Source organism: Hyaloscypha bicolor (assembly GCF_002865645.1).
Source record: "Hyaloscypha bicolor E unplaced genomic scaffold K444scaffold_61, whole genome shotgun sequence".
Lineage (NCBI taxonomy): Eukaryota > Fungi > Ascomycota > Leotiomycetes > Helotiales > Hyaloscyphaceae > Hyaloscypha > Hyaloscypha bicolor.
In genome coordinates, this window is record NW_020194563.1 from 36,107 (window position 1) to 103,175 (window position 67,069).

General features: G+C 47.7%; 14 protein-coding genes across 14 annotated transcripts; 5 read left to right on the forward strand and 9 right to left on the reverse strand.

Moving 5' to 3' along the window:
- Positions 1-3,668: 3,668 nt before the first annotated feature.
- K444DRAFT_663311 (uncharacterized protein) lies at positions 3,669-6,333 on the forward strand (the record flags this gene model as incomplete). The annotated part of the gene is made up of 7 exons (XM_024886816.1): positions 3,669-3,952; positions 4,016-4,226; positions 4,276-4,787; positions 4,846-4,978; positions 5,021-5,177; positions 5,241-6,010; positions 6,262-6,333. Exons 1-7 carry the CDS (start codon positions 3,717-3,719, stop codon positions 6,331-6,333), a joined length of 2,091 nt encoding a protein of 696 aa, XP_024736962.1. The 5' UTR covers positions 3,669-3,716.
- A 376-nt stretch (positions 6,334-6,709) lies between these two features.
- On the reverse strand, positions 6,710-7,276 carry K444DRAFT_528898 (uncharacterized protein; the record flags this gene model as incomplete). The annotated part of the gene is made up of 1 exon (XM_024874764.1): positions 6,710-7,276. A coding segment is annotated over one exon (567 nt), but the record flags the coding sequence as incomplete, so codon positions are not given.
- Positions 7,277-9,188: 1,912 nt separating this feature from the next.
- On the reverse strand, positions 9,189-9,721 carry K444DRAFT_629495 (uncharacterized protein; the record flags this gene model as incomplete). The annotated part of the gene is made up of 2 exons (XM_024883059.1): positions 9,189-9,313; positions 9,502-9,721. The coding sequence occupies 2 exons, from the start codon at positions 9,719-9,721 to the stop codon at positions 9,189-9,191; spliced, it is 345 nt and encodes a 114-aa protein (XP_024736964.1).
- A 633-nt stretch (positions 9,722-10,354) lies between these two features.
- Positions 10,355-12,607, reverse strand: K444DRAFT_652689 (PLP-dependent transferase). The gene is made up of 6 exons (XM_024885823.1): positions 11,935-12,607; positions 11,533-11,879; positions 11,388-11,475; positions 11,166-11,331; positions 10,913-11,111; positions 10,355-10,847 (listed from the first exon to the last, which is right to left on the reverse strand). The coding sequence occupies exons 1-6, from the start codon at positions 12,428-12,430 to the stop codon at positions 10,608-10,610; spliced, it is 1,536 nt and encodes a 511-aa protein (XP_024736965.1). The 5' UTR covers positions 12,431-12,607; the 3' UTR covers positions 10,355-10,607.
- A 1,698-nt stretch (positions 12,608-14,305) lies between these two features.
- On the forward strand, positions 14,306-15,476 carry K444DRAFT_612703 (uncharacterized protein). Its single transcript, XM_024880190.1, has 2 exons — positions 14,306-14,848; positions 14,968-15,476. The coding sequence occupies exons 1-2, from the start codon at positions 14,648-14,650 to the stop codon at positions 15,193-15,195; spliced, it is 429 nt and encodes a 142-aa protein (XP_024736966.1). The 5' UTR covers positions 14,306-14,647; the 3' UTR covers positions 15,196-15,476.
- A 200-nt stretch (positions 15,477-15,676) lies between these two features.
- Positions 15,677-17,439, reverse strand: K444DRAFT_528768 (cytochrome P450; the record flags this gene model as incomplete). The annotated part of the gene is made up of 3 exons (XM_024874753.1): positions 15,677-16,610; positions 16,684-17,109; positions 17,231-17,439. The coding sequence occupies 3 exons, from the start codon at positions 17,437-17,439 to the stop codon at positions 15,677-15,679; spliced, it is 1,569 nt and encodes a 522-aa protein (XP_024736967.1).
- A 456-nt stretch (positions 17,440-17,895) lies between these two features.
- Positions 17,896-26,181, reverse strand: K444DRAFT_612705 (BcPKS11, polyketide synthase). Its single transcript, XM_024880191.1, has 4 exons — positions 25,837-26,181; positions 25,671-25,757; positions 19,515-25,598; positions 17,896-19,411 (listed from the first exon to the last, which is right to left on the reverse strand). The coding sequence occupies exons 1-4, from the start codon at positions 26,110-26,112 to the stop codon at positions 18,218-18,220; spliced, it is 7,641 nt and encodes a 2,546-aa protein (XP_024736968.1). The 5' UTR covers positions 26,113-26,181; the 3' UTR covers positions 17,896-18,217.
- A 2,187-nt stretch (positions 26,182-28,368) lies between these two features.
- On the forward strand, positions 28,369-42,179 carry K444DRAFT_561175 (BcNRPS9, nonribosomal peptide synthetase). The gene is made up of 2 exons (XM_024876926.1): positions 28,369-31,164; positions 31,222-42,179. Exons 1-2 carry the CDS (start codon positions 28,534-28,536, stop codon positions 41,809-41,811), a joined length of 13,221 nt encoding a protein of 4,406 aa, XP_024736969.1. The 5' UTR covers positions 28,369-28,533; the 3' UTR covers positions 41,812-42,179.
- A 496-nt stretch (positions 42,180-42,675) lies between these two features.
- K444DRAFT_663316 (uncharacterized protein) lies at positions 42,676-43,959 on the reverse strand (the record flags this gene model as incomplete). Its single annotated transcript, XM_024886817.1, has 3 exons — positions 42,676-43,289; positions 43,320-43,791; positions 43,843-43,959. The coding sequence occupies 3 exons, from the start codon at positions 43,957-43,959 to the stop codon at positions 42,733-42,735; spliced, it is 1,146 nt and encodes a 381-aa protein (XP_024736970.1). The 3' UTR covers positions 42,676-42,732.
- A 799-nt stretch (positions 43,960-44,758) lies between these two features.
- K444DRAFT_612707 (uncharacterized protein) lies at positions 44,759-45,931 on the reverse strand. The gene has a single exon (XM_024880192.1). The coding sequence runs from the start codon at positions 45,830-45,832 to the stop codon at positions 45,020-45,022; it is 813 nt and encodes a 270-aa protein (XP_024736971.1). The 5' UTR covers positions 45,833-45,931; the 3' UTR covers positions 44,759-45,019.
- Positions 45,932-47,035: 1,104 nt separating this feature from the next.
- K444DRAFT_395716 (uncharacterized protein) lies at positions 47,036-47,521 on the reverse strand. The gene has a single exon (XM_024872483.1). It carries the CDS (start codon positions 47,381-47,383, stop codon positions 47,126-47,128), a length of 258 nt encoding a protein of 85 aa, XP_024736972.1. The 5' UTR covers positions 47,384-47,521; the 3' UTR covers positions 47,036-47,125.
- Positions 47,522-47,659: 138 nt separating this feature from the next.
- K444DRAFT_528743 (P-type ATPase-like protein) lies at positions 47,660-52,356 on the forward strand (the record flags this gene model as incomplete). The annotated part of the gene is made up of 3 exons (XM_024874749.1): positions 47,660-48,118; positions 48,184-51,386; positions 51,444-52,356. 3 exons carry the CDS (start codon positions 47,660-47,662, stop codon positions 52,354-52,356), a joined length of 4,575 nt encoding a protein of 1,524 aa, XP_024736973.1.
- Positions 52,357-53,362: 1,006 nt separating this feature from the next.
- K444DRAFT_395780 (succinate-semialdehyde dehydrogenase, variant) lies at positions 53,363-55,463 on the forward strand. The gene is made up of 3 exons (XM_024872484.1): positions 53,363-53,513; positions 53,567-53,729; positions 53,796-55,463. Exons 1-3 carry the CDS (start codon positions 53,452-53,454, stop codon positions 55,401-55,403), a joined length of 1,833 nt encoding a protein of 610 aa, XP_024736974.1. The 5' UTR covers positions 53,363-53,451; the 3' UTR covers positions 55,404-55,463.
- A 1,854-nt stretch (positions 55,464-57,317) lies between these two features.
- On the reverse strand, positions 57,318-59,311 carry K444DRAFT_663320 (cytochrome P450). Its single transcript, XM_024886818.1, has 2 exons — positions 58,948-59,311; positions 57,318-58,885 (listed from the first exon to the last, which is right to left on the reverse strand). Exons 1-2 carry the CDS (start codon positions 59,145-59,147, stop codon positions 57,511-57,513), a joined length of 1,575 nt encoding a protein of 524 aa, XP_024736975.1. The 5' UTR covers positions 59,148-59,311; the 3' UTR covers positions 57,318-57,510.
- Between the last annotated feature and the right edge of the window lie 7,758 nt (positions 59,312-67,069).

The following is a 67,069-nucleotide window of genomic DNA, read 5'->3' on the forward strand; positions in this document are numbered from 1 at the left end:
TATAATAGTTAGTTTTAGGTTACTAACTTAAAAGAAAAGTAATCCAGAAATTTTTTTCTAGTTTATTAATTTAAAATAGAAATAACTATCTTATATTTGCTTTTTATTATTATTTGTTTTTTTCTTATTTATTTCTTTCTTATTTACTTTTCTCTTATTTATTTCTTTCTCGTTTGCCTCTTATATAGCCGCCTCTTATATAATATTACTTTTCTAATTTAGATAATTTAGATAATTCTATTCTAGAAAAAGTTTATTTATAATATTTTCTTACTAATAATTTATTATCTAAGGAGACCGAGAGCTAATAAGATCCTAGTAAAGCTAGCTCTAGAGCCGAATTTGAATCGGATATAGAGGCTAGTTCCGGTTCTATAGACGATTTGGACTCTATAGATAATTCTGGCTCTATAAATAGTTCTATAGATAATTTTCTAGATAAGCTTGGTTCTATAAATAATTCTGGAAATAATTTAAACTTTATAGATAATTTAGACTTTATAGATAATTTGGGTTCTATAGACGGTTCTATAGACGATTTTGGGTCTAAGGCTAGTTCTAAAGCCTTAGGTAAAGAGAGAGGTAGCTATTAGTTAGATAGTAACTATTAAAAGCTAGCCGTTTTAGGGGTTTTTATTAAAAACCCTATTTCCTTTATATACCTAAATAACGGTATTTAGATTTGGTTTCCGGAAAAGTAATATAATAGTACTAGCTAGGGGCTAAAAGAGGGTAGCTATTATATAACTGGTTTTATCTAGCTAGCTAGTATTTTAGTAGTTTTAGCTAGTATTTCCCTTCTTTTATTTCCTTTCTTTCTTTCTTTCTTTCTTTTTCTCTTTAGTTTAGTATTTTAATATATAAGATTCTTGAATCTTTAAGTCCTGGCTATTGCCTTAATCCTGCTATTATACTAATTATATAGTCTTATAATCTTGTCTATTTCCGGTATTTGGATTCTCTTTAATAAATATTTATAATAATATTAAGTATAACTAATCTTACTTTTTCTAGGTAATTCGTCTGAGATTTCTTTCTAGCTTAACTCCTTTACTATAAGTTCTATAACTTTCAAATCTTTGGCAAGTCACTACTTATTTCCCTATAGTAGGATATATATAGATAATAATATTAGAGGAAATTATATAAAAGTATTAGAATAGTAGTATAAATAATAATAATACTTCCTTAAGATATTAAGTTAGGATATATGAAATAATAAAGGTTATAGTAATAAGAGAAGAAGAATTAGTAATGAGCTAACCTGGAACTATTATTAATTTCTAGAGGGCTATTTTAAATCCCTAGAGATAATTAGCCAGTTACTAGTATTTGTTAGATTACTAGCCTCTAGGGAGCCATTTTTGACTACTTATATAAAATATAGTATAACTTCTCATTAGTTATATATATAATCTTGCCTATAAGATAAGAATATAAAAACAGGATATAGAGATTTTTGCTAATAATAATAGCTCTACTATTTTATATTTAGAACTCTTTGGGAACCTTCCTATAATACTTATTATACCATGTCCTATTATATATAGGGTCAAAATCAGAAATAGTTAGAGTTCTATTAGTACTAAGTCTAAAATGCTCTAGTATAATCTTGTATAAAGCTAATTAGATTACAAAATAATAGACCCGAATAAATATAGAAGGAAAAGTAAATTAATAAAAAGAGGATAGTAAGCAAGTACTAGGGAACATATATCGAGTAAGGAAAGCTCCCAGACCTAAAAAGCAGAACTAATTAAAAGGAAAGAATAATGGCTATAAGCTAAGCATATCTTAAATAGTTTTGAATATAGCTATTAACTTTATTAGCTCTATAGGATCTGCACCTAGCTTCAGATTATGCTTCTTTTTATACTAAGTAGTAAAAGAAAGAAAGCTAGTCGGATCAAATCCGCCTTACGTTTCTACCGTAATTACAGGCTGCCCTTTGACCTTGATTATCGGTTGCGCTTTGGCCTTTATTATTTGCGAGACTAATGCTCTAACAAATAGGAAGGTCCTGTCTTTAGTCGCAGGTATATTAGCCTTTTCCCTATAGACGCGAGTACGCTTATCCTCTACTCGATCTCGGCTTTCTGGTTCTTCCTTAATACTATAGGCTATATAGAACTGGGCCCTCTCGTTCTTTTCTCATTCCATGTATTTCCGAAGCAAGTTATCTGTGGCCCTTTTACTTTCTACCTAATCTTAAAGGTCTATATACCATGTCCAGATAGGATTTCCTTCTTTCCGCTCGCACAAGGCATAGATTACAGGTTCTTTTAGGGGCTCCGGTCTATAGGATTCGGCTATGGTATAGAGGATCTTGACAAATTTATCTTTCTTAGTCCTTCCGCTAACCTCTATTATATAATTATAGTTTAGATATGCGTTAACTATATTCCTAGTAAAGTCTTTACGGGGAAGGACCTTAATATAAGGGCAGGCTTGCGGTCTAATTATAATAAAGAGTTACCCGCTATATACCTGGCCTTTTTTATTGCCCTTTCTGAAATACTTGAACTTATGTCCCATAATTATCTTCCCGTCTTTAGTAAAGCCCGGTTTTCCCGTATTTAGTTTATTTAATTTATAAGGGTCCGTACTAATATCGGTTCTACCTGTACCGTTATCTGTAATACTACTAGCTATAACACTGGCGGGAGCAGTACCTATAGGAGCAGTACCTGTAGGAGCAGTGCCAGTAGTACCCGTAGGTCCAGTGCCATTTCCTCCAGATAGTAGGGGCTTTGGCGCTTCAGGCAGTGGCTTCAATATCCAAGTACTGGGATAAGAGCTCGCCTCGACCAGCTCAGCAAGTTCCTGTACTCTACTAAGAAACTGTTCTTTCGCTCTTGCGTTAGTAGGATCTTTTTCAAACTTTGTAGTCTGGAAATGGGCCTTGACCACAATATCCTCAATTCTCTTTATATCGATTAAGTCGACCATGTCCTCTTTATCGGGATGGCTCTGTTACTAGCTTAATATAGAATTTTTTGCATCTAGAATTTCCATATAGAGCTTATTATTATTATCACCGCTTAAGATCTTTTCCATAGTAGGTGTAACGCGTGTATAGACTTCTTAGATAAAGGCTGTGGCTTCTTCATCTTCCATATCCTCGTCTGCTTTCTCGTCTTGGATCAGTTTTAGCTCGTGATTTGTTGCTTCTATCCAGCCTCTAGTAATTCCCGATGCCTCAACCGCAGCTTGTAGTTCTGGCACTCTCAGTTAACGAACGGCAAGTTGCAAGGATCTCGACTTACTTTGCCAAGCCTCCTTATCCCGAGAAATCTGTGGAGCCTTCGTCACATAGATCTGCTTAATCTCCTCGAGCTGATCAACCCCAGGAATATTCTTTATAACAAAAGGCGAGATCGTGGTGTTGGGGCTGTCGTTTTCGGCGGGTTTGGTCGCTGTTTTACGCAGCGTCGAACCTCCCCAAACAGCATCACGTGCCAACATCGGCTAATCATTGGGACGAGAACTTACAAGAACCAGAAAAACGGGTTCCTGTATTTCTACATCCTAACAATGTGCCTATTTTGGAACCTTTCTGGTCCTCAGAAAATGGAGGACCTTCTCCACTCCGTCTGCCATCCTGGCGGTGCCTCTTGTATCATTTTAAGCCATCTTCCTATCGTACATATCTATATCCCCTCCCACCTCTTCTCTGCAACTCGTCCCTCCCTCAGCAAAGCAACCTCATTATCCTTATGGCCCCTAGACAGTGCACACCTGTCCTCTCACAACTGCCAAAAACCTCAGTGCAGGACCTGCAGCGCCTCCATAGTCGTGTTGAACGCCGCCGACGTAAACCACAGAACAAGAGGCCGCCTGAGTACTATCAAAACCTCATTAAGGAGCATGATAAGGTGAAGGCTGTGATTCAGAATGACTATTCTGATGCCACTAAGGACAATGTTAGCATTATTCGGGGCAAATTTATACGGTAAGAAGACCATTTCTTCTGATCAAAGTGTTTCGAATATGGTGCAAATGCTAACTGTACTAGCTTTTGCAATGATCAGCTTGGGACGAACTGGCGCATTGTGATCCAGGACTGTTCTCGGGGAACTGTACTGGGATTCCTACGCCACATTTACGATAACGATCGAGTGAACAAAAGGGGTGCGATGCAGCAATACCTAGCACAGTTTGGTATGTTATTCAACCAAGAGAATGGTCACCTACTGGATAGTAATGATAGGAAAGAAGCCCTGAAGGTATGCTGCTCCTTAGTCATTCCTGCTTGCTAGATCTAACGTTTCGTAGTACTTGGACACGTTTGGGCTAGATAATACAGTCAAATCGAAGCCTGTCCTAGGCGTGGATGATCTGCTCCTCCTACTTCATTTCCATTGGGCTCGTGATACTTCTACCTTCCCCACCGAGCGGCACCGGGTGCAGTTCGCATTCATCCTCCTCCTCCTCTCTGGCACTGGATGCCGGCCTGCTGAGCTTGTTGATGCAACAAAGAAGAGAAAAGAGGGAGCCAGGCTTGGGGACAAAGATCACGAAGCTGTTGATGACAATATCCTAGCTGCTGATAAGAGTGATGACAATTTTGGTACCGGAAGAAATAAGGATGTTGATGGGCGTGATGAGAACAACCTTACAGGCATTAGTGAAGGTGGTGTTGAAAAGGATGCCAGACGCTTCAACGCACTCTGCTACGAGGATGTGCGTCTACTTATCGTACGCAGTCCTAATAGTGGAGAGCGGGATGTACTTGCAATGGAGGTCACTTTGGCTCATCACAAAGGACACAAGAAGCGCCCAAAGCCGTGAGTTTATGATGAGGTGAACATGTGTTCCTGCAATCAACTAACTAAAGACTTGCAGTACTGTATTCTTCTTCACTGAAGTCGACGAACCAATCTGCTGTCCTATCACACACCTCATATCACTTGCCCTTGCCGATAATGCCTTTGAAGCACCGAGCCTGTCAACTCCACAGCGGGTATTCGAGCATAAGGTATGGGGTCTAGTCTTGTGCACGCCACTCAACTGGAAGTAGACCAAGCTTAAGACACCTATATTCCGTCGCGATGAGCAAACAGCCCTCACATACCACCAATTAAGGGACAGCCTCATTCGCCTTGGGCGTGCAGCAGGCCTCAAGGAGACGCTGACTAGCTATTGCTTCCGGCGTGGCACAGCTAATGTTGTTGATTGTAAGTTGCCTGTGATTACTTGAGGAGATCAGCTTGCTAACATGGACGTTGTTCTGTGTCTAGCTACTGCCACAGAAGCTGTTCGGGATCAGGTTATGCGACACAATGCGAAGTCAGCAGTGTTCAATGGAGCTTACATCAACGAGCGAGTAAGGTTTGATGTCCAATCTGCGGTCCTTGAGCGTCCCTCAGCAGATGGCGTGCTTCGCATGCTCACACACATGAGCCTTATGCGCGACCCCCGCGCCCCAGTTCATGTCCCAGACGACGTCCTAGCTGCATTCCCGCCTGATCACCACATTACTGCCCTTGAGCAGCAGCGAGAGCAGTTGAAAGTTGGGATATACCGAATTCAAGGAAGAGATGTTGAGGCAGAAGTTCGGCAACTGACAGCTGCAATTGGTAGCGCTCGAAGCCGATGGCGAAAGATCATATCCGAAGAATACCGAGCGGATTACTTTCGCCGCCGCCCAACTGAAGATATTGAGAGGCAGAATGGTGGACAAGAGGAGGAATCATATGTAGAGCCAGTAATTCAGCATCAGATCCCTGAAAGGATGCAGCTTGCTGAGCTGATGTGTACTCACATCACAAAAATCTCTGCCCAAGACGCCATCCACCGCCGGATTCAAGCTGCTGAGCTTATGCAGGCTCTCTGTGACTGTCAGGAGGTAGCCCCACGATACCAACTCCAGCCTCGGCTTCCACCACGCACAATGTTTAAAGAAGAGTCCCCAGAGGTTGGTCCTCTGGCTCCTGTCATCCCACTCGTTTGTGGTAAGAGCCAGTGCATCTTCTGCATTGGAGACGAATCGAAGAGCTATGAACAGCGGGTAGGTTCCTTTTGTCGGCCAGCGAAGATGATGGATCACGTTGAGCGAATACACCTCAAAGGACATGATCCAAAGGCTAGGATAGAGTGCTGCCATACAACATGCAAATCTCAGGGGCTTGTTCTCAAACACCTTGCACATTTTAAAAACCATGTACAATCAGTTCATGGGATCAGTCTTCGAGTATAGCAAATGTCACTCTTGAGTCCTCACTAGCATAGTAGGTTCATGGCTATACTCTGAGCTTGTAGAATTATGTCATAGTTATTTATGAAACCACTTTCTCTACAAGTAGCCACATGAGCAGTCAATATTTCTTGTAACTCTGTTAATCTCGAATCATGGCCACCATCCAAGAAACAAAAGTCAACTCCTAGCGTCTCGTGATGTCAGAGGAGGGAACGGTTGGTCAAGGGAATCACTTTGTTCAAATTCAAGGAGGCTACAGTGTCAATCCATCTCATTTTGAATACAAACCCAGAGATCATTGGTCTACTCAGATTATAAAGCAATATTGATGCTGCGCTGCCTTTTGACCTTGTAAGTCAAAATTGGAGAATCCTGAATAGGTTGCATGATTTTGCATTCGAAGTGAGATGGCTCGAAATATCCTTTTGATGCTGTCTGCGATCTGATGGGTGGATTGCATATCACAACTTGTGCAATTTCAAATACACCTTCATCTCCCATCATCTCCCATCATCTGGATTCAATCGCTATCGAATGATCAGAGGTACAATAACAATATGACTGTGCTTCAGTGCTTGTCAAGTATGATGAAGTTAAACCCAACATCTCCAGGACGACAGCAGTAGTTCCTTCTTCGCCATTTACATCGCCAACGTATCCAATCCAGCCGTTTCCCAACCTAGCAAATGCGGTTGAAGTTTCCAAAAGCTCAATTCCGGGCCCAGGTAGGGGAACGAGAGATTCAATAACTGAACGATCCGTTGCAACATACCATGCCATGTTGGGGTCCACATGCTTCAGAAATACCGCCTTGTGACTGTATGAGGACAGAAGCCCACTTGTTGGTCGATTGACCACTGCTCGATTGAGAAATATAGTGGTGCGATAATAAGAACCAGCTTCCCATGGGAGATCCCACTTCTCTCTCATGTACCTTCCCAAGTCGTTGGGACGTATTTGCGCGCTGAATAAGCCCCCTAGAACGAGTGTTCCTCCGTTGCGGACGTAGTTGGCCAATTTTTGAGAAACTGCAACGTTTCTGGATTTAACAATTCCTGGATCCGTCACCAATACCCCTCTTGGGTAGTCATTCTGGTCAAACAGTATAATTTAGAGGTTTATGTGGTAATAAATGTGGGTTTTAGGCGTAAAATTGCTTGTCTTTCTATGGTGAGCAATAGCCCTCTATTTACGCTAATATTACAGTGGTCGGAGTGCTGTATGGGTACCTGAATTAGTGATTATGGGGTCTAAATTGGTCACTCTAAATAAGCCTCCTTAATTTGGCCTTATTAATTAAGCCTCTTTGTATTACGTAGTGACTGGTCGTAGACCACCAAATTAAGCAATTATAGAACCACGCACCACTTGTTGACTAGGCATAACTCATCGACCAGGCACTACTCATTCATGCTGACTAGTCACCTTGTCGACCAGGCATAACTCATCGATGCCGACTAGTCACTCCTCATCGACCAGGCACTACTCAATAATACTGACTAGTCACTCCCCATCGACCAGTCACAGCTCATCGACCGGGCAATTCCTATCGACTGGTCACTCCCCATCGACCAGTCACAGCTCATCGACTAGTCACTCCTCATTGACCAGTCACTCCCCATCGACCAGTCACAGTTCATCGACTAGTCACTCCCCATCGACCAGTCACAGTTCATCGACTAGTCCCTCCCCATCGACCAGTCACAGCTCATCGACTGGTCCCTCCCCATCGACCAGCTCATAGACTAGTCACTTCCCATCGTCCAGTTGCCATCGACTAGTCACAGCTCATCGACTGGTCACTCCCTATCGGCTGGTCACTACTCATTCACTGGCCACTCTCTATCGACTAGTCACTCCTCAACAATTCATCGACTAGTCACTTCTAAATGTACCTTAGATTAGCTGCAAATGTAGACTGGGCAATATGTTAGGTCACCATAAGTTTACCACTGTGAATAGTCTATCTCAGTGGCTCTCTAACTAAACAGACAACACAAAATCAACAGGGGCCTTCGAGCCAAATCAAGGGAGGTCAAATTAAGGAAGTCAAATTAAGAAGAAGCCAGATTAAGATTAAGCTTATTTAAATAGTCAAATCTGGTTACTTTTTAATGCATGTGTTGTAAAGCCCAGCCACTCGGAGCAGTAAGATTAATATCCAGACTGGCATACTACCAGTGAACCTATATAGTGCCCAGTTCTCCACATTCAACTAATTAAGACATCATGCTATCCATTGCAATGTTCCACAAGTAAAGTCCTTCAAACAAGTTAGGGGGGTGAATCAGGGGACGGAGTCCCTTACTGCTGATAATTTTCGTACGTTACCTTGTAAGTTGTCGAGAAGTTAGATGTCAATCAGTTCGGTCGGTGTTAAATCTGTCGCAGTCCACTCTCGTGGCCAGGTTATCAGTGGATCAGTTTTGTGATCGATTCCGTCTTCCCGAATTCCAACCACACTTTGATGAGAAAGCTGCTTCTTTCTCCAAAGATGAGTTGACTAACTTGAAACCTAACAATGAAGTGATTGGTTAACTAATTGCGGAGAAAATCTCTAGCCCCAAGGGGCCAGCACCATATATCGTAGGAGCTTGTTACAGCGGGCAATTTAATAGAATTGTGAATATCCTATGAGTCTGAGCAGAGATTCTCTCTTAGGAAAAGTAACACCTACTTGGCACAAAATCAACAGGGCGTCCGGAACGTTGTCTAAAGGGACACGGGCGTGGGCGGCCGAAGGGAAGTACACTTCGGTGTCAAATGTTTGAATCCCAAATTTGTATTTTGCTTCCCCACCACTAGCGCTAACAGTTTGTTAGCCAATCATAGAGCCAAGTAGCAGTCCAGAACGAACCGGATTGGCTAATTATGAGTAGTGGGGCTGCAAAATACAGATTTGGGATTCAAACATTTGACACCGAAGTGTATCCTCAGCGATGGTAATCAACCTGGAAGCTTCCCATTTGGCACTAATACGCCGCACTCACTAAAGCCCGACATCGCGAAATTGCGGACTGGGATCTGTGTTGGGTTTTGCACTTTTTTGCTGTGCTGTCTTCTTTCCAGTGCCGCCACAGCCCCATCCCACCGTCTGACGAGCCAGGGTCAGCGCTAGAATATTCTATTACTGCGACTCGAGGGGAAGCCAGACGATGGATTTACTGCCGATATTGCCAAGTACGAGCACTGTATTGCTATGGGAGGACCAGCTTTTAGGGTTCAATTCCGATGCGACAGAAACAAGCCACCGAGCCGCCCTATCACCCAACGTTTCGATGCTCGCAGAAGGGTGCGCACACCTGGGTCCAATCTTCGTTTGCCCTTGCCAAGAGCACGGAATTGCCTGAAGAACGTTGAACGTTGGATGGTGCCCCACTGGGCCCCCCCATCATGGTGATGAAGAGCGCGATATTTCGTGGCTTGGGGGACTACTTCTAGTGCGTATTGTAATGTGCATGCTGGCAGAAGGAGCAGCGGCATACAGCAGCTACTGAGCAGCCTTCTTCCGTGCCAAGGCATGACCTCCTCTGAAGAAATGCACGTCTTGATGGTCAGGCAACACGTAGATTGAAAATTGAAATGTCCGTGTCTCATTCCTATTGGCAGTGCATCTCACTCAGCGTATGCTGGCCAACAATTGTCCAGAACCACTGGCACAGCCGTTCCGAACCCTCTATAGCTCCAAGGGTGAAGAATAACATGCCAGAGGCACACATATCGAAAGCTGGCCTGTCGCTCACCTCAGTGTGGCTTGGGCCGAATCCCCCATCCACCCCCTTTCTTATCGTAACTCGTGCTTACAGCGGTGCGGCGCAGAAGTCCCGGACCTAGATACGTTCAGATCACTCGTTATACATGATTATCACGTTGGGCTTGGTTAGGATACCTGGTACCTTGGTGGAACGATCGCCTCCCTTTTACCAACCATTCAATGGCAGGACTGTCTGGCTACTATTGTAGATCAAACGTCCGTACCAGAGGTGTCCTTACACATGCAGGCGGCTACCAGTATGGATGACCCTCCACTCCAAAACCATTGAAATCACACCAATTTCACGTAAAAGACGATAACTTTATACCACAACAACGATGGCATTTCGCTATCCAAGAAAAGCTAAGGGATTACTTTTGAAAAAAGCAATGGTTATTAATCCAATCAGTATTTTTTATTTTCTGATACGGCTAAATTTGGTAGTTTTATTATTGGCTTTTATAGTTTAGCTAAGACATCTTAAAGAAGAAGTAATGACCATCGGCTTGCAGTCGTCGCCGGCGAATAAGGAACGCATCAATGAAGTTTTGCGAAGATTCAGTGTGTGTGGATTAGAGGGATTTAGGAGAGGGAGGTTGCGTTGCCTTTGTTCATGCTTGGACCTATGGAGCTTCGAATTTCTCACCTGTAAATCTACCCGAGGGCTAGGATTACCGACTCTTTGACCTTGGAAACTATCCTCTCAATGTCATGCTTTGTGCTCGTGTAAGCAGGTGCTATCCACGCGTGATCTCCAGTCACACCGTCCTTGGTACCTATTCCCGGGTAGAAGCTGATGCCTACATCGTTGAGCGCTGCCAAATGAACTTTCTTCGCGATTCCTGCTGATGGCGGGAACGGCTCTTTCGTCTTCTTGCAGGCCACGAATTCCAGCTTCATATGTGTCAGCTTACATCTTCCAAACCTGCAACAGTTTTCTGACTGGGTGGTCAACTCACCGACCAGAAGAAGCCTCTGCCTCTAACGTTACCGACGTAGGGGTGGCCGTCCAGTTGCTCATGCAGAAGCTTGCCCAGATATTCGCCGTTCTCGCGAACATTCTCGACGAGGTTATCTTCTCTTATGATTCGCTGAACTTCTAGTGCAGCAGCACATCCCACGGGGTGTCCTTGATAAGTATGTGCGTGTGCGAAAACGCTAGTGCGGACGTTAGTTTTGAGAGTTCAGGATATACAGACCATCGCGACTTACCCAGTTCCAGCTATCAACGCATCTGACACACGATGGTTGATAAACATGCCAGCCATTGGTGCGAATCCACCTGCTAGACCTTTGGCAACGGTCTGAATATCTGGGACGACGCCCTCTTGCTCCCACTCATGAAGTGATCCACAACGACCCATCCCGCACATGACCTCTGTTCATGATCAGTCATCTTGAATAGGGGCTCAAATCTTATCAGTAGGTACTGACCGTCCAAAATGAGGAGCGCCCCGTACTTGTCGCATACTTTCTTCATAGCTTTGAAATAGCCAGCAGGCGCAGGGACTGTGCCAAGGGTCTTTCATGCAACGAAATCAGCCAAGAACATGAACATCCGGACAATGAATATACTTACCGCCCCAACAACAGGCTCACTAACAAATGCACAAACAGTATCAGGTCCAATCTCCTGGAACTTTCGATCCAGCTCATCTGCCAATTGCTGGACGTAATCCTCCGTTGTCTGGCCATCAGCCTTTCCCCGATACTCGTTGGCGGCCGAGACACGGTGAACGTTGTCGAACAGCATGCCCTCAAAGAGTTTCCGCCGTCCGACATGACCACTCATCGAAAGCGACCCAAGAGTTGCGCCGTGGAAAGACCCTTCGCGCGCAATGAAGTTCGTACGCTGGGGCTGTTTTGGGTTCAGCTCCATGTAATACTGTCTTGCCATCTTCATGGCTGCCTCCATGGCTTCAGCTCCTAAGACTTTGTTAGACGTCACGTCTGACTTGGAACAAGAAATGTGATAACGTACCAGAGCACATCAGGTACACCTTTGACATCTCCCCGTTAGTCCCCCTGATGAGCTCCGCAGCCAGTTCTTCGCCAATTTGATGCCCATAAAACATTGAATTTGAATAAGAAAAATTATCCATTTGCTTAATCATGGAAGTTTTGACCCTCTCATTATCGTAGCCAATGCAGGCTACTGCTGCACCACAAGTCGTATCCTCCATCTTTTTGCCATTGGAGAACGTCACAGTTGTACCCTTGGCCGCCACAACGTTAAGAGGCGCTGTCTTTAGAGTCGGATGAAGAAGAGCACTGGGCTCACTGGCATTGCCCAGCGGCGATTGCTCTAGGTTGCGGGTTATGGCAGAAGTGCTGAAGGCTGCTGCAGCGGGAGCTTGTCGGGTGCTGCAGCATGGTACCGCTTGAAGCTTATAAGAAATTGATGGAAATGCCAAAGCAGACTTCCTGACACGACGCAGGAGCACTTGAAAGTGCCTAGATGAGTTTGTGGCGGACATTGGTGAAGTCAATAGTTGGATGTCTCGTCGCAAGCCTCAAACTTCAAGGAGCTCGACAGCAACAGTACTGAAATAGAGCGAGCAAACTATTCATCAGACATTAGATTCTCCGACTCTTTCTTCCACATCCATCCCAGTTTCGCATGTTGGAGGAGTGTAGACTCGAAGCGAAGGATCATGTGGATCCCCTAGTGGTGTTGGGAAAAAGTAAAACGACCCCCCCCCCCCCCCCCCGATGTCGATTGGGGGTGTCGATGGCAGAATCTTTTTTTGGCTTAGCGCTTGGCATTCCCGAGTTTATTACTAAGGAACCGATTCAGCCTTAGAATCGCATACGGCCCCCCAAGGCCTTTCCCCACTATTACCACAGGTATTAAATAGGAGCATTAATAGATTTTAGAGTTTTAATAATGTCCAAATAATTACTTATATAAGTTTATATATAAGAGCTCTAGTTTTGGGGCATGGGTAAGCGAGGCGATTATTGCATACGAGGCAAATAAGTTCCAGGTGCTCAATCGCTAAATTTTCAGGCTCTCTTAAGGTCAATGCCCCTAATCGACACCCCTAATCGATACCCCTAATCGACACCCCTAATTAATACCCTAATTAATACCCCTAATTAATACCCGGCAAGGTATCGCTTTATATTTTCCTATTTTGTCAGAGGTTAAAAGGAATTAAATATGGCCATATGCATTATAACTAAATCTGCCTGGAAATAATAATAATAATATGCGCATTCCAGTATATTAAAGCAATACGTACTGGGTACTAATATATATTAATTTGCATACACTGGTATGTACAAAGTAATATATACGGGCACGTACCACCGCTTGCTGATTTCGGTTAGTGTGGCCCCAATCGACACCCCTAATCGACACCGGGGGGGGGGGTCGTTTTACTTTTTCCCGTGGTGTTGCTGCATTGCAGTTTACATCCCATGCGACTCGCCACTTCTGTCGAAAACTGCGCCCCCCCCTCCCCCACCCTGACGGATATAACACCCCTGACAGATATAATACCTAGGGTTTTAGCGGTTACGTAATCCTTGTCCTGGTAAGCTAATAGATATACTATCCCTTCGTCTGGCAAGAAATGGTCCGTACTAGCAGGGGGGCCTGGCTCAGGGCGAAAAGGCGATAGATGACTAATAAGTTTCTAAGTAAAGGCACGCCTTTTCGCCCTGAGCCAGGCCCCCCTGCTAGTACGGACCATTTCTTGCCAGACGAAGGGATAATACCCAGGGTTTTAGCGCTTACGAGTACATGCAGATCCCCTAGTGGTATTACTGCATTGCAGTTTACATCCCATACGACTCGCTACTTCTGTCGAAAACTGCGCCCCCCCCTCCCCCACCCTAACGGATAATACCCAGGGTTTTAGTAGTTACGTAATCCTTATCCTGGTAAGCTGACAGATACTATAATACCCAGGGTTTTAGCGCTTACGAGTACATGCAGATCCCCTAGTGGTATTACTGCATTGCAGTTTACATCCCATACGACTCGCCACTTCTATCGAAAACTGCGCCCCCCCCTCCCCCACCCTGACGGATATAACACCCCTGACAGATATAACACCCAGGGTTTTAGCGGTTACGTGATCCTTGTCCTGGTAAGCTGACAGATATACTATAACACCCAGGGTTTTAGCGCTTACGAGTACATGCAGTCCATGGACTAGTTACCACTGCTTGCAGGTGTGTGGTGCATATACGGAATGCATATTATATCCGCCTACCATGAATAGGAAGGTAGGAGAGACATGGGATCACGGTAGTGTGAACGTAGTAATTAGTGGCCGTAGTCGCTCGCTTGTATAGTGACATCGGGTACATATTCCTTCGAAAGCAAGAATAGCGACAGGGTGGGGGTCTTGGGGGTCTCGCGGATGAGTTGTCCTGCATCTTCGTAGCGTTAGCCGTTCGCCCCGCTGGTTCGAGCAAACGGCGATGCCTGGTTGCGGAGATGTCGAAGCAATTAGTGAAACAGAATAGTAATACATTGATTGCATCTACTAACCGCTGATTCATTACTAATTGGGGGGACATCCCACGCCAATCTAGATGGTCCACTTGGAAGGACTTGGAACGTTCAACTCAGCATCGCCATCGACCATTTTGACAGCTACCTATCATCTTCTTCTTCACGTTTATGAACAAGTTCGGACTTTTCTCACTAACCAAGTCTATCCCACCGATATTGAATCACAATGTTTGCGCTTACAAGGTCCTCCTCACGTGGCCTTCAACCGTTGACCACTGTTGCGAAGAACGGATTCAATGGACACAGCCGCAGCTACGTAAGCGTAGCTAATCGTGTGCACCGTGTGACGATGTTCAAGATGCCGAAGGCTGAGGATCAGAAAAAGTTTTTGGAGCAGTGTCGGAAGATGGCTGCTGACAATCAGAGGGTATAATAACTCCCCTACCTTAGCCCCTACTTACGTTCATTTCCACGGGGTCCCAATCCCACTGAGGCCACGAAAACACCTATGTCTGCTTCAGAGTTAAATACTCACGGGTATACTAGAATGGTACGCCTTACATACTCAGTATGGTTGCCGGTCCTGTCGAAGAAGGCCTCCGCACTGAAGGCTACACCTTTGTCAACAAGACCGAGTTCGCCAGCATGGACGACATGAAGTACTACGAGAGCGAGTGTCCTGCTCATGGAGAAGTGAAGAAAGTCTTAGGTGAGATTACCATAGACGGGATGATGACCGTCTTCTTCAAGCCGCAGGCTACCGGAGGCACATAGTGTTTTGGGATAACTTTAAGGAAGAGGGCAATACAAATACAAATGAGGCTTGTAACTTCATGTGTGGGAGAGCAATAGGTTGAGAGAGAGAGAGAGAGAGAGAGTATTTGCTGAGAATACTAAGAAGGGCAACCTACAGGACGTTTAGAAGTGCCTAGCGATTATCTTTGATAGTAGCTATTCAAATCAACAAATAACCTATGTTGTCTTAATACAATTATATATACACACTATTAGTCACAGTATAACTTATTTAGTAATAGTGTGAGCAAGAAACACCACCCCTAGAAGGCTTTAACTTGTAGTACCTAGGTCTCGGTGTAGTGTGTGCGTGTTCGTGCGTTTGTGAGTCGTGATATTGTTTAGTAGGTTCGATACTACCTAAGTAATAAATATATCCTTAATCGTTGCAGGTTATTCCCCCACTCTATCGCATATCCACTTCTCTTCAACCCAAACATAGAGTAACCTCAAACGTTGCTCACTCTATGACTTCGCCAGAGATAAACCTCCACTGCGCTGCCTCCCATCCATTTCGTCTAGTCAGGCGGGTACCGCACACGGAAGCCTCGTCTTCTGGCTTGCACACAGACGTCACTTGGGGACACGTAGACATGGGCGGCGGCTTGTACGTATCCCAGTTCCCGTCCAAGGGTTCCACGTTATAACCCAGGAGCAGCGCGGCCACGAAGCCGTAAATCTCGGCCGTGGCGAAATTCCGCCCAGGACACATATGAGCGCCTCCGCCGAATGGTGTAAAGGCAGCACGTCTCAACTTGGCTTGTTCGCTCGTCAGTCCCTTGTCCAGGAATCTATCGGCTCGGAATGCCGCTGCATCTTCGCCCCATATGTCCTCCGAGGCATGCGCGACTCCTGCAGGCATCTTCACGGTGGCGCCTTTCTTGAGCAGGTACGAGCGGTCATGTCTGTCCGTGATGGTCGTGTCCTCTAGGACCATTCGGTTACAGGTGAATCCATTGCAGAGGCGGCTGGCCTCACGGTAGGCGCTGATCAACAGAGGGCACCTTTCGAGGATGTCGTCTACGTTGATGGTCACTACATGGCCCGGACCACGCCTCGCAATGGGCTCAACTTCAGCGCGCAGTTGGACGACCAGATTGGGCCGCGTGAAGACATGGATGAAGAACCAGAATATGGTCGGGATGGAGTTTGATGTTGGCACATGAATGAGGCCAACCTCAATGTCACCAAGTTTTTGCCCTTCGACGCCGTATCCTCGAAGAATGCCGACCCGATTTCTGATATAGGCCGAGACCTGTTCGTCGTCCTGCTTCATGGTCGTGCACCACTTTCCCAAAGCTAGCTGCAGCCTTCGTCTTGCCTCTTTTGTACGCCGCAGTGTCTTGGAATTGAAAATATGGAAGAAGAGGTAAGGCAGACCCGTTTCGAACGTCCTATAATGAAATGTCATTAGCAACATGCTTACCATTCACTATCGGAGATCGGGGCTCCGTGAGATGACCTTACCAGACATCCTCTACAAGTTCGTCGCCCCTGATGGGATTGTCAGGACCATACAGAGCCTCGCATGTAGCGACGGTCATGAGATTGCGCAGCCAGAGGTAGGTATTAGCAGCATCTATGCCATCTCCTCCAATGCTATTAATGTGCTTTGAAACGTGCTTGAGGGAGGTGACATTCAACTGGTGGATGTGCCGGGCAGTAGTCCCGTCATAGATGCTCTTGAAGTATTCGGGCAAGACATTTGACTGCATGAGCACTTGATGATACGCATCATCGAAGCCCGCCACCTTCTGGGCACCGCCTACAGCAAAAGGGGTGAAGGAGAGATGCTTGTTGCAATACGCCGACTGGACTAGAATGGGATCCGTTATCGCATACATTTTACTATTCAAAATGGGAATAGTTGCGATGGGCATGTGATACTTTTTGCTGTTGAGGAGTGCATGTGTTAGTAGTGGCCATGGCACGACGTCGTTGCGTCTGGTGTTCCCAACAGTGCTCTTGCTACCTACACTGGAACAGGGAGAGACGTGTATGGATGTGGACTCACTCGAGACGTTTGAAGAATGCTTCCTGGTCCTTGAGTATACTGTAGAAATGACCAAATATAGGGATGTTATGCCTAAGGATCGGAGGCTCAAGGCCGTCGACGCTTGGCTCGAGTGCCCGCCCGACGAGGAAGAGCAGAGCGCATGCTGCCAGGCCAAGAAAGACGGGCTTGCATAGCAGCAGGTCAACAATGCTCTCTGTCAGTGCCATATTTATTATTCTGTAAGAGTATTTATTATTGAGGCGTGGTTGGATAGTCAAGGGCTAGAGTGCGCAACCCCGATCAATCGTTTAGGTGTGGGTGAAAGACTTGCTATGTACCTCAACGATGATGGGAAGAGGAGGATCACGCCAAACGACCCACTGTCAGCTACTACGTAGTGAGAGGTTCTCGGCTGTGCTGGGGTGTGTATGACTGGCTGTTCCACTCGGACAGGGTGGCCGGGGAGCTTAATCCTTGGGAATTTGTCAGCTTTACCCATGCATACGTGCGTCAGCACGCGCCAAGAGATGCTAAAGAAAACTACCTAGTAGTGGGAATTTGGGGGGGGTTGAGAAGGATTCTAACCCTTGTAAAAGCTTAAGAAACATTCTGAAATCAAAAATCCTTCTCAATGTCAGAATCCTTCTTACAGGGGGTACAGAATCCTTCTCAGATCGAGAATCCTTCTCCACCTTAGAAGCCTTCGAGCCTATGGAAGCATTCAAATTTAGGGAATCCTTTTTTTGGTTTAGAAGCCTTCTAAGCCCCCTGCAACTCCCGCTGCAGTAAGTATCATTTGTCTTTTGGGAGCAAAGAGAAATGTAGCGTGGTGCAAGTATGGGCTGGCAGTCGCTCGAAGGGTAGTCTGCAGCTGGGAGAATAACATAGCATAGTGTAGCAAAAGTTCATGAGGAAACCTCAAGCATGGAGTCAAATGTATGTAGTCTAACATAACAGTAATATAGCAGATCAATCAACACACCTTTCGTATACCCACCCACTTTTTCATTCTTCTTTAGCTGCCTCAACCTCCTCCTCCTCCTCCTCCGCCTCCTCCTCCTCCGACTTCACCTTGACGAGTCTGGATCCCTTGGTCACAATCTCGGCCAGCTCATTGATGCTGCTAGTATTCCACATGACCAACAGAGGCAGGTTGACTTGTAGATAGGCACCGATCCAGTTTCTCAACTCGACACCGACCAGCGAGTCCAGACCATACGAGTCCAGACTCCGAGCAGGGATGATGTCGCTGGCGTCTATGGCGAGGATGGTTGCCAGTTGCTTGACAATGGCCTTGCAGACGATATCCTGGGCCTCATGGAACGTCGTTGCAGCCTGGAGCACGAAGCCAACATTGTCAGCACCACCACCAACTGCCTTGCTGCCGGCCTGACTCTCCGATCCAAAAATCTGGGCAAGCCTCCTGTCATTTGCCCAGCGCGCTTCTCCGAGGCCGCGCTCCGTACCGTTGGGCAGTATGCCGAGCGATGACTGGGTGTATTCCGTCTTGTGTTGAATAATGTCGCCGAGATGGGATAAGAACTCGGAAATGGCAACGCTGCCAAGCCCGTTCTTTCGGAGGTTGACAGCGACCTCTGGATTCTCACTGACGTAGCCGGCTTCGACAATGGCGCCGATATTGACCGAGTAGGCCGGCAGGCCCAGCCGCCGGCGGTAGCGAGCGATGCCATCCTGGAAGGCGCATGACGAAGCGTAATTGCTAGCTCCAACAGTCCCAACCATGGATACTACCGACGACAGCATAATGAAAAAGTCCATGTCATCGGGCAGAAGCTTGTGCAGGTTCCATGTGCCTTGTACCTTGGGGGCCGTGACTTTGCACCACTGCTCAACCGTCATGTCTTCCAGCAAGACATCTTGCAGGACCATGGCAGCTTGGAATAATCCGCGGATCGGGGGCATGGTTTCCTGAATCGTGGCCACGGCTTTCTTCAATGATTCCTCCGAACTCACGTCGCACTTTTCGACACGGACCTTGACTCTTATAGATGCTAGTTTGTCCAGGAAGCTCTGAGTATCCGAGTCGGGCTGAGCAGTCCTGGAGAAGATGCAAATATGGCGAGCTCCTTTCTCTGCAGTCCAGTCGACGAGCCGCTTGCCCAGGCCTCCTAAGCCTCCGACCACAATGTAGGTCGCCTCTGAGCTGAGCTGAACGGATGGAGGCTTTGATGGGACAACCTATATTACAAAAGAAATGCCAGTCAGTATATGTTATGTATTTTCTGTCCAGGATATCTCGAAGCGACCTCGCCTCGCCCCCGCCCTCATTCCATTCACTTACCTGGACCTTAACCTCGGGCTCCACGGTCAAGACAACTTTACCCGTGTGTTTGCCAGCTTGAATCAGACGGAACGCAGCTGCCATCTCCGAAATCGGATATTTGATCTGTCGCACATGCTGCACGGCTCCGGAGGCGAAGAGCTTCATCACATCCCCCAGAAGCTGGGACGCCAGCCTCGTCTTGGTCGCAAGAATGTGCGCAAAGTCAACGTAGGCGAAAGTGATGTTATTCAGCAGGAACTCCATGGGCATTAGGGCGTTCTCCATGAGATCCTTGCGCCCAATCTCGACGAACCGACCATGTGCTGCCAGTGTGTTGCACGACTCGCGGAACATTTCTCCTCCGAGAGAATTAAGGACAACGTCCACTCCGTCGCCGTTGGTCATGGCGTGGATCTTGTCGCGGAAGGCCGTGGTACGGCTGGAGAAGATGTGATCCCTCGGGATGTTAAACTCAGTGTTGAGCAGTTCCACCTTGGCCTCGTTTCCGCATGTAACAAATATCTCGGCGCCGAGATGACGTGCCAGCATAATCGATGCTTGTCCGACCGCGCCGGCAGCCGAGTGGATGAGGATACTCTCCCCTTTTTGCAGCCTGGCAATAGTGACCAAGCAGTAGTAGACAGTGCACCAGACAAGGGGTATCGAAGCCGCGTCTGCAAAGTCCATATCCTGGGGTATCACATGGCAGCACAAGCCGTGGACCATGGGGTAGTTTGTGAATGACTGGGAATACAGAGAGCAGACGCGGTCTCCGGGCTTGAACTTGCTGGTCATGTTGGCTCCGACCTCGAGCACGATACCGCTGCAGTCATTGCGCATCTGGGTGATGCCCTCCAGCTGGCCCGAGGCAACCAGCACATCCTTGAAGTTGATGCTGGCGGCGCAAAGCTGCAGCCTAACACAATCGGGATCCACTGGCCCGGAAATTTCGGGATTGTCCGCCCAGCGGAGGGTGTCGAGCACGCCTGGAACGCCCAGCTCTGCCGACATGGCTCTGTCGTTGAGAAATGGAGCCTCCTCGGAGACCGACCTGCCCAGATCCCGGCTAACGTAGCTGTCAAAGCTCGGCTCCGAACGAACACGGGAAACGTAGAGCTGCCCCCCCCTTTCCATGTATTCAAGCTCAACCTCGTCGATGGGAAGGCTCATGTCAGCCGTCGGGCTGTTCAAAATAGTTGACAGGGCTTCAACGCCGGCCTCCAATCCGCCTTCGAGCTCAAGACTAACTAGGCGTACAGAGACGTACTCATAGCGGATCGATCGGCAGAACCCGTAGATCCAGTCACCACTGGGTCGCTTTTCTTTCTCTTTAGCCGTGCACATTACGAACACGACGACCTTAGAGCTAGCGACCCGAGCCTTGATCGAGTCGAAGAGCGGGCCATCCATGTCCCAGGCCACACGCTCGCAGACGTCGGGCATAATGATGCTAATCTTGTCTTCGGAGACGGGTGGGGAGGCAACACAGGCCTCCACTGAGCGGTCCCAGAGCTTCTTCTGAAGCTTCTCCGTGAAGCTCGAGTCAAGACCCTCTCCAGAAAACGATACAATTTCAACATCCAGGGGCGCTGCCGAAGGGGCCGGGACCGGGACTTCAGACACAAAGACAGAAATGGAGCCGCCATCGGCCACAGGGTAGTCCTCGAAGACCGCTTCATTTTGGACGAAGCCATTCTTTGAAAGCTTCTGGATCCATGCGGAGCGGGAAAGCATAGGCGAGAGGGTCCGGCCCTCGTCGACCCCGGCCCACCAACCAGCAAGCGAGCCAAAAACAAGACCGTAGTGGGGAAGATTCTCGGTAGGCTCCATCAGGATCAACTTACCGCCGGGGCGAAGCAGCGACCTGACGTTTTCCAGGACGACGTCGATACAAGGAGTAGCGTGGAGAACGTTGGAAGCGATAAGGACATCGTAGCTGTTGGGCTCAAAGCCGTTTTCCTCGGCTGTCTTCTCGACATTCAAGATCTTATACTGCATAATGTTTTCAAAGTCAGAGAGCAGCTCTCGTGCGGCCGGGAAAAATCCTGGTGATATATCGGTGAAATCGTACCCGGACGCCAGCACTCTGTTCGGGGCTTGCAGAGCCTGCAGGACGGGCAAGGTGGCTGATCCGGTGCCGGCGCCAACCTCGATAATCTTCATATTGGGATTCAGACGACCCAGCTCGCCCATGTACGCGGCCATCTGCGCAATACAGCGAGCGTTGCCACCTTCCAGGTAGAGTCCGCTCAGCAGGTTATCTTCGTTCAGGATGTCCAGGGGATGAGTAGTTCCTCGCAGGATCTCGCTCAAGCGTGGCCCCAGACGCCGCGCGACCTCTGCGGAAACGCTGCCATCTGCCTCTCCTGCTTTGAGGAAGGCTGGATCAGGCTCCTGGTCGGCGAGTGTCTTCATCCATTCAAACCAGTTGCGCTGGTATCCTTCGGCTACCTCATCTGCCGGTGTGGAGGCCAGGGCACGCTTGACGTAGTTCACAGTTAGGGCCTCCAAAGCCTTGATTTCTGGGATGATGGACCTTTCTTCGAGCGACTTTTTGCACATGTCATCAATGTGCTTCTGGGTAGTCTTGGGCATGTAAGTCACCCAGTCCGGAACGTGGCACAAGTCTCGTTTGCGACCTTCGCCGATGAAAACGTCTGGCAACTTGGTCGCAACCACTCCCCAGGCCTGCAGGACCATGTTTTCCTCGTTCTGTTTCTCAAAAATGCCAATGTCAAAGGTAAGCGCACTCTCGGTCCGGGTGGCGTGACATGTCACCTCTTGAATCGGCTTGGCCCGGTCTTGCTCGGCCACAATCATCTTCTCGATGAAAGTGGGCACAACGGGGGACTTGTCATTTTCATCAAAGATGAGGACACCCATCATACCGTGGTACAGGACAGCGTCCATGACGCCGGGGTGGATGGTGTAGTCTGTCTCAGAGGCACCGGCACCGGCCACAAACGACGAGTCTGCGATGCACGCCCCGGAAGCGATCTTGATATCAGTCAGGTTGTCAAACGGCGCGCTCCAGTTGACGCCAATATCTCTTGCCCTGTGGTAGAACTGCTTGGCTTGAATGTGTTGGGCGTGCGGTGGCAGCGTGACCCGGGTAGGGACAATACCGTCATCCTGGGTGGCAGACTCCGACTTGAGGACAACCTGTACAAGACCGCGGCAATGCTCGGTCCAAACGTCGTCGGCGGATGTGCTGAAGATACGGAACTCTTGCCATAGCTGGGACGACTTCCTCGCCGACACTGCCTGGGGCCGAAGCGACAGGCTGATCTCCAAGTCGGGCTTGTTATTCTCCATGACCAGCGCCTGTGACATGTTGACGTTCCGGAGGATAAACCGGTTAATCGTTGCTTGGGGATTCCGCATAGCCGTGTCTTGTCGTGCCGCTTGAAAGACCATGGCGAGGTATGCCGTGGCTGGGAAAATGGTCTGCCCCTGGATAATGTGGCCACTCAGCCAGGGGACGTCTTTCAGGTTGAGGAAGCAACGCCATCTGGGCTCCTGGGGATTGTTGTCATGGATGAGGCTGCCCAGGAGCTCATGGGGGAGGAATGCACGATGTTTGTACGCCTTGGATACCCGACTCTCGTGCCAGTACGTCTTGGAGTGGTCGAACGGATAAGGGGGAAGATCCGTCAGGAGTTTAGGGGCCGTTTCGAAACCAGCATTGGCCTTCCAAAAGGCGACGGGGAGTCTTTCCAAATACAAGGACCGGAGCATCTCCAACAGGCGGAGCTGGGCATCCTCACCGCGCTTTAGAGACCCAGCATAATGAATCTTGGCCGCCTGTCCGGTGAAAGTCCTCACGGTCTGCTTGATGGGACCTTCCAGCTGGAAGTGGGATCCCAGCTCAAGAAGCAAGTCGACCCTGCGCGTGCCACTTTCTCCCACGCACATCTTCTTCAAAGCGTCCGTGAAGCGGACAGGCGAGACCAGATTGTGCACCCAGTAGTCCCGGGTGATGGGCTTGTCTGCGAGATCCTCGCCCGTGACAGAGGAGGCCATGCTGATATTGGATACAGGCACGCCGCCGGATACATCCTTCAGAGCCTCGTGGTATTTTTCAGCAACTTGGAGCATCTGAGGCGAGTGGTAGGCAGCTCCCCCGGTACGGAGAAGTCGATTCCAGACATCCTGCTTGTCTAGTCGCTGCTTTAAGGAGTTAATGACATCTTCATCTCCAGATACTGTCACGCTCTCAGGGCTGTTGAAGCAGGCAATGGCTATCCTACTGGAAGCAGCAGCACCCAGCTGGTCGATGGACTGCTTAACAGTCGTCGCTGATGCCCCGACAGCTATCATGGCGCCGGCCTTGCCCTTGTTTTCCTTTTTCAGATCGCCGGTTAGCCGACCACGGTGATATGCCACCGTCATGGCATCCTCGAACGAGATGGCTTCGGCGCAGTACGCGGCAGCAATCTCGCCGCTAGAATGGCCTATCACAGCGCTCGGAACTACCCCCAGATCCTTGAGGGCGTCCACGAGAGAGATTTGAACCGCCGTGGATATGGGCTGTGCGATACACGGATCCTCCATTCGGCTCTCTGCGGGCTCCTTGAGCAGCTCCTCAAGCAGGTCCCACGAGCTTCCGCATGCCTGCATGCATGCAGCTGCCCGCTTCATACTGGCCGTGAAAGTTGGCCATGTACCTAGCAGGCTCTGGCCCATTCGAGGATACTGGGCACCTTGGCCGCTGAAAACGAAGCCGATGCGAGGGGTCGTCTGGTGGTCGGCACGGGGGATGGCTTCGGTGGACAGTTTGGTCAGCTGCGCAACCAGGTCATTCAAGTCAGAGGCAACAACTCCGACCCTGTTCGCCATGACAGACCTCCTACTCAGGGTGTATGCAAGGCGGCTCAACAATGCGTCCGCGTCAGCCGAATCCGCCTGGCTCTCGAGATACTTGGCCACTTTGGATGCCATATCTTGGCACGACTTCTCGCTGGCAGCGCTGAGAACAAAGAGCCGTTCTTTAGCCCTGGGTGCACCTTCAGGCACATGATGATCATGGGTGGTTGGAATCCCATTGCTCTGGCTTGTCGGCTTCACCGGGGCGACGTCCGCGGCGGCGTCTACAACGACGTGGGCGTTGGTTCCGCCGTAGCCGAAGCTATTCACCGAAATTCTCTTGAGCGGCCTAGACTCGAGAGTTGTTGGGATTCTAAGATTGAGGGCGTCCAGGTCAATCTCCGGGTTCGGCTTCTCGAAGTTGATCTGAGGCGGAATCATGTTGTGTTCGAGCATCAAAACGGCCTTGATGAGACCGGTGAGGCCGGCTGCGCTCTCAGTATGACCAATATTGGCCTTGAGGGAGCCGATGGGCAGGGGCGAATCCGACTCTCGACCAGCACCGAGGACCTTGGCGATCGCCCGGGCCTCGATGGGATCGCCAACTGCGGTGCCCGTCCCGTGGGCCTCGACATAGTCTGCGTACGGCACCAGGCCGACCTGAGCGTAGGCCTTCTCAATGGCAGCGGATTGCGCTGCAGCACTTGGGACAGTGATTCCGTTTGTCTTTCCATCCTGATTAGCTACCGAGTTTCGGATAATAGCGCGGATTGGAAAACCCTGCTTCTGGGCCTGTGAAAGGGGCATAAGGACGACCCCCGAGCACCCTTCACCTCTGCCGTAGCCACTGGCCTCTTTGGCGCGGTGGTCAAATGTGTACGACTTGCCTTGTTTAGAGAACATACTTAGCTTGTTTTGATAGCCATATCGCTGCGGGTCGAGTTGGAGATTGACGCCCGCCACGAAGCATGTATCCGTCTCGCCTGCGCGGAGACTGTGCACGGCCTGATGAAGGGCTACCAAACTGGCTGAGCAGCCGGTGTCGAGGGTGAGACTGGGGCCGTGTAGGTTGAAACAGTAGGAAACACGATTGGAGGAAATGGCCGCTCCAACGCCGCTGGCCTGGTAAATAGGCGGAAAGTCGATATCTCTGAGGAGCATCTCCTGGTAGTCCGAGGCCCACTGGCCGACATAGACACCAGTGTTGGACCCTGACAATTGTTCAAGGGTGAGGCCGGCATTTTCAAAAGCCTCATAGGCAATTTCAAGAAGCAGTCTCTGTTGAGGGTCCATGGCCTAAGATCAAGTAGGGTTAGTTGGTTACTCCTCACGCTGGCTTGTGACCGCATTGGCAATAGGAATACGCACCGTTGCCTCTATCGGGTTGACTCCAAAGAAGGAGGCGTCAAAGGCTTTAACATCATCTTTCAGAAAATGTCCACCGTCTGTACTTGTCTAGAGAGTAGGTAGTCAGTTGTACATTCTGTATAGGGCCAAGGCCGGACTGCCGGGCTGATATGTGATATGTCCTTACCCTTCCGGGCTTGCCTTCAGCAGAGGGATCATGAAAAGCCTCTTGGTTGAATCGATCCTTGGGCGTCTTTGACCACGCCGAACGACCCTTAATGAGCAGTTCCCACAGCTTTTGCGTGTCTGATGCGTCTCCGGAGAGCCGGCAACTCATGCCCACCATGGCAATAGGCTCCAAATGCCCTCCATTTGGTGCTGCTGGAGAGTCCCCATTAACAGGCGCACTGCCATTTCCAACCGGGTTGCCATTCATGGCACGCGTCGGGCCTAGTGAGCCCATAATGTTTGAAAGAGAAATATGGCCAAAATGTGAGAGAGCTATGCCCCCCAACTCCAAGGAAGAAGAATGCGTCTCCAGATTATAAGTCGAAATGGTAAGCTCTCCTAACGTAGTAGGTACCCACCGACAACGCGTTGCTCGCCCAGGGTCCATGTCTACGTACGTAGTATTACTCACATAATCCGGCGGCGCTTTACTGTCCAGAGGTTGGCGAAGCTCGGAACCCCTGCCAAGGATGACTTTGCATGGGTAGAATCCTTCTCCATGCAAGGTGATCCTTCTACCATACGAAGTAGAGTACACCTGGCCGCACCCTCCCTGGTCCCCTATTCGCACCCTCTATTTGGTGAAGGCTCGCGAAGGATGACTTTGCATGGTAGAATCCTTCTCTATGCAAGGTGATCCTTCTACCATACGAAGTAGAGTATACCTGGCCGCACCCTCCCCTGCCACGGGTATAAAATAGGAGTATTAATAGATATTAGAGTTTTAATAAAATCTAAATAATTACTTGTATAAGTTTATATATAAGAGCTCTAGTTTTGGGATATGGGATAAGTGAGGCGATTATTGCGTACGAGGCAAATAAGTTCCAGGTGCTTAATCGCTAAATTTTCAGGCTCTCTTAAGATCGATACCCCTAATTAATACCCCCTAATTGACACCCCCCAATTGACACCCCCTAATTAACACCCTTAATTAATAACTGGGGAGGTATCGTTTTATATTTTCCCCTTCTACTAGAGGTTAAGAGGAAATACGCATTACTATAAGCCTATAAGACCCTAATTTTTTTTGGGGCTAATTGCGATATAACTAAATTTGTCTGGAAATAATAATAATGAGCCATTAGAGCAGAGAATGTAATACGCGTATTAAGGTGCTAATATATATTAATTTGCACACATTGGTGTATACAAAGTAATGTATACGGGCACCTGCTACCGCTTACTAATTTCGGTTAGTGTGGCCCCCATCGACACCCCTAATCGACACCCGGGGGGGGGGGGGGGGGTCGTTTTACTTTTTCCCGTAGAATCCTTCTCCATGCAAGGTGATCCTTCTACCATACGAAGTAGACAGGTGTACTCTTATTTGTAAGCAGTTGAGGGCCGGCGGTGGCGGCGGCGCGTCTGCTGCGCCTGCTTCATGTAAACTAAGGCCACGTGATAATTCTGGAATCATGTCTGAGGTTTCCGATGCGCATGGAAGATGTGTACCGTACGTTTCACCGCCCCCCCCCCCCTCCCCACCCCTGGGCCCTGTTATAAGTGCACGTTCTTGGCGGACACGCCATCTCCTGTACTAGAAAAGCAGACGAACAATGTACGGATACTACTAGGGATGGCTGACTTTACACTTTACGTAATTTACGTAAGGCTCTTCGACTTTACATTACGAAAGGCTCTTCAGCTCGTGTAATATAGCATAACTTTAAGTATAATTCATCATAAAGAAGGTATAATTTAAGGCACGTGGTCCCAATAGTAGTCCCCAAAGGCCTGAAACTCCAGGTCGTAATACTGATTAGGGAGGCCCTAAAGGCCCTGAAAATCGCCAATATCCCCCCTGGATCTCCTCTGAAGTGTGCCCTGAATTATGCCAGAAACCTCTGGAATAGCTTTAAATATCGACCAGTCTTCGCATACTAAAAATTTTGTCGAAGGCTTCGTATACCTCTGTTTTCTTTCGAGTGTATTGTTGACTATTGGAAGGCATATTAGCTCGTGGAATGGCGATCAATTCCCTGGTGGTGGAGTGTTGATAATGGAGAGTTTCTCAGCTGCGAAGATTCTACCTTACTGCCGGTATACACCGCCTCTAAATTAGGTTAGTGCGTTCCATATTAGGCTAGTACGTCACATGACTGTAATTACACTTGTAAAGTGCTTAGGGCCTGTAATTACGTAAATTACACATCTGATTCCCGCTGTAATGTAAAGTGCCATCCCTAGATACTACACAGTACACAGTACGGTATCAGGCAAAAGTTTATAACCTTGTCAAGTTACTCACATGGCTGACACGGACCACACGGGAAACAGAAGTATCTTTTTTCGCAGCACAAAATGCCCTGTTAATACCCTGGCGACACCCTGGCCACAGTCCCTTGTTAGTGCTCGATACACGCCTTCTACGTAGCCGAAAAACTTACGCCCTAATACCGTAGTAAGTGTGCAAGTGCTCGGCGGGAACAGGCCGCCCGCTTTGTATTGTCACCGGATGAACAAGACGGTCGTATACGCTCAACTGAATTCAAGAACATTCCCAAGGCTCAATACAACCAATAAACCATCTTTGTTTTCTTTGAAAGCTGCTTCTGAGCTGTCCTACGCCTTTTATTCTGTGCACATTTTGGTTGTTGCCATAGTGAGTGACTCTACTAGCGTTGCAGCCGCTTTCAAGCTGTCAAAGCACAAAATGGGCGGTCACAATGGCATCGAAACCTTGCTGTGCAGGGCGGCATCTCATGTCCTGAAAAGGGACGAATCTGAGATTAACGCAGAGAAATCTCTCGTCGAGCAAGGCGGCGATATGCTGTCAGGAGTCTTCTTCGCCGGGCAATGTAGGGAACTCGGTCTCCTCGTCGACATGGCCTATGTCTCGACCATGTCTATGCGTGATCTAGCACGGCAGCTGGTCGAAACTAACCCAGAGTTGCTGCGATCGGGTACTGCGACGGACCACAGATCTGTTTCTGTTCCCCACACACAGCTCCAGAGCCTGTACCGTATCTTCGGGTCGTCGTCACAGGGCTTCACATTGGATGTTGAGGCTCCAATGTCCCTCACTGATGCTACTCAAATGTTGGAGAGGCTGGTGGAGAGACATCCAATTCTCGGAGCTTCCCTGGAGCCCGATCAAAAGGATTCCTATGTCTTGTCAGGCATCACACCTTCCCCCTCGGGAACCTTGGTGCCATATGAATCCGATGAGAAGGCCATCGCTCAGGTGAGAAAGCTGCAAGAGGAGGTTTCAACGTCAAGCCCACTTGTTCTCAGCGTTCTCTTCTTTGGAGAAAGATCCCGGATCAGGAAACTCGGTTTGGTGGCACACACTGCCGCTTTTGACGCTTACTCATGGCATATCCTTCTTCAAGATATCCAGGCCTATCCAGCCCGATCTCATGACTTGAGTACTGAGTCTCACACCTTCTCCGACTGGGTTGAGCGAGTGAATCAGGGAACGGAGAAGGAAATCGAATCTGCTGTCGCGATTGGACCGTCGGTGAATTCAGAGTCGCCGCCGAAAGACCCCTTCCCGCAAGCCGGAGTCGTCCCATCTTGGGTCTTCAGTTTGAGCTTGAAGTTGACGGAAGCACTTCATAGCGAGACATGCCACCGAACATTGCGTACAGAGATTCACGATGTGATATTCGCGTCCTTGGCCTCCTCTTTCGGAGACCAATTACCCGGCCCAGCGAGACATGTCGAGATCAGGGATGGTCGGCCCCATGAGGAGGATGACGCGTGGGACAGTGTGATAGGATGCTTTGATGAGCTTGCTGAGATACCCTATCACTGCACTGGAGACATAGTCGATGCGTGCCGCAGCGCGAAAGATTCGAGACAGCGTTCATTCTTGAGCTCTGTCCACAATGTCTCTCATCACAACAATCTCATCTTTGACACAACTCGGCTCAGGGGGCGGAAGGGCGCCTCATCCAACAACGTAATGCAGTCGACTGACGAAGTGCCCGGGCGCCATGCTGCCGAGGTCGTCGCTCGATCAATAGGCGGGCTCTGCATGACCCCTTTTTGGATGGATACAAAATTGAGCTTCTTGGTCGTTTGCGGTACCGAGTTCGGAGGAGAAACAGATCTCAAGCGCAATTCCGAGAAGTTCGTCAGCCATCTACAAGACATTGTCGCAATATTGCCCAGCCGTCGACCTTTGCCCACGCTCTCCGATTTCCCACATGTATCACTAGACTACCCGTCTCTGGACCGCTTATTTGAGCAAAAGTTGCTTCAGATTACTCAAGATCCTCTTGCAGACATTTACAACATCTACCCGTGCACGCCCATACAGGATAATATGCTCATGGGCAATTCCCTGGATAGTGGGGCATACATGTGTAGCTTTACTGCCAGAGCCTCAACGTCAGGCGCTTTCGCATCCATTGACGCTGCAAAATGGGCTACGTCATGGAGCAGAGTCGTCGAGAAGCACTCGTCCCTCAGGACTGTGTTTGTCGAGAGCGAAAGTCGCCTGGGGCACTTTGACCAAGTCGTGCTCAAGAAAGTGACCCCGCGAATCGACATAATTTCAGGGGTTCTCGAGCCGGTAAAGGCTGAATTTCAACCGTTCGAGGTGCCGCACCATCTGACCATCACCCAGGAAGGCCCTGGACGGTGTCTCATCGTGCTAACTATCTCCCACGCCATCACCGATGGCCACTCTGCCGAAATTCTTCTCGACAACCTGTGTGTCTCTGCTGTCGGACCTGGAGGCACCGGCGAGAAGGCATTCTCCTACGCTGAATACGCGCTCAGCGAGCATCAATCCAGAGAGACCCATGTGTCGGATTACTGGCAGAAGTATCTCTCCAAGACGCAGGCAACACTCCTTCCAGTCACACGAGAGGAGGCTGATTTTCACGACTTCGACACCATGCATTCCACCATGCCCGTCAACGTAGCATCTATGGACCGGCTCTGTCGACGGCATAAGATCAACTTGGCCAGTGTCTGCCAACTTGCCTGGGGCGTCGTGCTGCGCAGTCAACTCGGTGTCGACGACGTGTGCTTCTCATACATCTCCTCCCTGAGAAACAAGCCCTTGAAGGGCATCATGACGGCTGTTGGGCCGCTGATCACCACACTCCTTTGCTCCATGAACTTGGAAGGGGAGACAGACGTGTTGGATGCTATCAGGGCTGTCAACTCTGAGTACGCAGACAGTCTATCCCACGAGGCAGAGTTTTCTAACACCACTTCTCCTCGTCGTTGGAGCAATACCGTCATGTCATTCCGCCGGAGACTTGTTCAGGATGATGGACGTCTTCCAGGCTTGAGTTATAAACTTATCCAAGGCTCCAGCCCTACAAATGTAAGTACGGATCCCTCAGAGAATCCCCAAGCCACAGCAATCTGATACTATCGGCAGTATGATGTTTCTCTTGTCGTTTCGGCGGGCCAAGCAGATTTGGGGTTCGCGCTGGATTACTGGGCCTCTCGGATGGATAGAGACTATGCCCAACGTCTCCTTCAAAACTTCCAGGAGGCACTTCACTCTATCTTCCGAGACATTAGCACCACTGTGTCCAGACTCGAGCTGATCAGCGAAGATCAGAAGCAGCAGATCCTAGAGAGAAACTCTCGTGTTCCCGAGGGTCTGAACCGATGCGTCCATAAGCTGGTCAACGAGCGCATCCAGGAGCAACTATCGGCTGTCGCCATCGACGCTTGGGATGGCAGCTTGACATACGAGGAGTTAGATGACCGCACCTCCCATTTCGCTCAGTATTTAGTGAATATTGGTGTTGGGCCAGAAGTCCCAGTGGGAGTCTGTATGGACAAATCCAAGCTCGTGCCGGTCGCCATGCTCGCCATCTTACGGGCTGGCGGTGCTGTTGTTCCCATCGGGGTGGGAGAACCCATTGCTCGTGTCCAGGCCATTCTTGCCGACTCGTCCCCCGTGGCCGTGATTGGCGATGGGAAACAAGTCAGCCGACTTTCTGGACTGGGCACCCAGCTTCTGAATATAATCGACATTATGGCGGACGAGTCACCAAGTCCATCATCAACAACAACAACAACAACCACAACCACACAAGAGACGCGACCCGAGCCGGAAAACACCGCATGGATCTTTTACACGTCTGGCTCCACTGGAACACCAAAGGGTGTATTGGTAGAGCATCGAGCCCTGGCAACTAGCATGCGTGCCCATGGTATCGCACTGAACCTGTCTCAAGAGGACAGGGTACTCCAGTTTGCGGCGCACACGTTCGACGTGTCCCTATTCGAGTTATTCACCACGCTCATCTATGGAGGCTGTGTCTGTATACCTGATGAGACGAATCGTGTCAACGACCTGGCAGGTTCAGTACTTCGTCTACAGGCAAACGTTCTTTCCCTCACCCCAAGCATGGCATCAACCATCAGACCCGCGGACGCCCCAATGGTTCGAAAACTGATTTTGTTTGGAGAAGAAGTCAGAGCGAGCGTATTAGAGGCCTGGCTCGGAAAGGCAGATATCTTCAATGCCTACGGTCCAACCGAGAGCTCTATATTTGCCAGTGTCAGCAAGCCGCTCCAGAGCGTGGAAGACCTGGCGAATATTGGATTCCCCATGAACGTGAACTTTTGGGTCACCGATCCGCAGAACCCAGGGCGGCTATGTCCTCCAGGAGCTCCGGGCGAGCTATTGATCGAGGGCCCACTGCTGGCCCGAGGATATCTCAACGACGAAGCCAAGACAGCTACTGCTTACGTCCACGATCCAGCATTTGCATCTCTACTAGGGATTGAGCCCGGGAGACGCTTCTACCGAACAGGAGATATTGTACGGCAGAACAGCGATTCCTCTATGAGCTATCTCGGTCGAAGAGACACGCAAATCAAGATTCGCGGCCAACGACTTGATGTATCCGAGGTCGAGCACTGGATTATAAAGTCCCTCGATGGTGTAATCCGGGCCGTCGTTGGCCTTCTACCCGCAGATAAGAAAGACACATTGTCCTCAGGAGGTGCCATCTTGTTTGCTGCCGTTGAATTTTCCAAACACACCGCCTTTGATCCCTTGGGTGATAGAGAGATTCTCCCAGCGTCCGATGAGCTTCGCGAAGGACTCAACCTGCTGCGGAATACATTGCAAGCGAAGCTTCCCTCCTACATGATTCCCACTTTCTACATTCCCTTCAGACGTATACCCCTGACTTCGTCTGCCAAGACGGACCGCAAAATGGTTAGCCGGTTGGTTGGTGAGTTGGACACCGCCGCCCTACAGGAATATGTTTCTGAGGACTCAAGCGACAATGACCAGCCGCTGCTGACGAAGACTGGGCAGAAGCTCAAAGCTCTGTGGGCGGCTGTCCTCGGCGTGAGCAGCTCGTCCATCAGAGCAAGCGACCATTTCCTTTATCGAGGGGGAGACTCTCTCCTAGCTATCAAACTGGTGGAAATGGCTAGACTAGAACACATTCACATGACGGTCAAGGATGTTTTGGGCTTCCCTAGACTTGAAGACCTTGCACGAATTCTCGATGAACGCAACGCAGCTGGCAAGGTTGACTCTGCTCAGGGGGAGGAGGAGCGAAGTGACCCTCCCCCTTTCTCTCTCTGGCAGCCATCCTCGAGCGATAGAGAGGCGGAACTTGCAGACATTGCCATCCAGTGCGGCCTGAGTACCGAAGACATTGAGGATATCTATCCCTGTACCTCATTACAGCAGAGCATGTTGGCTGCCACGCAGCTACGCCCGACGGCGTATCTCGTGCGCCAAACCTACGCTCTCTCGGATTCTATCGATTTCTTGCGCTTCCGAACAATGTGGGACGTCATGGTCCAACAGGCCCCCGTCATGCGAACTCACATGTTACTAGGGCAGCGCTCAGGATCTTTGCAGGTGCTATCGAAGAAGGCTCCCACATGGCAGACCCATGATGACTTGGAGGAGTATGTTGCAGATGACCAAGCACGCGCCATGGCCATTGGTCAGCCGCTCATGCGTTTTGCTTTGGTGCACGAGAAGTCGAATGGTGTCCGTTATTTTGTGTGGACAGCGCATCACTCGGTCTACGATGGCTGGAGCTCCCAGTTAATCTATAAGCGACTGGCGGCTCTTTATCTCCATGACGAGGTGCCTCCTGCGGTCCCCTTCACGAGGTTTATTGCGTACCAGCAACGCATGAAAGAGGTTGATGGAATCGAGACTGCCTCCTACTGGCGCGACCAGCTTGGAGGAGATATCCCGTCAGCCTTCCCTCCTATGCCGTCTTCTTTCTACCAGCCGAAGCCTGCCGCCTTGCTTCGCTCCGAGATAAACACTTCGGTGTTCAATCATTCGAGGTCTGGGTTCTCACTTGCTGACGTCCTGAGGGCTGGTTGGGCCATGAGTCTAGGTCAATACCTAGGCACAAACGATGTGGTCTTCGGAGCGACTCTTTCTGGCCGGAATGCCCCCGTCGCGGAGATCACGGAGCTTATCGCACCCACCATTACTACTGTGCCGGTTCGAGTGCATGTCGATCAGGAAGCAAAGGTTTCTAGCTATCTCGGAACTATACAGTCCCAGGCAGTAGAAATGATACCCTTTGAGCATACGGGATTGGAAGAGATCAGACGCCTTGGTCCCGATCTCCAGCCTGCGACGGATATCAACCATGCTCTTGTTATTGAACCACCATATGCTAGGAATGGAGAGGGAGCCACCGAGGTTCCCGGCTTGGAGCTGGTGGATACCGCCGTGAACGCGTTTGACACATTTGCTCTCACCATTCAGTGCCAACTCCCCAGCCAGCGAGGGGCCTCGATCAAGCTCGAGGCTCGTTTCGACAGTCACGTTGTAAGCGAGGCTCAGGTGGCTGTGCTTCTTCGCCAGTTTGAGCACTGGGTTTCGCAGTTCCTCGACGAGGCGAACCACGAGAGGCAGCTGTGCAGCCTGGAGGAAATCACCTCTACCGATCTAGCCCAAATCAAGAAACAGAATGCTGGGATACCGGTGCGGGACTTGACCTGCCTGCACCACCTGATAAGGGATGTAGTCGAAGAACAGCCAGACTCGCCAGCGGTCTGTGCCTGGGACGGCGACTTTACATACAAAGAACTCTGGGCCAACGCCAGGAGGCTTGCACAGCATCTTTCTAGCCTTGGAGTGGGTCCCGAATCCAGGGTGGCGGTTTGCATGGATAAGTCTAGGTGGACTGTCGTGTCCATCCTGGGTATCCTAGAATCCGGGGGGGTCGTTGTCATGCTGCGCTCGCAGTCCCCATTGGAGCAAGCCAAGGCTCTCGTGGAGGATTGTCAAGCAGCTGTCATGCTGACCAACGCAGGACACACGGATAGGTTCGCCGGCTCGGGGCCTTGTATTGTTGAGGTGAGTGACACTTTGTTAGCCAGCCTCCCGGACCCCATCGTGGGTGGGCCTATATGCCCGGCTCTTACCCCTGATCATCCCGCATGGATTGTGTACACATCCGGAAGCACAGGGTTGCCAAAGGGATGCCTCCTGGTCCATGGCGGTCTTGCCACTAGTCTGCCGGCACACGGAAGAGCGACACGTTGGTCCAAGGAGTCCCGCACCCTCCAATTCGCATCTCATGAGTTTGATGTCACTCTGCAAGAAATCATGACGACTCTCATCTTCAAAGGATGTGTCTGCATTCCCTCGGAAGACCAACGAGTCAACTCGCTTTCACAGGCCATCAGGGACATGAATGTTAACCAGATGGTGCTGACCCCAACCGTGGCATCCATGATCAATCCGGCCGATGTGCCGTCCATAACTCAGCTGCAAGTCGCCGGCGAGCTGATCAAGCCAAGTGTTGTCGAGCGCTGGATTGATCACGCCGAGGTGGTTAACATCTATGGTCCGTCCGAGTGCTCCGTCTACTCGTCCTGCGGCAAGCCGATGCAAAGAATCGAAGATGCGCCCGTTATTGGATACCCGCTGGAGAACTGTAACTTTTGGGTCACTAGCACCACCGACCACAACCGCTTGTGTCCCATTGGCATCCCCGGTGAGCTTCTCATTGAGAACTCCTGGCAGGCCCGGGGCTATGTGAACAATCCAGAGCTGACGGCGCAATACTTCGTGGTTGAGCCCGGATTCATCAAGCAACTTGGTCTAGATGACGCCGGAAGGCGAATGTATCGGACCGGCGATCTTGTTCAGCAGAATCCCAACGGATCCTACACTTACATCGGCCGCATGGGCAGCGAAGTCAAGTTCCGTGGGCACAGAGTTGACCTGGGCCGGATTGAGTACTGGATCGGCAAGCTTCTCGCCGGGGTGCAGACGATTGTTGTCGATCTGGTCGATCTCCAAGCTGGGAAGAAGGCGAATGATCTTGTAGCTGTGATCGACTTCACCGAAGGCTGTGACCTGTTGGACGTTGACCAAACCGAGGAGATTGATGGGGTCACCATTCTTGCCCCTTCCAGCAAGATCCAAAAGGCCCTATGTGGCCTCAGGGACGGGTTGGTAGACAAGCTCCCAAGCTACATGGTGCCGACCGCATTTATGCCCTGGAAGAAGATCCCCTTGACACCATCTGGCAAGACAAATAAAAAGGCTGTGCGTCAGCTGTTGACGAATCTCGAGTCAGGCTCGTCCTTGCTGCAACGCTATCTTGCTAGTGAAGGTATCAAGAAAGGCCCTCAAACCAAGATGGGCAAGCAACTTCAGCAGCTATGGGCTGAGGTCCTCTCCATCGATGCCGACTCTATCGGTTCCCAAGACCACTTTACGCGACTCGGTGGTGATTCCTTGGCGGCCATGAAACTTGTCGCATCGGCTCGACAGGTCGGTCTTCAATTGACCGTTGCGTCCATATTTACGCACCCCATCTTGGAGGAATATACTCGAATCCTGGAAACCGAGCAGGAGGCCGGCCTCGTCAAAGTAGCAGAGGAGGACCCTGCTCCCTTCGAGTTGATGCCGGAGAATCCAAGTAGTCCCGGCGGCTTTGAATCTCGACTGGTAGACTTTGCTGCTCAATGCCGGGTGGCCTCGGACCAGATTACAGATGTATATCCTTGCACCCCTATGCAAGAAGCGCTGTTCGCCATCACGGCAAGACAGCCGACGGCCTACACATATCGCCAAGTATTCCGAGCCAGGGGGGAGGACGTTGACATTGCCAGGTTCCAGGCTGCATGGGAGGCGGTAGCCAGAACACTGCCCATCCTTCGCACTCGAATCGTGCTGGACCGCAACAGTGGCTTTCTACAGACAGTGGTCGACGGGCCCCTAGTATGGCACATTGGTGGCGATCTGGACAGCTACCTTGCCGCGGACAAGGTCGCGGGCTTCAAACCGGGCGAGCCTCTTCTCCGCTGTGCAATTGTCGAGGAGCAGAGCTCAGGGGCCAAGTGCTTTGTCTTGACCACCCACCACAGCATGTTTGACAAATGGAGTATCGGGAAGATACTGAACCGCTACCTCTTACCGGCCTATTATGGACGTGAGATGCCGAAGGCTATCCCGTACCCGAGATTCATTCGCCACGTCCTTGACACCGACTTGGACGCCGCATCGCAATTCTGGACCCAGACGTTGGCAGGTGCTGGTTCCTATACCGATTTCCCCTCGCTTCCTTCTGTTGGCTTCTATGAGCCCAAGCCTACCTCGCTCCTGAAGCAAATAGTCCGTATAGACGGAGTCGCGGGGCTGCAAACGCCCTTCCCCAGTCTCCTCAGGGCAGCATGGGCTTTGACAGTAGCCCAATATGCCGGCGTCGAAGATGTCGTGTTTGCCGTCAATCTTTCAGGCCGCTCGGCGCCTGTGGCAGAAATCACGGAGCTCGCGGCCCCAACGTTTACCACCGCCCCCGTCCGGATTAAAGTACACGGCCTGCAAAGGGTCCGGGACTTCCTGGACAGTGTTCACCGCGAAGGCGTGGAGATGATACCGTTTGAGCACGTTGGACTCCAGAGAATCAAAAGGCTCGTTCCCGCTTTCAACCCGGCTGACCCCAGACACTTGTTCCTCGTACACGCCGCGGCGGATACGGACCTGGACGATCCGTCGCTTGAAATGCCTGGCTTTGAGCAGGTACACCTGACGATGGAGGCGCTCGATGACTACCCGCTCTCAGTCTTGTGCAAGTTGGATGAGCGCAAGGGGGAGGCTGAGGTGGCGGCTCGGTTCGACAGCGCCGTCATCCCCGACGACCAGGTCCAAGCGGTCCTGCGACAATTCGAGCACAACGTCGCCCAGCTTGCTGGAAATGCCGCTTCCGAGGAGCAGACGGTGGGAGATCTTCCTCTGGCCAACTCATACGATCTAGATAGGATTGCCGGTTGGAACCTCACCGGCCAATGGCCCTCCCTTGGCTGTGTTCATGGCCTGGTCATCAAGACCGTTCGAACCAACCCTGACTCTCAAGCCGTCTGCAGCTGGGATGGGGAGCTTACCTATCAGCAGCTTGATGGAGCGGCCAGAAGCCTTGCCCAGCTGCTCATCGCAGAAGGGGGCGTGGGCCCCGAAGTAGCAGTCGGGCTCTTCATGGACAAGTCCCGATGGGCCATGGTGGCTATACTGGCCATTCTATATGCCGGCGGCGCAGTGGTGCCGCTTGGAGTTCAACTGCCGCCGGAGAGAATCAGTGTCATTCTGCAGGACTCGTCTCCAGCCATGGTACTCTGTGACGAGTCCAAGGCAGACAGGTTCCAGTCGCTGGGTTGCAGGAGCGTAACTGTCAATGAAGCAGCACTCGCTGACTTGGCCAAGTCATACGATGGCCGCGATCCTGCTGTTCCCTCGGAATCAGTCCGAGCCGAAGACACGGCTTGGATTATGTACACATCTGGCAGCACAGGAGTTCCCAAGGGTGTGACCCTGGAGCATAGAGGCATATATAACGCCGTCCTGAGCAAGGGCACCGACTTGAACATGGACCCGACTTACCGCATATTCCAATTCGCTGCCTTCACCTTTGATGTCTCTATTAGCGACATTCTCATGGCCTGGACATTTGGGGGAGTCGTATGCTTGCCTTCGGAGGACGATCGGATGAACGATTTGGTCGGGTCCCTGCAGCGACTGAACGGCAACTTTGCACTCCTCACAGCCAGTACGACGGCGCTGATCCCCCCGGCCGAGGTCCCGCAGATGAAGATGCTGGTACTGGGTGGTGAAGCCATCACCCCAGCCTTGATTGAAAAGTGGCTTCTGGGTTCGAATGTCACCCTGGCCAACAGCTACGGCCCGACCGAGTGCTCCATCACAACCACCATGAACCCTGGAGTGACAGACGAGAGCGGTTCATCCGTCATTGGCAGACCCATCCGCGGCACCCAAAACTGGATCGTGGACACTCATAACTACAACCGACTTGTGCCCATTGGCGTAGTGGGAGAGCTTCTTATCGAGGGCCCACAAGTCGCGCGTGGGTATCGCAACGACCCCGTCAAGACCTCGGCGGCGTTTATCACGGATCCCGGCTTCACTGCAGACGTTGGCCCCAGGAAATCGGGACGTCGGATGTATCGCAGTGGCGACCTGGTGCGATACAACGCCGATGGCAACATCACGATTCTGGGGAGAAGCGATTCGCAGATCAAGATCCGCGGCCAGCGGGTTGACCTGGGCGAGATTGAGTCGTGCATTGTGAAACTCATGCCCAAGGTCCGAATGGCCGTGGTAGAGTATCTGCACCTCAGTGACAATCAACGCGCACTCGTTGCCGCCCTTGAGTTCCTCGACGACGACAACAACGACGACGACGTGGCAGGCCATTCGACATGGCTCAAGGAATCTCTGGCTGAGAGACTGCCGGCATACATGGTTCCGAGAGTGTATCTGCAAATAGACAAGATACCGAAGAACGCCTCCGGGAAGACCGACCGCAAAGCCGTCCGCCAGTTTATGATGAGTGAGGGCAACCAGATCGCGGATGCAAAGTCTCGAAGCGCCTCGAAAACTGGAAAGGTCGACACCGACAGGGAGGCCGTCGTGCGTAAGCTATGGGCAGCCGTGCTTGGGGTCGAGGCAGAGACAATCGACCGACATGATAACTTTTTCGACATCGGTGGTGACTCTATTAGCGCCATGAAAGTCGTTGCTACTGCAAGGACGGAGACTCTTGATCTCCGTGTGCTGGACATTTTTGAGAATCCAGTCTTGTTCAAAATGGCAGTTGTCGCCAAAAGTCTGACTAGATCGGCACTTGAAGCGGCTTCACCGCCCCCTTACCGTCCTTTCCAGCTACTCGACGGTGTGGACAACAACAATATCGACGCCTTCCTTGACGAGGTCGTCTGCCCCATCACTGGGACCGGAAAGGAATCGATCCAGGATGTCTTCCCTGCCACTGACGCCGTTGCCTTCAGCGTGGCAGGAGCATTGACCGCGGCCCAGACAGAAGTAAACACCTTTGTCCTTGATACGGATCGCGGCCTCGATCTGGTTCGACTACAGCAAAGCTGCATGCTACTGGCGCAGCATATCGAAGCTTTCCGCACTGCTTTCGCGTTTGATCTTCGCAACGGAAGGCTTCTCCAGATCATATTGAAGTCCTATCAGCACAATGTGCTCGTGGTCAAGGCTGCTGGCTCGCTGGAAGATGCCACCGAGAGCTTATATGAAGGGCACATGTGCCGTCAACCTCTTCGACTCGGCACACCCATGGTGAACATGGCTATTCTTCAACAAGATGAGAGCAAAAAGACCCGCATACTATTGCGCATGTCACATGCTATATACGACGCCATGTCTCTTCCAATCATCCTGGACACCCTCCGCAAATTGTACCATCAACGGGACGCTTATGAGCCGCCCTTATTAGGCTCCTTCGCCCACTACGTCGCAGATCTGAATCGGCAGACAAGTGACACAAGCTACAGCTACTGGCGGAGCTTGCTTGATGGGTCCGCCATGCCCGAGCTCATTCCAGCGACAGAGTCCGACCACCACCAGAGCCCCTTGCGCATGGCCTTTACCAAGGACAAGGTGATATCAGTGCCGAAATCAAAGGGAGAGGGCATTACCACCTCCACCCTCATCAGCTGTGCATGGGCACACGTCCTAGCCCAGTACACGGGGAAGAGCGATGTGGTGTTTGGAGATACCATTTCCGGGAGAAACGTGGTCAACCCGTCTATAAGCAGTACCGTTGTCGGCTGCTGTGCAACCAACGTCCCTATGCGCATCAGGTTTGCTGATAGCTCCGGCCAGCACTCGATCCTTCAACTGTTGAACCAAGTGCGAGATCAGCAGCGGAATCGCATTCCCCATGAAGGTGTCAGTTTCCGTTCAATGATCCGGGAGTGTACGGACTGGTCCCCGGCTAATCGCTTTACCTCCGTCGTCAATCACCGACCAGCCAAGCCAGCGGCCAAGTCAGCCAGCGGACAAATCGGTTTCCAAGTGAGCACCATCACCACTGAAATGAAACCACTCACGACTTGGTACGATCTCGCCGTCGTCTCCCAGGAGAACGATGGCACTGTTGAGATGAGTCTGGGTTACTCGACAAGGGCATTCCACCTGGACACGGCTCAGGCGCTGCTGGAAGATCTTGCCGACACCGTTCACATTCTTTTGAATGCTGGGCCTTCTAAATCTGACCAAATCGCCCTTCTTGGAACAGAGGTGATGCCAAGATCTTCCTTGAATTTCGCCATGTTGCGACCGGTTAGGAGTTCTAAAGAGCAGAGTCCAACCCAAGGCAGATCAAGCAACGCCATGTCCACCGACAAACTCGACGATTCTAGTCTCAGTGTTCTCGATACAATCTGGTTCTCCGTCTTTACTTCAAAACGCACAACAAGCGTGGGAACGTTACCGCCCGATGAGCCTACTCCAGACATGCGTTACCTGCCGCTCTACCGGCTAGGAGGCGACTTTCTCGATGCCGCCCATTTAATTGCCTTGATACAACGCAGGATTAAGACCACCCCCGAGGCGGAGGTGAATGGGGACGCCATTTCAATTTCGCACGCTCAAGTGACAATCGATGATGTTCTTCATCATCCCAGTCTTATGGGATTTGCTAGCGTTTTGAATCAGAAACAACTTCAGTTAATTTAGTGTGCTTTCTTTTGTTATAATAGCAAGTTCCTTCGTCATCTACCAATATAAAGCGAGTTTTAACCGCTTTCCTGCAGTCAACTCACTGATCAAGCAGTTAAGTGGGGTGTTGTGGGGCTTATTAGCTCTATAGTGGCTTCCGCCACTTTTGTGACGGCGGGATCGAGGCAATGGTACAAAGGCTCAAAGATCCAGGAAAATCCCATGTATTGAAAATACTAAGCTAAAGAGAAGAAGGAGAGAGAGAGAGAAGGAAAGGGGATAAAGGAGGGAAATACTAGCTAAAACCACTGAAACGCCGGCTAGCTAGGTGAAACCAGTCATGTGACAGCCACCCCCCTTTGGCCCCCAGCCAGCGCCGTTACAACTTTAATAGACTATAAAATATATAGACTATAAAATATATAGACTATAAAATATATAGACTATAAAATATATAGACTATAAAATATATAGACTATAAAATATATAGACTATAAAATATATAGACTATAAAATATATAGACTATAAAATATATAGACTATAAAATAGACTATAGGTTAAATAAGGTAAGAAAGATACTAGTAGGTTAGCTTATCTTTTTATCTATATAAATAGCTAGGAATAAAATCTTTCTATTTAATTTATTCTAACTTTTATAATATATAAATACTAAAAATCATTACTAGATATTAGTATAGTAACTTTACCTATAAAGCTCTAGAAACTGCCTAAAGTATTCTAATCTTAGGCTGCCGCCTACCCAAAATAGCTGGGCCCTAGCCTAAATTAGAAAAAATTTCCTCCGGATGTCGGGGAGCATGGTCAGCGTGCTCACTTTGTCGATGACGCTGGCCGCGAGCATCGTCAGCTGCGTAACAACAGCCGTCTGCGTCATGTCGGGCAGCGAGACGGTCTGCAGGTCGACCACCGTAAGCAGGTTAGTGAGCGTCTCCGGCAGGAGCGTCTCCACCGCCGTCAGGAACTGCGTCTCGGTGAGCGCAGGCGGTACAAGCGTCTCCAGGTCGAGCGAGGTAAGCTACACAAGTATGCTGCTCGGCTGCACCATGTCGTTCATGGTCGGAAACAGGCTGTACACCAGGGTCTGAGGCTCCAGCGTCTACAGCATGGTCAAGGTGAGCAGCTCCGTGACGATCGGCGCCGCCACCGTCAGCCCGCCCGTCGTCGTCAGCGTCAGAGGGATAGTGAGAGTCGACGCCGAGACGGTGGATGTCGAGGTCACCGTCGATGCGGAGACTGTCGTGGTGCTCGCCAACGATGTTGGTGATGGTGACCGGTGGCAATATCTGGGTCAGTATCTGCTCGACGAGGCTGGTCTGGGTCAGCACTAGCAAGGTAATACTATCAATCTCATTGATAAGATTCGTAACCTCAGACAGCGCCAGCTGTATCGTATTGATCTGTTCCAGAGTCTCGATGATGGGGGGAAGCGTTACCGTGAGTAGACTAGTAACCCCCACGATGTTGGTCAGCATGACTGCAAACAGCTAGATGCTCTCGATCTAACTGATAGCGTCAGTCGCCGTAAGTTGCGGCAACATGACGAGACTAGTCAGTAAAAGGACCTTGTCGAGAGTCACCGCCAGCAACTGCGTGGTGAGGGTCAAGAAGAGGAGATTAGTGATTGTGGCTATGGGCAGCGTGGTCGTTTGTGTGTTGAAGAGGATGTCTGTGACAGTTATAGCCGGCAATGTGTTCGGCAGCGTGTCCTGGAACAACTTAGTGACGATAACCGCCTCCAAGATAGTTTTCTGTGTGGCAAGGAGAGTACTGGTGACGGTGAGGGTGGGCAGGAGTGTAGTGAGATTCAAGCCGACAAATTGCGTGAGGAATACGGACTTGGCTGCTGCTGTCACAGTAAGCACATCTGTCGTAGCTGCTGGTATGATGGTAAAGAGGAAAAAGGAAGAGTGGTCGGCCTGCTTGACCGCCAGCGAGAGCCCTCCATCCATTGCTGTTACTGCCCGGGCACACGCGTCCTATCACCGTGAGCTGTTCGCCGAGAGGGCTATAGTATCTGTAACACTTACATCACTACAGTTGCGGCTAGGACAGATACGCGCCTGCGCATGGTCGAACAAGTCCAACAAGGCTCCCAGTAGCAGGACGGTGGACACCGACAACCGCATTGTAGCCCTCACCTGCATCTCGTGGCTGTGTGTTCGTCTGTGCTCTCTCGGGGGCCAAACTGTGACTCTCTACCGACACAAGACCAGGCACCTGGGGAGAGCAACACCATTCCATAAGCAGAACGCTCTATTATATATGCGGAGCGCCATCCTTGCTGACGCTGACACTGCTTTACCAACTCGTGGGAAAGACGGTTTCAGCCCAGCCAAGCATAATACCGGTCTCGAATTGCACTCCATTTCCATGAACAGAATCATTGCTGATGGGGATTGGTGGTTATGGGAGTTGTTTTTGGAAGTAGTAGTTTGTGAGAAAGTGCAATGCCCCCTTTCCCCACCTTGCAACCCTGACGATCACTGAGCATTGTGGTCTTTCGAACTCGGAATATTTCCCGCCTTGACAAAGCAAGCCACGCAATGAAAAGCAACTCTCAAGATATTGGTGAGCCGTTTCTGGAATGTTCAATAGTGAGCGCCAAATGCAGATTTAGATCGATCTCGGCCCAGGCCACAAGCGGAGACCACCTAAAGTGGTGACACCTGCGACCCGCCTGGACTTTGGCACGAGTTGAAAGGGCTAGGAATGTTGACAGATGGGGTCCTTGGCGAGGATGCCGTCAATTATGGCCTCCGATTCCAACTCCGTTTTACATATTTCCTTTTCGGTGTAAAAGCAATCGCCCTGCACGCGACGACATGCGATAGATGGATGGAACAGCGAGGAAGCCGACCTCATGTCGACATCTCGAGAGAGCACGAGAGGCCGCGTCGACAGTAATGTCTCAAACACGACTGAGGATTCAGACGAAAATGCACCAAGATGATGGCCGAGAATTATAGTATTAAACGGAAACGGCGGTTCGAGATTTGTGGGGATTAAATATGCACACAAGTGTCCGGACACTTGGTGGTAGTTTACCTCCTGTCTTCCCAATTCAGATGTGCAACTACCTAACTGGCACGCAAATCTTAGTACAACAAGCTTCTGAAGAGTAGCAATAATAGTCGATATATAAATATCTTGTTTCTCCTTCAAGAGAGTCTATCGGTGCGTCCCCTCTCCACTCGCCCCCCTCGGCTACTTGGAGACGCTATACAGCCAGACGGAAAGCGCAGCGCCGGCCCCTCCGAGAAGGTAAGGCAGCATGTTGCGCCCGGCCTGGGACAGGATCCTCCCGAATTCACCCATCTTCCGGTGCTGCATCTCGCCACTGTCGTTGACGCGGGGGAATGGCGCATCTGGGATGGGCTTGTCGAGGAAGCGGCACAGCGGCTCCCAGCCCTGGCTTAAGCTGTACTCGAGCCTCCGCTCCGCGGGCACCATCTGGCGGATGCGGCCGTAGTATGCGTCGTAGAAGGCCCTCGCCTTCTCGGTGGTGATGTCGCGGTACGACTGCGTGCCAAAGGCGCCGTTGACCATCTTTGAGACGGCGTCGAACACGCGCGTCCCGGCCGCCCGATAGAGGGCGTGGACCAGCGCCAGGGCGAGCGGGTTGCCCGGGATGTCCTTGGACAGGACGGCGCTCGCGAAGCTGGCCCACCAGGCGTCGAAGTCCCGCTGCACCACCACCACCTTGGCCTCGGGATACGCGCGGATCATCTGCTCGGCGAAGAGCGAGGCCAGGTCGGTGACGACGTCGTAGTTGGGGAACAGCCGGTCCCAGTCGGCGCTGGTGAAGGGCGGGGGCACGGGCTTCCGCGCGCCGGGCACGCTCGGCCACGTAGCCTCGGCCGCCAGCTCCAGCCCCGGGTAGTCATCCCACGAGTCCATCTCGAAGCCGTGATGCGCGCGCAGGCCGAGCATCTCGTAGGCGCGCTTCATTGACAGTGTACCCGTGCGCATGAGGCCCGCATGGATCACAGACAGCGGCCCGTGTCGCTGTTCGGCCATTTTGCGCTTTTGTGCTTTGTGTCTTGTAGTATGCTGGAACTAGTAGAATTTCTACTCTCGGCGGTGGGTCGGTGGGTGGGTGGGTGCCTAGGTAGGGCGCCAGTATTCGGCGACATTAAGAGAAAGTTCTTACTCCGTATACTTATATTAGCAATCTACCTGGCATACTGCTGACCACTTTTTTTAGACCAGGTAGGTACCTATACGGGTGGGGGGCAGGAAGCATGTCAGCTGGTAATCCACTCAATAGTCGCCCGGGCGGATCTCGCTTTTAGCCAATTAAATGCCTTCTTCCTGTATTTACAATGTAACTTGCCCCATAGTAAGCAGCATAACAGTGGGTACCTGCACACCTATGTATGTATGTATATTATTAATTAACGTCCAGGGCTATGGTTGGCCGACCTCCCGAAGGGTATAGGGACGTGCTAAGCTAAGGATTTAATACAAAGTCCTACTAAGAGGAGGTGCCAAAACTACAAGGGGAAAAAGGCCTCCCTTCTCCTGGTAGCCCCGGGTCCCTTATCCCGCGGTGTTTCAGTGCCCTTGTAAACCTTCAAGAAAGCAGTTCGTACTGTAATAGCGTACGATGGTGCAGCTGGTATGTTTTGGCCCCTGTCGACAGGGGGGGTGCAACTTCAACACCAGACAACTCTTGTAATTTTGGACGAAAAATAATTGTAAAAACACGTATATGATCTTTAAGACTAGGTAAATGTAAGGATACATGTTTCTCAGAAATTTTCAATTGTTGTAGTGGCATTGCTAGGAAGAGCTGCGACCCCTGCAAAAAACAGGGGCCAAAACATACCAGCTGTACCTCCGTATGGCCATAAGGACTTGCGAGAGCTAACCTTCCCCGACAGATGGGATGACGCCCCTCTTGTATGCTGCTACCCAAGTCCTCCCACAACCCAGATATCCAAGCCCGACCCCTCCCCTTGTCCTCTCAATACCCTATACTCCTCCTTATATCCGTAGAAATACCGAGTCCTTGGGCCTGCCTCTGCAGGAGGATTCCTCCACCATATAGCTAGTCCGAGAGTGAGTTGAGAGAGTCGGAAAGGCCACGGTGTCCACCTCGATTTCCCTCGCCGTTCCCGTAGATACATCTCCCCCAAGTATATAGTAGATCGAGCGAGAGAGGAAGAATCGGAGTCGATATCGTAATCGTGAGTCTCGTCGAGTAGAAGTTTGAGCTCCTGTAGAGGCGCTATACCGCTGGCTTGCGTGAAACCGGATCGGGCGGTAAAGGAAAATCTCCCTGCATTTGCTCGTGACTCAATCTTGGCCCTATACTCCAGAGAGCATAGGTTGACAGCCTGCACCACGAGGAGGTGTTGAGTCGTCGCAGGCCGGTACCTGCACACCTACAATCCTCCAGGATCCTATTATAGCCCCTGTATGGGCGTATGCACAGCCGTAACACTCAGCTTTAGCCAGCCTGCTTTGCTTGGCATAGAGGATCCCTAGGTTGTTGAATGTAGAGAGCGTCGACATGTGCTCCGGACCCCAGGCCTTCTCTTTGCCTTGCAGCGCCCGCTGGTACATCTGCTCGGCCTCATCCAGCTTACCCAGAAAAGTGAGAAATCGCTCTCAGCTGCCACCACGATACTTATTCGCCTCGCGTACGACGACGCGGACCGCCCTTTTAAGCCTGCACTCATCCACCGGCTTTCATCCGACCCCAATTGACACGAACCGCAGTTCAATCTGGCTCGTGTGTACTACAAATTACTGGGTGGGCGGAGGTAGCGATTCGGCCAGCGAAGGTCAATCTGGCGGACCTCTCGGGTTGACCGTGCTCTGCCCGCAACCTCACATACCATGGCAACGCCTGCAAACGAGGGCGACCAGAGCGACGGCAGCCACGGAAACAGGCCTATCAACAAGACGAAACGGTCAAGATGGGCAACGCGCAAGCTGACGGTCAAGAGCAGCAAGGTCAAGCGGCTGTCGCTCCTGGGCCGCACGCACAACACAAGACACTCCAACGAGAACAAGAAGGCGTCTGGAGGCTCCGAGTCACTACGGCAGCCAAATCAAGACCATGGCGGCCCAGAAGAAGAGGAGACCGAGGATTCCGGGCCCGGGCCCAGGACTCTATATTTCAACCTGCCGCTCCCTGACGACTTGAAGGACGAGGATGGTGAACCGGCGCAAACATACGCGCGAAACAAGATCCGCACAGCGAAATACACGCCGCTGTCCTTTATACCCAAGAATCTGTACTTCCAATTCCACAACGTGGCCAATATCTTCTTCTTGTTCATCACTGTAATTGCTGTAAGTTCGTTCTGATGTGAATGGGTCTCCCCACAAACAACGAGAAGCTGACAGCCTTGGACTAGTGCTTCCCTATATTCGGCGTTAACAATCCCGGCCTCAACTCTGCTCCTCTGATATTCATCATTGCAGTCACAGCAGTCAGAGATGCTATCGAGGATCGGCGGCGGACCATCTCGGATAAACAGCTCAACAACTCCCCAGTTTATCGGCTGTGCGGCTGGGATAACGTCAATGTGAAGGAAGACAACGTATCGAGTTGGAGAAAGACGAAGAAAGCTACCTCAAGATTTCTAGACATCATTTGGCATTCCATCGAGAGCTTGTGGAAGAGGAAAAACAAGGGCAAGGGGGCAACCGGCATCGGGCATGATGGTCCCCGCGCGTCGATCGAGACGACAAGGACTCGTCCGGAATCTATCATATCCCCCTACACGGAGAGAACGTCGTTTGTTTCGGCCCGTGAAAATATCCAGATGACGCCAGTTCCGTCTCCACATCCTCGGCCGGACCAGCTTCAGCCGCAGCCTCAGCTCCAGGACCCCCGGGAGCGGCCAACCTCGGCCTTTTCCTTCCAGCCCAGCGAGGTCAACATACGAACAGTCAAGACAGACTTGATCAACTATGACATTCAAGCCCCAGGCAAAGCACGCTTCCATCGGAGTGCGTGGAAAGACCTCCAAGTCGGTGACTTTGTGCGAATATATAATGATGACGAGTTCCCCGCTGATGTTATCATCCTGGCGAGCTCGGATCCCGAAGGCGCCTGCTACATCGAGACCAAAAACCTGGATGGGGAGACCAACCTGAAGTACCGGCAGGCTCTTCGCTGTGGGCGATCTCTCAAACATGCGAAGGATTGTGAAAGAGCACAGTTCCGGATCGAAAGTGAAGCACCACAACCTAACCTCTACAAGTATAATGCCGCCATCAAGTGGAATCAGAAGATCGCAGGCCAATCGCATGAGATGTCAGAACCTGTCACGATCGATAACGTCCTCTTACGAGGCTGCAATCTGAGAAATACGGAATGGGCTCTCGGCATCGTCATATTCACTGGTCACGACACGAAGACCATGATGAACGCAGGGATAACCCCTAGTAAGCGGGCTCGCATCTCCAGGGAGCTAAACTTCAACGTCATCTGTAACTTTGGCGTCCTGTTCATCATGTGCCTTATTGCCGCCGTCGCTAACGGCGTCGCCTGGGGACAGAACGATGCATCACTGCATTATTTCGACTTCGGGTCTATTGGAGGATCACCAGGCATGAGTGGGTTCACCACATTCTGGGCGTCCATGATCCTCTTCCAGAACTTGGTTCCATTATCGCTCTATATCTCGGTCGAGATCGTGCGAACTCTTCAGGCCGTTTTCATCTACAGCGATGTAGAGATGTGGTATGATCCGATCGGGCAGCCGTGCGTACCGAAGTCATGGAATTTATCCGACGACTTGGGTCAAATTGAGTACATCTTTTCCGATAAGACGGGGACCCTGACCCAGAACGTCATGGAGTTCAAGAAAGCAACTATAAACGGGCAGCCCTATGGCGAGGCGTACACCGAGGCCCAGGCTGGAATGCAGAAGCGGCTGGGAATTGATGTGGAAAAGGAAGGTGAATTGGCAAGAGCTGAGATCGCCGAGGCTAAAGTAAAGGTGCTCAAGGATCTTCGGGAGCTTTACGCCAACCCTTATCTGCATGATGAAGACCTGACCTTTATTGCCCCGGACTTCGTGGAGGACCTCTCCGGAAAGCACGGGCCTGAACAGCAGCACGCTACCGAACGATTCATGCTGGCACTTGCGCTCTGCCACACAGTCATCGCTGACAAGGTCCCAGGAGACGTGCCAAGGATGACATTCAAGGCACAGTCACCGGACGAGGCCGCACTCGTCGCAACAGCCCGTGACATGGGCTTCACAGTTCTCGGAAACACTAGCGAGGGCGTAAATCTGAACGTCATGGGCGAGGAGAAGCACTACCCCATCTTGAACGTAATCGAGTTCAATTCGTCCCGTAAGCGTATGAGTGCTATTGTCAGGATGCCAGACGGCAAGATTATACTCTTCTGTAAGGGTGCAGACAGCGTCATCTACTCACGGCTGAGGCGGGGAGAGCAAGCTGAGCTGCGTAAGAGAACCGCTGAGCATCTCGAAATGTTTGCCAGAGAAGGTCTCCGGACCCTCTGCATTGCAGAGCGGGTATTGGACGACGAAGAAGAATACTACGACTGGCGTAAGATACACGATGCTGCCGCCACAGCACTTGAAGAGCGCGAGGAGAAACTGGAGCAGGCAGCCGACTTGATAGAGCAAGAACTGACACTCTTAGGTGGAACAGCCATCGAGGACCGACTACAAGACGGAGTTCCGGATACCATCGCACTACTAGGCGACGCAGGCATCAAACTCTGGGTGTTAACCGGCGACAAAGTGGAGACGGCCATCAACATCGGATTTTCGTGTAACCTCCTGAACAACGACATGGAGCTCATTCGTCTTCGGGTCGAAGAGGATGAGAACGGTAACACTCCGGACGAGGAATTCATTGGCCTGATACGGGCTGAGCTTGACAAGCACCTAGCGGTGTTCAACCTCACAGGGAGTGACCAAGACCTAGCGGAAGCCCGACATAATCACGAGCCACCAGGCCCGACGCATGGCTTGGTCATCGACGGTTTCACCCTCAGGTGGGCACTGCGTGACGAGCTGAAGCAGAAATTCCTCCTCCTCTGCAAGCAGTGCAAGTCGGTTCTGTGCTGCCGCGTCAGTCCGGCCCAGAAAGCCGCTGTCTGCGCCATGGTGAAGACAGGTCTTGACGTCATGACTCTGTCGGTGGGAGATGGTGCAAACGACGTTGCCATGATCCAGGAGGCAGATGTGGGTGTCGGTATCGCGGGAGTTGAGGGTCGCCAGGCCGTCATGTCGTCCGACTACGCCATCGGCCAGTTCCGATTCCTCCAGAGACTGATACTGGTTCACGGTAGATGGTCCTATCGAAGACTGGCCGAAACCATCAGCAATTTCTTCTATAAGAACATTATTTGGGTGTTCACACTCTTTTGGTTTCAAGTCTTCTGTAACTTTGACATCACTTACGTCTTCGACTATACCTATATCATCCTCATTAATCTGCTCTTCACCTCAGTCCCGGTCGTCCTTATGGGCGTTTTTGATCAGGACGTCTCGGACACTGTCTCGCTAGCCGTGCCTCAGCTATATCGCCGCGGCATCGAGAGGCTGGAGTGGACTCGAAGAAAGTTCTGGTAAGCACCAACCCCGTGACTATTTGGTATATTTCAGTGCACTAAAAATGGGGACAGGCTCTACATGGTTGACGGCTTCTACCAATCCATCATGTGCTTCTTTATTCCGTACCTTACCATCACTGGCGGCCCGTTTGCTTCCGTCAACGGTTTGGATGTGGCGGAGCGAACACGCCTTGGTTGTTATATTGCTCACCCGGCCGTGTTTACCATCAACCTGTACATCCTCATCAACTTGTACCGGTGGGACTGGCTGATGCTTCTGGTCATCGCCGTCAGTGATCTGTTCATCTTCTTCTGGACGGCCGTCTACGGATCCAATATGTCTGGGGCAGCCTTTTATCAGGCGGCGCCACAAGTCTACGGGCAGCTATCGTTCTGGGCAGTCATGCTCATTACGCCAGTCGTATGCATACTCCCTCGATATGCGATCAAGGCGCTGCAGAAGGTGTATTGGCCGTACGACGTCGACATCATCAGGGAGCAGGTACAGCAAGGAAAATTCGACCGCCTCCATCCGGCCAAGGAAGCGGAGGAGAAGGGACTAGAGGGCACAGCCTCGGGGTCATCGGATTCGTCCAAGAAGGGCAAGCACGCGCAATATCCCAGCGTGGACGAAGACAGGCGACCGATCTATCCGCCGTCAGTTGCGACGCATAATACGCGGACACAGAACGGCAGCGACGGAACCAACTCCACGCATCACGATGCGCCATCGGTGGAGATGCCGGTTCGAACGTCGATAGACAGGGCCAGGCCGTCGTATGATCGAATTAGGGTCTCGATGGATCGAGTGCGGGCGAGCTACGAAGCTAGCCACGACTTTACCACAGCGGCACGACTCACCAGGATCGAGTCGTCGCACTCTGCGAACAACTCGCGCAACCGTGCGGCGGCCAACAGCAGTCGAGGTTTCATGCAGGGGCGGCTTCGAGGCCTCCCCATTATATCCAACAAGAGCAGACACTGATGGGTCGCGGCGACTACGGACACCATTCACAACTGCGCAGTTCTCCTTAATCACTCCGTCACTGTAACATAGACTATCCCCTATCCTGGGTCTTTCATTGTTGTCGTTATGTTGATATCCCCGATCTTTCATGCACCTGACGATCTGCATGAGCGATCTACGAACCTGAGGAGGCGAGAAGCGGCTATCGTGGGCCTGTGTCCTCTGTCTCATCACGTTATTGTTTTTTCTCTCTCTATCGGGCGTTCTGGGCCTAGTGGAGAGGGCCAGTTCGTCACACATCAGCCGGCGTTTCGGAATAGGAACTCTACATGATTTTATGGCTTTTATTTCCCCCTTTCTTATTGGAAGTTTATCTGCATCCAGCCAACCGACTTAGAAGGGCGAGAAGAGGAAGGGGAGGAGAGGTTGGGGAGTCATGATGCAGTATCTAGCGAGACTAGGTGGTCTCGGTGCAGCCTCACAGCAAGACCTAATTTGGTTTGCTTCGACAGAGATTGGTCTCTGTGTTGGCATTGTTGTTTTAAGAATTAGGGCTTCTACCACAACGGCGTTCAGAAAAGAGGGAAATGGAAGACGGCGAGGGCAAAGCGGGCAGCTGTGGCTTTTTTGGCATGGCGATTTTGCATGACCTGCGGGCTGTACATTAGTCGAAGCATACCAGATACATGTAATAACGGTCAACTCGGAGAAGAAGATGAAATCGTTATCTACAAGGCGTGCCGCTGATGACTACTGTATTCCCCTTTTCTCATCGACTATCAATGCCCTATTAAGCCTGTCATGTAGCGAACCGTGTATTTACGCCAATGCCCCCCATCATTGGCAATCAATACCCTTCCTTGTAGGAAAGCAGCTGAGGACCCTTGACATGCGCCGCAAAAATGCCAAGACCGGGCGAGGGACAAAGCTGTCATGCTCAACAGCTCTCCCGCTCCCGCTCCCGCTCCCGCTCCAGCTGCCGCTCCACTCCAAGAGCTCCCCTCCAGGCCTCTAGTGAAATAATTCTCTTCGACCTCGGGTCTTGCTCACAGCAGCTCGCCATTCCTTCAATTGAAACAGATTGAGGCAGATCTGGGTGTCAATCCCAGCAGAATGGCCTTGCAGCTCTTGGAGGACTGGCTTAACCAAGCCGAACTGGCCCTCCAACAATGGCTGTAAGGAACTCTTGTCACCCTCCTCGACCCGGTCCATGTTGACCCTGATCCAGGCCAATTGAAGTCGCCCACTACGTATGGGCGGCCCTCTGGACTGCCCTCGGGGCTGCTGCACTGTATCGAACCTACCGTCCCCTCGACAAGCCACGACTGTATTCTGTTTCTGGTCCCAAGCTGCCCGAAAGGGAAGAAATATTAGAGCAGCCGAGTGTGAGGGTACTCATAGCCAATTTCTCTCATTATCCAGAATTTTGCCCTAACAGCCTGCTCTCTTCTCTCTAGACGTCCGGGACCTCGGCCATCCAGTGCTACAACCCAACAACAGGAGAATTCCTCGGTCTTATCAACCCCTCGACCCCCGCCGCCGTTGACCGGGCTATCGAGCAGGCCGCCACGGCACAGAAGAAATGGGCTGCTACGAGCTTCCGCGAGAGACGGGCTGTCCTTCGGAGCATGCTGCAGCACGTGCTAGATAACCAGGAGATGACCTGCAAGGTGGCATGTCTGAACTCGGGCAAGAACATGGTGGACGCTCAGATGGGCGAGATCCTAGTCACGGCTGAGAAGCTGCAGTGGACAATCAAACACGGCGAGAGGGCTCTGGCACCATCGAGACGGCCCACCAACCTGCTCTTGTCGCATAAGCGGAATATAGTCATCTATGAGCCGCTGGGAGTCGTCGCCGCCTTGGTTAGCTGGAACTATCCTTTCCATAATCTCTTGGCCCCAATAATCTCGGCCATCTTTGCCGGCAATGGCATATTGACCAAGGCTTCCGAGCAGACAGCTTGGAGTGCACACTATTTCGCTAGCATTGCACGGGGAGCGCTCGTAGCCCATGGTCACGATCCTGGCTTGATACAGACAATAGTGTGCTGGCCCCAGACAGCCGCCTACATCACCAGTCACCCGGCTATATCGCACATTACCTTTATAGGCTCTCAGGCAGTAGCTCAGAAGGTAGCTGCCTCAGCAGCCAAGGCCTTGATACCTGTCTGCGCCGAACTCGGCGGCAAGGACCATTTCATCCTGTTACAATCCGCCCTCCCAAATGTCAAATCCATCGTTGAGGTGCTCCTCCGCGCCACCTTTCAGTCAAGCGGACAGAACTGCATCGGCGCCGAGCGGGTTATTGCCGCCCCAGCCGTCTACGATCAGTTAATTCCACTCCTTACAGACCGCGTCAAGGACCTCCGTCTCGGCCCGGATGGAGATATGGGTGCCATGATCTCCGACTCGTCTTTTGCCAAGCTCGAGTCTCTCATCGGCGATGCCATCCTCCACGGAGCACATGTACTTGCTGGCGCAAAACGGCATATACATCCCGACTGCCCCAGAGGCCATTACTTTTTACCCACTCTCATCGTAGACGTCACTCCTGAGATGGAAATTGCCAATGAGGAGTGCTTCGGCCCCATTCTGATCCTAATGAGAGCCGAAAATGGCAACTTCTCCTCGCCCGAGGCAGAGGCAGAGGCAATACTGAAGATGGCGAACGCCCCCAACTTCGGGCTCGGCAGCTCCGTCTTCGGCCGCGACTCCGATCCTGTCCTCAAGGCTGTCGTCCGTGGTCTCAAGGCCGGCATGGTGGCCGTGAATGACTTTGCCACATACTACGCAGCGCAGATGCCGTTCGGGGGCGTCGGAGGCTCCGGTTACGGCCGTTTTGCCGGCGAGGAGGGGCTCAGGGGTGTCTGTAACGTCAAGAGTATATACGAGGACCGTTTTGGCTGGCTGGGCATCAGGACGGGCATACCACCAGCCATCCGCTACCCGGTTAGGAGCCAGCACCGCAGCTGGCAATTTGCCAAGGGCGTTGTGGAGCTCGGTTATGGCATTAGCACGGCGAGGAAGGGGAAGGGGCTACTAGAAATAATAAAGAACAGCTAGTCGCCAGGGCGCAGAAGTGGCCAGAGGCGGGCAAAGCTGTAATAGGTGAAGTAGGTATATCACGGCTGTGAATTATTTCTACCAGAGAGACAATAAGAACAGTATCCGTTCCGTATGACTCAAGAGCTGCAGGTTCCGTACCTAACATGTCTTCCTTGTCTATGACGGTTGCCCAGGTCCCCTGCCATTTGTAACTTCGTGTTCAGCCACGCTAAACCTCCATCCATGGGCTCCTACAGTTACACCTGGATTTTTATCAAGTAAGCGGGCAGCCCATGTCTGTACTGACAACAAGACTGGTTTCGAGAATTCCTCTAAGCCATGGACACAAAAGTATTCCGAATCAAACGAAGAAATGATAGCCAAGTCTCATATAGAGTCATGCGTCATCTTTTCTTTCGCCTATTGAAGCTTTCAGGAAAGATGAATCAGTACATGTCTGGGTATCATCATCTCAGAGTAATCTTAGTAGAGGGATAAATCACGCATCCTCACAAACCAGACCACAAGAAACTATCTGATCTCATGTCATTGTTCATATGCAGAGAGACGCCCACTAATCTGTCTGGCTATCTGACTAGACATCTGGCCCTGGACACTGCCGTCGAGAAAGCCTATTGCCAGACCTGTCATGGTGATGAAAGAGCATCCATCCACTTTTCACCTCTATTACTCCTGAGCACCCCCAATTTTCTAGAGGCAAACCGAAAATACCGTGTCGCGTTAATGCAGGTTGTGACCTGGTGGTCGCTGCGAACCAAGGGTTGGGACATCACTTCCGACCACTTACCAGCCCGATCCACCAGCTCCCCAAGCATCTCCACCATTGGTGTCCTGCTTAGACTCTGCAGCCGAGACGGCACCACCTGATGCAGCCTCAGTGCCCGAGGGAGCTGCTCCACAGCCAGAGCCACCGCCGTTGGAGCCTTCAGCGGTATCGCCACCGCCTGAGCCATCCGACACGATCTTATTAACCGGGCCACCTTTAAAGCCCTCGCCAACAAGCCTGCACTATACGCCGAAAAAGAGCCTTTAATCGAAGGCCAATTACGGGCCGATTTTAGTATTCTGATCGGCAATTCCAGATTTTATTACGATATATAAATTGTAGCCATTTCGAAAGAATCAGCTAGAGAGGACTTTCAGGCCACGCTTCAAGAGGCGTACGATAGCAAAGCCAGGAAGTACAAAACAGTAGGGTCTTTTATTAGACCTCTGATTTTTTCGGCAGGAGGCCTTATGGCCGTGGAATCAGCGAAGCACTATAAAGAGCTTCAGAAACTGATAGGGCCCTCTGCGGACTGGCTAGACACTTCGATTGGCCTTACGCTAACGAAGACTAGAGCGCACGCTGCAGCTTCGATCGTCAACGTGCTTCCTCGACGTACGGCTAGGACTTAGCCACCGAACACCTTACACCTTACCTCGCCAACCAGCCTATAAACCCAAATAACCCCTTTTTCAAAACAACCCCAAATTGAACCCCTACCTCGATAGCTACCATCTCATTTCTTATAGTCTTTCACCCACTAAGCTATATATAGCTTGATATAATGTTTGAAGTTGACAATTTCTTTAGTTTCCTTTATATAGACTCTCCACACACTCATATAGCTTCAGTTTTCTTATAGTCAATTTCTTTAGTATAGACAGCATTCAGGCAGATTAGCTATATAGGCACATTAATTTACACCCTATCCCACCCTAAGCTATGCTGATAATTAAGGGTGGTCAGTGTGACGGCGGGATCAATGCAATGGTCGAAAGCTCAAAGTTCAAAGAATCTCATGTATTGGAAAATACTAAGCTATGGAACAAAGTAGGGAGGATGCCTCGACCTTTAGTATTGTTCCGTCCAAGCAATTCCGGCTTAGCTTCGTTTTGTGCCTGTTTCCGATATCCTGTCCTTGGCAGATCATGCCCTTACGCCAGCCGTCACAGTCTGAAGGTATCCGATCGAAACACCGGTACCCATCTGAATTATTATATGATCTAATACGGCTACACAGGTCACTATCAGCTGGTTAATCTTTTACCGGGGCCACGAGCAGCAGACCCTCACATGATGGATCTAGCGGAATCCCCAGGTTGTTAAGTTCTTTGGGGCTTAGGCCATAACAACTTTCCAAGTGATATTATTCCAGTCTTTTCGTCGCGATAATTTCAGGCGCAAATCAGCTCCAGCGACTGGTCTACCAATACCAGATGTCATTGTTGGCATCGTTCTTTCCGGAACGGTTAGCGTTCTCCCTTCCGCGTCAGTAATGTCGAAACTGAGCAACAAAGCAATCATCATTCCCCAAATCTCCATGGAGGCGAAATGTCGGCCTGGACAAAGATGTTTCCCGCCGCCGAAAGGCACGTAGGTGCCCGGCTTTATGGGCGATTCTAATTCTCCAAGCACACCAGCGCCCTTGATAAATCTCGTCGGATCGAAATTACCGGCCTGGGACCCCCAATGTTCCTTCGAGACATGGAGGACACTTTGCGAAGCCATCAAAGTAGTACCTTTCTTCAGGAGGTACTCCTGACCACCTTTTCCGTTGGAAATGATAGTGTCTTCCATAACCACGCGGTTGAAAGCCCCAACTGCGACTGTACGCAAGTTCTCGTGGAAAGCAGCGACAAGGAGCGGGCAACGCTCCTCGAGTTTCGCCACATTCATCGTCATCTCGCGCTTCCCGTCGCCGCGTCGCTCCGGGCTTTCCGCAACAACGCCCGATACCTCCTCTCGTAACCGAAACACCAGCGACGGATCACTCCAGATGTGAACAAAATACCAATTGAATGTAGGGATTGTGTTGAAAAGCGCGGCCTGGAGCGTTGCTTGGAGAAAGGCTGCTATGTCGCTTTCCGAGAATCCGAACTCGTGAAGAAGATCGTACGAGCCTCTCCAAAGCGCCGAGACGTCATCCGCCTCGTGCTTCTTCTCCTTTGTGTACTTGATAAGGGCACGATGAATGCGATTACGGGCCATCCATGCACTGGGTGCAGTCATCCAAGGTGCTGGACCCAAAGCGAAATGCACCAGTTTGCTGTCGACGTACCAATAATCGTCGACGAGCGAAGGGTGGGCACAGAATGGGTTATCTCTCCCCAACATCGCTGTGGTAGAAGCGAACGATAGTTTGTCGCGGAGCCACAACCAACTGTCCTCTACATTGACTTCGTCCGGCAATTCGTCGAGCTGACGGAATAAGTCGGTAAGCACAGCTTTATTAATCTCCTTGAGTTCAACCCCATTCAAGCAGCCGTAGAAGTTCTTGGTCCAACGCGCCTCCAAGCCAGTACTTGGATCCACGTATTTGCGTACCCCTGCCTTCGAAATTGTGAAGAGCTTGGCAATTGTGTCACGAAGAACAGGGTCGAAGCTCAGGGATCGCGACTTGATCATCGCATTGACTAATTCAGGCGAAGCTACGAAATAGACTTTCCCACCCATCATGGGAAGCGTATAAGCTTCTTTGCCTTCGGCTTGTTTGCTGAGACGTGTCAGTCTTCAATCTAGTGACAGCAAGAGATACCACGAGAGTCTATCACATACTAGGTCTTCGTAAAGAAGGCATGTGACAACGTGACCATATCCAACACATGGCCGATAATAGGAATTGTGGGTTTCAAGACTGGCGGCTCTCGTGCATCGAGCTGCACATTAGAGAGGCGCCATAAGAGGAGAAGCGCACCGCCAACTAACGCCGTCGCAATTGCGGTCGCGTTACTTGTGAGTGTCTCGACGATGGCCATCCTGAACCTTGTCGCGGGTGTGTATAGACAGAATTACAGCTCGGGTTTATATAAAAACAAATTTTGGGTAAAGAAGAAAGATGAAGTTTGCTTTCAATTCAATGTAATGTTTCAAAGGCACCACTTGTCACATGTGCAGAGATAATCGCCGTTTAGGAGGTCTGTATTAACAATCATTAAAGAGAAGGGGGGTCGATCCGATCCTTATATACACCGCAGCTGTCCCGATATGGGCACGGTTGTTGTACAGTTATCCTAGCCCTTGTAGCTATTTATGCATGACACCACAGAAGGATTGTTCACTTGCCACATTGGTGCATCAAATACCCCCACCCTGCTTTTACGAGCATCCACTTTGGAGTTAGGCCCCCCAATCTTACCAATTTCAACGATTATAAGAGATATCCTTTAATAAACGAGTAAAAGTTGGACAGGAAAAGAAATAAAATCTATGAAATGTGATCTTTCCCGCGGAGCTCCAGGGACTTTGATTGAATTATCATCCAGCCTTATAGAAGAGGGTGGGTCTTGAGAAGTTGAAACCAAAGCCGAGCAATCTAAATTTTCTTATGCTGACGACCCTTATTAGTAGGGTTCCGGATCCTTCGGTTTGCCGACCCATTTTTAAAGAATATTCTCGCCGTAGCTATTGGCATTAAGGCAGTTTGGGGTGTGATCCACAAACCGCTGTGCCCCTCAACATGGATTACTAAGCTGGGTGTACATAGCCGGGCTTCGCCTCACTGAATAGAACCACCATCCTTCCCTCTAATTCCTCATCCTTGACTTTCTGGTAAGCGACGCAGGGATACGATTATGTCACCTCGCAGATCTCCTTGGATTCGCAGTCAAGCTCCTATACCCTCTAATCCGTCCTTAATAGCCCCTCTGATCTTCGGGGCCCAAATCGATACGGTAGCAACCATATACTTTATATCCGCACCCACCCTATCCGTTAATCCGCATTAACCAGAAGCCTTTTCCGTCCCTCCTACATACCCGCAGACCTGTATAATACCTCTTCGGTCCCGAAAACCCGAATTCTCCCCATCTAGTACCCTCTATTTGCCCTCGATCTCAGGACTTGGTATACACACTTCTCAGAGGAAGATATACTAAGTAAGTCATACCTATAGCCTATGGCGAAGCAAAGCCTATTACGACCCCGCCATTCTATTATAAACTTTAATTAAAATTATTAATATTATTAATATCAGGGACCTTCTATGGCTAGAGATCTAGGAGAACCTTAATATAAACAGGGACAGAGTTATTACAGAGCTCTTTATCCTTTCAAAGCTCAGGAATTAATACCTCCTTTAATAAGGCAATTCGAAATATTCCAATTACTAGCGCTATACTTTAAATCTTATTATCTTTCCTTTAGTAATTACTAATTAGACTTCCTCTAACTATATAGTACTCTCTAGACCCCCGGTATATATAAAACTACCTTACTCTTTATAAAGAACTAGAGAAGCTATCTATATAATCCAAGAATAGAAATAATAAGATAATAAAAGAACTTTCTAATTTTAAAAATACTAATTAGTATAATAGAGGTAATATACCTGCCTTATAATAGCTTATCTAGTTAATATATAACTTCTATAAGGCCGAATATAATCCGCCAAGCCCCGAGCTTTTCCTAGAGTCTATTAAGATACTCTTAGAGAGAAAGCCTACTATAATACGACAGGCCGTACTCGTCGAAAATTGCATTATTTTGGCGGTTTTGAGGTTTAGGTCATATAGTAAAGGCCGCAGCCTTTTATATATAACTTGCGGAAATCATATAAGAAAGCTGGTTTTTCTATAGACTTAGAGAATAATCCTTTATAAGTATTTAATTAATTAAGCTTTTATATATTATATACTATTTATATTTTACTATTTATGCTTTTGATTTATTATTCTACTATTAAGTCACGTTTTGTACTCTAGTATACTTTATATGGGTTTTTGTCTTATTATAGTTTCCCTTCTATATATTTTATAATAAGTAATATAGAGAGGATAGAAACTTTATAGTTAAGGTAATACTCTTATAAAGTTCTGAGGGATATCTATAAGGCGGATTATTAGCTTAGCAAGTTAGGAGAGAAAAGGGCTATTATAATACCTTAAGCCTAAGGCCAAAATATTAAGAATATATAAGTATTAATCTTAGTATCTTATATTAATTTCCGATATACCTAATAACTTGAATACAGGTTAGCTATAAGATATAATTACTAGTATAATATATAGGAATAATAGAAATAGAGGCTAACTATAAAAGAAAAAGAAATAAAGGAAATAAAATAAGAAATATTATACTAAAATAATACGAGTTAGATCTTAGTTAGAATTAGACTTTAGTATTCGGAAATAAAGTTATATTATTAATTTATATATTATTTTTAGTTATAGTAAAAGCCGGAATTAAAGTAGCTTTAATTTTAGTAGTAAAGCTTGCTCCTAAGTTCAAAAAAATACCTAAAAGAGAAAATACCCTTAAATTCAAATAAAATAATAAACTAGAATTAGAAATAAAAATTAAAAAGAAATTAGAAATAAGAAATTATATAAATAAACTAGAGAAGCTTCTAGAGAAAAAAATAGATACTAAATAAAGAAAGAAAAGAGAATTCAGAAAAGTCAGAAAAATTAGTAAAATTATATTTATTATTTTTATTATTATTTTTAATAGTATTAATAAATATATCTAGTTTAGTAAAATTAAGGAAAAATACTATAGGTATTAAGCTAAAGAAATAGAAAAGAGAATAGAAATAATAGAAATAAGACTAGAAAAGCTATTACCTTATTACTATTAATACTAAAACTTAAATCTTAATTATATCTATTATTATTAACCGGTTTCTTTCTAATTCTGGTTCCTAAACCAAAAAACATACTTAAATAAGAAGTTAGTCTTTTAGGAATTTTATTAGTAGAAATTTCAGGTATAGAAACTTTATAATTAATTATAGAAGAAATTATTAAGATTAATATAGCTAAGAATAAATATATACTAGTACCAGGTTTAAACCTACTATTTATAAAAGCTTCTAGAATACTATAGTTTTAGGGAAGTAATATTTCTATATTCTTGAAATAATATATAGATATATATAAGAACTATTATATTTCTAATAATACTAAAAGAAAAAGAATTATCTATTATATCTCTCCTATTTATAAGAATTAGATTAAAACTATACCAGAATACTATACTAATAATTCGGGAAATTACTAGAAAACTAAGTTCTTTAAAGCCTTATTAAAGAAATTCCGAGAATATAACTGGGAAATACTTAAAATTAGCTATAACTTTCTTAATTAGATTATTATATAAGCCTAGAATAAAGAAATCTTATCTAAGTCTTATATTAATATATTTAATAAAGTATTAAAGAAATTACTAAAAAGAAAAGAAATAAATAAAATTATTTAGTATTAAGAATTTATAAGGGAATTATTTATTCTAGTAAAAGATTATATTTTTAAGAATATAAATTTTAAGCTTATAAATATTTTTATTTATAAATATAATAAAATATATAAAAAGATAATAATATTTTATTAGTATAAAAAGAAAAAATATTATTTTAATATTACTAATAACCTAGATATATTTAGATATAATAATTTATAATATAGTTCCTAAACTAGAAGATAATTATTTCTTACTAGTTTCTTTTATTATATTTCCTAAAGCTACTATAAATATAAATAAAAAAAGAATCTAACCTATAGCTAATTATATAAAACTTACTAAAAGTAATAAACTCAAGGGAAATAATATTAACTAGCTAATAAGAAGTCTAGAAAAACTATCTATTACTACTATAATTTAAGAGAATTTATAGAGATAATTTAATATAGCTATTATTATAATTTAAGAAAATATCTATAGCCTACTTATATAGCCTAGCTAACTATAGTAAATATAATAGTATTAATAGTCTAATAAGTATAATTCGAGTTTTTAGGGAAAATATACTAGAAGTTATAATAGAGGTTATAGAGAATATTATAATAGCTATAATAATTAAACTAAAATAAATAAAGAATCTAGATAATTATATTCTAGAAAAAGTTAGTTTTAAATATAATTAGAAAATATTATTTAAGTTAATATAGCCTATAGTATAGATCTAGAACTAAGAAAACGAATTTACTATAAGTACTATAGTAGGAATAAGAATAATAATATTAATCTAGAATATATTTATATTTCTTAGTTTTATTATCTATTAATAAAAAACTTATAAACTATAAATATATTTACTAATTTAATAAAAAATAGTATAAAGAGCTATTTAAGCCTAAATAAGAAAGTATTTCCTTTTTCCTTATTAGTAAGTACTAGTAGTTTAACTAAATTATTTCTTAAATCCGAGAAAGAAAATTTAATTATAATTTAAATATTTAATTTAAAAATATCTAGAAATTAATAGGAAATACCTAGTTTATTAGATAAAAAAGAAAAAAGAAAACTAGTTAACCGGAATCTATATATAAAAATAAGCAAGTTATATCTAGGAAATCTAAATAGCCGCTTCACCTTAGAGGAAATTATATTAGAATTACTAATATTTTAGGTTCTGAAATTAATAAATAATACTAAAATTTAGCTATAAATAGTATTTCTATTAATATTATAACGGGTTCCTTATTAAGGAAAAAGGGAAAAGAAATAGAAATAGCTAAAGAGGTTTTCTAAAAACAAGCTAGAATAAAAGAAAAGCTATTCTATATAAGAGGCCAGAAGAATACTATTTTAAGAAATAATAAATAAAGAAATAGCCTAGCTAAAGATATAAATATTAATACTTTCGGAAATAAATAAAATAAATTAGGGACCTAATATATTCTTAATTATAATAAGTATAGAATTCCTAAAGTTAATAATATTCTAATAAAACTACTAAAGAAAGTAATTATTTTATTTCTAAAAACTTAAAAAAGAATAAAAATATTTATTAATATCTTAAAAATACTAGATCTAGCTATTATATTTTAGAACTAATAAATTAAGAATAATACTTTTTATTTTATTATCTTATAAATAAGAAATACTATTATATTAAATATAATTAGATATATTAGAAAATTTATAGAACTAGTAATTATAGCTTATATAATAAATAGAATATTTAAAGAATTAGAAATACTAGCTTAGATACTTAATACTAATAGAATTATTTAATTTAAAGGCAGTAGTATTAATATTCGGATATTACTAACTTATAAATATATTATATAAGCTTTATATCTCTAGTTCATATTTCGAGAACCTTAAGAAAATATTAAATATAAAGAAATAATTAATACTAGAACTAAAGTTAATATTTTCTCTAAAAAGATTTCCAAGAATATTAGTAAAATAGTATATAATATTATAGATTATTAAATATCTATTATTATTAGAATAGAATTTGGATTTATAAGAATAGTAAAGCTTAGAGCTAAGATTATAAATAGAATAAAATATAAAAATATTTTTTTTCTAGTTAAAAGGGCTTTAAAAATCCTATTTAGTTAATTATTTTTAGTAAAAATAAAGATAAATATTATATATAGGAATAGTAGTTTATAAAATAGAAGATTTACTAATTCTAAAAATAACTAGAATACTTATATTATTATAATTATTTTATTTTTAAAGAATATTGGAAAATAGAAAAAAATAATAGTTTAAGAATACTAAATTCCTAGAATTAAGGAATTAAATAATATAAAATAGAAAACTAAAAATAAAAAGAAAAAATAAAGCCTAGTATTATAACTAGTAGTAATATTAGGGGAAATAGGAAAATACCGGAATTTCCTATAAATTCTTTTATTTTGGGTTTAGGAATTTAGAAAATTAATAATATTTTTAGAGAAACTAAAATAGAAAAGGTTCTAATTAGAATATTATTAAAAATAGTTCCGGAATTAATAGAAAAAGAAATAAAAAGAATATTAAGTAAAGATATTTCTAAAGAAAAAGTAAAATAATATCTCCTAATAATAAAGAAATATATTTCCGAAGTTAAGAAATATTAAACTTAAGATTAGAAAGAATTCTAGAATATATAAGAACTTAAGAAAAGTATATTAAAATACCGGATAAAAAGGTACTTTTTATATCTAACTAGAAAGAAGCTAAATAAAAAAATTATAAATTCCGGAAATTAGATAAAAAAAGTACTAGAGAAAATAGCTATAGTTCTTAAAAAAAAGAATAATAACTATAGTTTATTTCTAGTTATAGGAATATATAAAATAAAAAATAAAAAGATTTAACTAGTAAATACTAATAATAGAACTAGAAAAGACTCTAGTAAATATTCGGACTAGTTTAAGAAATCTAAAGCTAGAAAATACCTATAAAAGTATATTAGGAAATATAAGAACTACTTTTTATTAAAAATATTAGCTATTTTAAAAGATTTATAACTTATTCCGGAATATTTTAAATAATTAGATATTAGTAATTAGCTCTAGGAAAAGAAACTAGCTATATTTCAAGAATTAATAATTAATTAAGAAAATATAATTATATTTAATTAGAAAGAAATAAGAAAAGTTTATAAGAATATTAGCTTATCTATTCTAATTAAGACTATTAAATATAAAGTCTAATAAAAGAAGAATTTCCCATATCCTAAAGCTCTAGTACTAGTAATAGTAAAAATACTATTAGAATATCTAGATTATAGAATTCTTAAAAAATATAATAGACCTTATTAAAATCTATAGTTTTTAGTTATAAAGAAAGTTACTAGAACTTATAAACTAATTAATACTACTATAAAAATAAATTTAATAATTCTATAAAATACTAACTTACTTCTATTTACTAATAAGATCTCGGAGGAATTTACTAGATATATTTATATCTTTCTAATTAATTTCTTTTCCAAATATAATTAACTTATACTAAATATTTATAATAGAGATTTAATTATATTTATAATATTTCTGAAATTATTAAGAATAATTATATTACCTTAGAGAACTACTAATTCTGTTATATAGTTTATATGAATTATTATAACTATTCTAGAGAATTTGTTTCTTAAAATTACTATACTATTTATTAATAATATTAGAAATAAGGGACCTTATATAGCTTATAATAAGTAGTTTATTTTATTTAGAATTTGATATTTTATATTCGAATATTTTTAAAACCTAGATATAACTCTAGATAAAATTAAATAAGCCAGAACTAGTATAAGAGAAAAATTATAGTTCTATTATAATAGTATAATTATTATTAGCTTTATTTATAGAATACTTAGAAAAAGCCTTTCGAGTTTAGGAATTACTAAGATCTCAAAATAGAAATATTATAATAATATAACTAAAAATAAGGCATTTATCGGAATTATTATTTATTATTATATTTGAATTAAAGGCTTTATAATTATTACTAAATTCATTTATTACTTAATAAGGAAAGATATAATATAGAACTAGAATAATAAATAAAAGTAAGCTATATGAATTCTTTAAAAAAAGCTTACTATAGCTCTAATACTTTATAAGTTATACTATAATTTATTAGAAGGCTAGGAAATAATTATATTAATAATAGATACTAGCCTAGATAAATAGGGCGGAACTTTTAGTTAATATAATAATAAAGGGAAAAAGAAAGTTATATAGTATAAATCTGAAATCTAGAATAATACTAAACGGAAATATAATATTATTAAGAAAAAATACTAAAGGCTAATAAAGTATTTATAGAAAGTATAATTCTAGCTATATAAAGTTTACTTTATTCTTAAACTAGATATTAATATACTTATTATATAGTTAAGTAAAGTAACTATAGATCTTTCTAGAATTCTAGTTATTTACTAGCTAGTATAAATTTAGTTATTTAATTTTAAAGTCAAGTATATTAAGAGAACTAAATATACTATTACTAATAAATT

Excerpts from the sequence above, each read along its gene's own strand:
- K444DRAFT_652689 (XM_024885823.1), bottom strand. The coding sequence starts at position 12,430 with ATGTCCGCCACAAACTCATCTAGGCACTTTCAAGTGCTCCTGCGTCGT. Across the intron at positions 11,112-11,165 it reads GCGTTGATAGCTGGAACTGG|CGTTTTCGCACACGCACATA; the intron begins GTAAGTCGCGAT and ends CGTCCGCACTAG. Across the intron at positions 10,848-10,912 it reads GCAGAGGCTTCTTCTGGTCG|CTGGAATTCGTGGCCTGCAA; the intron begins GTGAGTTGACCA and ends ACACATATGAAG.
- K444DRAFT_612703 (XM_024880190.1), top strand. The coding sequence starts at position 14,648 with ATGTTTGCGCTTACAAGGTCCTCCTCACGTGGCCTTCAACCGTTGACC. Across the intron at positions 14,849-14,967 it reads TGGCTGCTGACAATCAGAGG|AATGGTACGCCTTACATACT; the intron begins GTATAATAACTC and ends CGGGTATACTAG.
- K444DRAFT_612705 (XM_024880191.1), bottom strand. The coding sequence starts at position 26,112 with ATGGGCTCACTAGGCCCGACGCGTGCCATGAATGGCAACCCGGTTGGA. Across the intron at positions 25,758-25,836 it reads CTGAAGGCAAGCCCGGAAGG|ACAAGTACAGACGGTGGACA; the intron begins GTAAGGACATAT and ends CCTACTCTCTAG. Across the intron at positions 19,412-19,514 it reads AGCCCGAGGTTAAGGTCCAG|GTTGTCCCATCAAAGCCTCC; the intron begins GTAAGTGAATGG and ends TTTGTAATATAG.
- K444DRAFT_561175 (XM_024876926.1), top strand. The coding sequence starts at position 28,534 with ATGGGCGGTCACAATGGCATCGAAACCTTGCTGTGCAGGGCGGCATCT. Across the intron at positions 31,165-31,221 it reads AAGGCTCCAGCCCTACAAAT|TATGATGTTTCTCTTGTCGT; the intron begins GTAAGTACGGAT and ends TACTATCGGCAG.
- K444DRAFT_612707 (XM_024880192.1), bottom strand. The coding sequence starts at position 45,832 with ATGGCCGAACAGCGACACGGGCCGCTGTCTGTGATCCATGCGGGCCTC.
- K444DRAFT_395716 (XM_024872483.1), bottom strand. The coding sequence starts at position 47,383 with ATGTACCAGCGGGCGCTGCAAGGCAAAGAGAAGGCCTGGGGTCCGGAG.
- K444DRAFT_395780 (XM_024872484.1), top strand. The coding sequence starts at position 53,452 with ATGGCCTTGCAGCTCTTGGAGGACTGGCTTAACCAAGCCGAACTGGCC. Across the intron at positions 53,514-53,566 it reads CTGGCCCTCCAACAATGGCT|GCCAATTGAAGTCGCCCACT; the intron begins GTAAGGAACTCT and ends ACCCTGATCCAG. Across the intron at positions 53,730-53,795 it reads TAGAGCAGCCGAGTGTGAGG|ACGTCCGGGACCTCGGCCAT; the intron begins GTACTCATAGCC and ends TCTTCTCTCTAG.
- K444DRAFT_663320 (XM_024886818.1), bottom strand. The coding sequence starts at position 59,147 with ATGGCCATCGTCGAGACACTCACAAGTAACGCGACCGCAATTGCGACG. Across the intron at positions 58,886-58,947 it reads GCCTTCTTTACGAAGACCTA|CAAACAAGCCGAAGGCAAAG; the intron begins GTATGTGATAGA and ends GACACGTCTCAG.